The 72,089-nt window shown below is 39.1% G+C and overlaps 1 protein-coding gene across 1 annotated transcript; it reads right to left on the reverse strand.

Annotated features, from left to right (window-relative positions):
• Window positions 1–1,166: 1,166 nt before the first annotated feature.
• On the reverse strand, window positions 1,167–41,129 carry ALCAM (activated leukocyte cell adhesion molecule). Its single transcript, XM_008496805.2, has 15 exons — window positions 41,005–41,129; window positions 38,073–38,292; window positions 33,718–33,782; window positions 33,190–33,277; window positions 32,186–32,368; window positions 24,615–24,739; window positions 22,885–23,014; window positions 17,103–17,215; window positions 14,799–14,934; window positions 14,590–14,723; window positions 13,392–13,524; window positions 12,628–12,666; window positions 12,197–12,314; window positions 5,209–5,327; window positions 1,167–3,505 (listed from the first exon to the last, which is right to left on the reverse strand). Exons 1-14 carry the CDS (start codon window positions 41,056–41,058, stop codon window positions 5,240–5,242), a joined length of 1,626 nt encoding a protein of 541 aa, XP_008495027.1. The 5' UTR covers window positions 41,059–41,129; the 3' UTR covers window positions 1,167–3,505; window positions 5,209–5,239.
• Window positions 41,130–72,089: the final 30,960 nt, after the last annotated feature.

Consider the following 72,089-nt stretch of genomic DNA (forward strand, 5'->3'; position numbering starts at 1 on the left):
TTAAGACACCAAATTTACATTTATTCATTCCTTGGCTCTGTGGGCTGGTACAAATATGGATAAAACTCATGCTAGTATCTCAGTGTTCATATAATAATCAATATAGAACGTATTTATTTATATATGTATTTCAAATCATAACAGAATGAAAAAAGTCCATCCAGGTAAAGGTGTAACATGTTGCCTAAAAAGTCTGTAGTGCTGAGTTCCTGTTGGCAAGTCATGGATAATATACAGATGATCTGGTGTGGAACATTTGTTTAACTGGCAAGCAGTACCAGCATCAAGCTAGTGAAGGCTCTGCCCAGCTGCTATCCCCAGCAGCACAGTAGCTATAGGTGCAGTAAAGCCCTAGGCTGGTCCTTAGCTCTTGAATTATGTCCCCGATGATTTGCCTTTTGTTGTGTTGCCCCTAAGTCCCTTTTCTCTTTCTTTCTCACCTTCTGGCCACACTGTTATCCTGCTTCTATATGGGTGTTTAGATGATGGCAGCAGTCACCCACTGCAGTAGAGCTATTGTTTTGGTATTACTGCTTCTGGAGACTTAAGAGAGTTGCCTGAGAACCCCATGGAGTATTATTTTTGCCTTTGCAGTGTGCAGAAAAATCTCTTGGTTTGATCCATGCTCAGTGGTAGTTTACTCTACAGCCATGAACAGAAACCCACAAACCTCTCTTAATTTCCCAACCTTAAAACAAGAGGATGCTTCTTTCCCACCCCCCACCTTGCTGTGCTTTTAAACCCCTTGTGAGTAGGGTTGGGGTTTTTTTGTTTGTTTGGGATTGTTTGTTTTATGGTTTTGGTTTTTTTTTTTTTTTTTTTTTCCCTTTGCATGTTGAACTCTGGACTGGTGTACAAATTCAGATTTGAACGGGCCACCTGAGATTCAGTTCTAGGGTATTTTTTTTTTAACCAGTCACAAATAGAGACCTGGACCATGAATTTTTGGAAGGTTTCATGTGCCTGGTGGCGGGCTTTTCTCTGAGTGCATCCTTATGTTCTCTAGGTGCTGACCCTCTGGTCCACAAGAAGACCCCCACAGACCCACCCTAGGCTTCAAGGGGCTTTTCACCCCTGTGCAGGACTGGAGTCAGCAGGAGCCCCAGGTAAGGGCCCTCCCTCGTGTCCACGTGTGCTCTTGTAAACTGAGATTTCAGACAAGCGAGTGAAGACAAACTTCAGTTTTATTGTTGTTTAGGCATGGATAGAAACATTTAATTCTTTTGCACTCCTGGTTCTTGAAACGTGCCTGTAAGTGAAGTTGGAGCAGTGAAAAAAAACCCAGCTCCCAGGATTGACGCTTTAAAGTGCATAGGAGATCTAGCAGAATCCCAAAAGGTGAGGAGTTTTTATTTCCTTTTCCATAGCTGTGGAAGTCGAAGGACTTTTATTTAATTTAATTTTATTATCATTCTCCTCTCCCTTGTATTCCCCAGACAGTGGTATGAAAATTTTCAGCCCTTCCCTATGCTTTCCCTTATGGTCTTTGGAGGTCTCTTCTCTGTATATAAGAACTACTGGTAGTGTTATAAACAAAGAGAGGTGATGTTTGCACGCTCCCTCACAGGACTCTGTTACATCTTTTCCTGTTGAGAGCCATGACCACTGTGGGTCTTTCTTTTTTAAAAAAAAAAACATGTATCACTTGGCAGTGTTCTCGCACCAAAAGAAAAAGATATATTTGTATATAAAGTAACTTGTTTTTTTTGTGTGTTCACGTTTTATTTTGGAAAAAACAGGTGTTTAAAAATTTTAGAATTTTTTTAACAAAATTCTAAAGAGAAAAAAATCACAATATTTACAGAGATAACAGAATGGCTTAGCCATGCAAAACAAATTACTTTGGTTTTTTCCCCCCATTTCACTTTGGTTTAAATGTTGACCGAGATTTTTTTTTTTTTCCTTTTTGCCAAATAAAACAGTAACAAATTAAAAGTTTAAGAGGCATGTAACAGGACTTCCCTCTAATATCTTATACAGCATAGAGTTTATAGGACATCTTATGTATTTAATCCATGCCAATGCACTACAGGAAGCTTTTATTAAGACGTCACTACTGCCCAGACATTTAACATTTTACAAATTTACAAGTAACAGTGTTTTCTTCCCCCTAAATAATGCAAAAGTGGCAAAATACATTTCCTAACGTCCATCTTTTTCTTTTTTTATTTATTTATTTTTTATTTATTTATGTCTACCAGTCTATAAAAACTTACTTTTTCCCTGGATATTTGTAAATGGAAACCTGATGTACTGCTTACTCAACTGTTTCTCTTCACCAAAGCTGCCTGTTACCTTCTTCCATAAACTAACCTTCAGCATAAGATGAAACTTCTCTCCCTTACGTACAACTTTCTATTGACCATTAAACCTAAAATGCTTTCCTATCAGTACCCTTCCAAAAATTCCCTCAAGCATAAAACATGTTTATAAAGTTACAAACTTGAATGTAACTAAAGATACATAGACATTTCATTGTTACAGTTAGATGTACTGTTGATAAATTAGGTACCAGTTAAAAACACTAAAATTATCTCAAGGTGCATTCAATAGTTGTAGCATAGTTAACAAAAACACACAAAAAATATATATATATTCTATTTTTGTGGGGAAAAAAATGCAGCTTCGATATGACCACTTGTTAAAAAACCTTCCAATTCTGACTGGTATCTCTCTGAAATGAAGAAAAGGTAACAGTACTTTAAGGCAGCGGATAACATAAAGGAATCAAAATTAATCCATAATTCCAGTTCCTTATCCTAATTCTAACATGAAAGACAACTGATAACGTATCAATAAAATGCATGTCTTGCTCTAGAAGAAAAGGATTACCAGCCACTGTGTGCCAGCTAGGAATTTTTTTATCATGTTCCTTGTTCAGTACCCAGCCCTCTCTGTGGAAACATTTGATTCCCTTTCTGGCTGTTTAGCTTTGCATGGTTTTTTAAATGTTCCCTTTTATTAACCATTAAGTTTATTCTTGTCACAGCTGTCATCCTTCCTCTTTAATATCATTTCAAAGAATGAAAAAGGAGCTTGACATTTTCCTTAAAGACAATCTTACACTTTAGGTACTCGCTACAAAGCAGAGGCTTCACTGATAACAATCAGAATTAGACATGTACCTGCTCAAAGGGTGTCATAAAAACAATTGAAATAAAACCATTACACTATACATCAGATTAACAGCAACTCCCAGAACAAAGCCTTACAGTGTATAAAAATAGCTACGTAAAAAATTTACATAAAGGCAAACAAAAAGAAATCTTCAGTGCAGGCATTTACAAAAAATATTTCAAACAGAACACAACATGGTGACTTATTATCATGGCTGTTGCCAAAATTAGTTTCTGGGTTTATTTTAGCTTGAGATAATTGTGTCTAAAATCCTTTGAAAACTTGGTAGTATGGTCTGTTTAATACTTGAACCATGAATAGCTGTCACTTCTTTGTATATGTTTAAATACAATCCACGTTCATGCTTCAATTGGTCTATATGTATTCTCTGAAAATGAGAACGATAAATCCAGTTAAATGTTTTAAACATGGAAACCAACATAACCACTCAGTATTTAACCTTCAGATAAACAACTACATGCATAGTACTTTTTTTTTTTTTTTTTTTTCCTGCTCAATGATGAGAATACTTTCTTTCATGATAAGAATAGCTGTTGCAATATTGTTCCCAGGAAATTCAGGAAGTTTATCTGGTAAGTAATGGGTTTACGGATAAGCTTTCTTTTATGTAGATGTACTCATCTGAAGAAATAAAATTATTAATGATTGCACTGAAGACACAGTATTATTTGAACCCCAATGTTCAATAAGTACTTTCAGCTCACTTCAGCTCCATCTAATCACCTCAGTATTGCAAAGCTGCAGAAGGTACCAAGTCCAGAAAAAAAAAAAAGAAAAAAAGACAAAACAAGCCCCAACCAAAACATTTACAAAATTGCAGCAGAAATGCTAGGGATTTACAGAGTAGTTTTTTCAACATCCAAACTTATTTTCCACTTCTAAATCATTCAGAGGGAATAATTTTAGTTTTCTCAATTTCCTCTTTCAAGCCAGTTAAACAGCAATATTGCTAGCAAAGTGGATACAGCAATGCTCCATCTCTTTGTATACTATATAAGCGTTATACCTAGTAAATTCTAAATATTTAGTGCAGAATAGTGCCTTGTACTTCAAAACTTCAGGAATACTGAAATTATTAATAAAGAGGGCTGTATTTATATAAACAAGAAAAATTAAATTTGAAATGTGATGAATCCACTCACAGTGTGCCACCACTGAACCTATACTAATCTCATTTTAAGACCAGGTGATGTGTAACTCAGGAAACCTCAATAAGTTTAGCTACTTTCCACACTGCTGTGCTATCACAGTGTTAATTCTAAATGGCCTTAGTTGGTCATAAAAATGGCCTAAACCCCCGTTTTGGGAACTAAGGGGAGAGAGATGCAGCTTTGGGCACATACATGCAGCGGTGGTGTATTTATATGTGGACACCGGGTGGTGCTGTTGGTGCTTTGTAACGCTCCAGTAATTCCTAGCAGGACTTCTGCACCTGCCTCATTATTTATATCGAGTTTATTTTATGCAGATCCCAACTGGGGAAACTTTAATAGCTGCTGCATTGTAAGTAACGTAATATACAGTGGCTTTTTCCAGGATAAAATCGATAATAGTACGTGAAATGTTGAAGTGAAAGAATGATTCTGTTCTAAGGGAAGTTACATGCCTCTCGGTGAATAAACCTGATCAAGGAATTAGAAACTTTTGTTTCCAGTAAGGGAAGAAGATTTCCTGTGAACATTTCAAGTTGTAACTCAAAACATGTACTTACACCTAAACCATACTCTTCACGTACATATATACAGACACACACCCATTTACCACAGTGATATATTACACAAACCTGTGTTTTCATTTTACTGATTATGTGGATTAAGATAAAGCTGAGTGCAAAGTTATGTCTAAACTGTCAGTTATCTTTAATTTTTGCATATGCAGGTACAAATTCTTAACTGGCCAGAGGCCTGAGCCTGTCTGTCCCTAATGCTACAGCCACTCAAAATCACTCTGCTGACTCAACTCTGCCAGGTGAGTACCAGGCTCTGAGCCACCACTGGGATCCCTAGACACACATCCCTAAGAGCAATGGTGGACTAGGAGATGTTCAATGCTGCAGTACAAAGCACTTACCTGGAATGACGACTGACACATTTTTGTCTCTTTAAGTTTCAGATTTATGATTGTTTTCTTCTAATTTTTTGTTTTCTTCTATATTTCCAAGATCCTTGTCTACATGTTTTGATGCTGTCCTACAATGAAAAATTCAAAGGGTTTTTACATATTTACAGCATTTTTGTTCCACCCTCGTATTAGCAACACTGTCTCCTCCCTTCTTGATAACAAGGATCATTCTTACAGTTCTTATCTGAGGAGAGCAATAGGCTTCCATACGTCCGTTAGCAGACCAAGGGCACAGTTCACCCCACTGAGTTAGTACCATAGCAAGTGCTGCACTAGGGCTGTGTATTTGTCTTTTTATTCTTGAGGAATTCAGAATCGTTCCGAGCTAGCAGACATTTTTTTTTAAGGTTAAACCAGTTGTGCAGATCCAGGTTTCCTGACAAAATTAATTGTGCAGCTTGTTTCAAGAAAGACAGGTTTGCTTTAAGGTGTACTAAAAAGTAACAAGTGTGGCTAAAATATCTTGATCAACACAGCAATCTTTGGTGTACTTGTAGTAATTGACTTTCTGTGCTCATGCTGAACGAAAGCTCTTTAAAGAAATTAATGAAAATTCTGGCAACACCAAAGAAACCCACTCTGGCTTCCAGATCTGTGCTGGCTATGACTGACAAGCTTTGAGTAAAGAAGAGATTGTGTAATGATGGAGAGGGGAAAAAAAAAAAAAAAAGATGTATGCCTCATTTAAAATAGCAGGTCTTCCTTAATACAAGTACTGGAGATGAATTAATGAGTTAAGTGCTTAGTTTATCTTAGCACAATAAAACCACTAAGCCATTCATTTAACGTGTGAGAAGCTTCACTGTCTGCCAAGGTGGAAGATTCCTGCAGCACTGCGATAACATTTCGAAGGCTGCAATTTTTAAAATGTAAATGGGCAAACACGGCTGAGTGGGACAAAGTAAATCCCTCGTGTCAAAGCAGATTATCACATACCCTTTTTTTTTTTTTTTTTCCTATGGATAATTTGTTTCCCCTACAGAAAAGTAACATCTGTTGTGACAGATTCATGCATATGCTCACCCTTGCTTCAGGGTAAAGACCTGCAGTGACACCGACTTGCAAAATACAATGAAGACACAGGTTAGCAAGATAGTGAGACATGTCACGCTGACACCATGCAGGTATGTCCCTCCCATAAGCCTCTCACCAAGTTTTGCTGGTGGAGTGTTTCTGTGCAGCTCCCTCCTCCATCTGAGCAAAGGCCGCAAGCAGCGGCTGAGCACGAAGTGTGCCCTGGGTCGAAGCAGCCTTGAAGGGCTCTGTTCAGAGAGTCCAGTTTGGTTCTTGTCTCACAAGAGATCCTGGATGGGGTGCAAAGTCACCCAACCCTCAGTGCCCCTGGGCACGATGTTGAAATGCTGCTCTCTGGGCCAGATAGCAGGGTGTGAGGAGTGCCAGAGGCATGGGATTCTGGATGCAAAATCCCATCAATTACACTGAATGGGACCATTCTAAAATCTTATTAGTTTTAGGGCAGGTTAAATCCCGAGTGGCTGTAAAGCTGCAGTTACCTTTTACTAGTGGTTTTAGAGTGCCTCTGTTAAGTTTGTGTTGCTGACAGGAAGATGTATGTGCTGAACACCCTAACCTCTGCTTATTGCAGGCAGATTTAATTTTTAAAATTCTGAGACTGTAACCTAAAGCAACTTGTGGTAAATTACTATGGTGCAGTAACTTTTTATTTTCTTCTGGTATTCAAAACCTGAAACACATGATGTCCACAGAAGTAGGATGCAATGAAGACATTCACTGCTTTGGTAGAGACTGACCTTCTGTGTTCTTCACCTTTCAGAAATCTCTTTAATCCCAGTAAAAAAGAAGTAAGACCTCAAACAAACAAATAACTTAAATTTTTCTTTTTTTTTTTTTTTTTCATTTAAAAAACATTTGGTTTAGGTATGCCACAGGATTTGGCTTGTCGTGTGACTAATGTGTCTTTTCCATAAGTAAGGCTTAGAAAATTGGAGACGGGAAAAAAATGAAAAGCTGAAAGAATCAGGACTCAGGAAATTACCTGGGATGAAATGAGTTGAAGGTAAGAAAGCAATAACAGTATATAAATGAACATCTGCCCTTGTGTAACTGCTTATATCTGCTCTCAGAGACAAAAGAGTGGACTGGAGAGAATACTGGCATGGCTCAGTGTGTTGAGTACTTATTTTTTTCTAACCTCTTATCAATTGTTTTACAGTGCCCTATGCAGACTAGATTTCACATGAGCTGACACTTAGCAGCAGAGAGAACCAAAACCTGCATTACTTGTCTTTGATTAGGTTAAAATTATCCACTGACTAAACCCGGGAGGTTCTGCATTGCGACTGGGTTTTTCTAAAGTGCTGTATTTCACTTCTGCATTCCCTTCATTAAATGTCACCTCTGTTTTCCCAAAGCAAAAACAGGTGAAAAGGGGAGATTCAAAAGGCAGCACTCTGACTTTGAAGGAGACAGGCAATCCAGAGCACTTTTGGAGGATGATATATACCCCTTGCTTGAAATGAGAGCGACAGCAGTTTTCCATGTCTGACAATCAGAGGGATTTAGGCTCTGAAATACAGCAGCTGAATTCTGGTGGTTCTGTAATCTCGCTGACATTTTTGTGTTTTGTTCCCCAGTTACTGATATCGAGGCATTCACCACCTCAGCAAAAGCAGTACTGCTGACTTTTTTTTTTTTTTTAAGTGCTATCTAAATAGTGGTATTAAGAGACAGATGAGTAATTTTGCACTGAGCTGCAGCAGTGTGCTCAGCTGGCAGTGCTCTGCCAAAGCAGGGGAACAGGCACCCCTGGCATGGCACCAATCCTCAGGGCTTGGCAGACGTGGCCTGAGTTTGTAACAGAGAAATGGCTCAAAGCACGGTTTCCATCACCTCCTGAGGTGACCTGAGCCACAGGACAAATGGTCCTTTGCCAGCTTAACATTCAGCAACAGTTGCTCCTTACTTTTTATGTGCATTAACTCCTGTCAGCTTGCTCCGCTTGCAATTCAAGAGCCAGCTCCTGATGCCATCCAAGCAGCTGGGCAACAGAGCTCCAAATGGGTGGAAATATCCCCGAGATTGCCCAAGCCAACTCACTTCAGCATCATCTACAGCTCCACAACTATAGCCCACACCCTAGCATTCTCTGGCCATATTGTTGCTTGTATGAATACAGGTTTACTTATGTCTCTCAACTGGTTTTTTTGGTTGGCTGGTTGGTTTTGGGTTTTTTTGTTTTGTTTTAGTTTGTTGTTTTTTTTTTAAGTAATTTGTAAAACATGGATCATTCTCAGCCCTTGCTACAATTGTCTCATATTTTACATTTATTTGTGCTTTGCCTTCAGGAAAAGAATTATCCTCAGGGAATTCTAATCAAAATCTCTCTTTAATTAGAATTAACTTGAGGTTTTTAGGTTTTTCTGGAGTGTGGGTGTGCACTGAGGAACTGTGGTTTTCATGGACTTTTTTTAGGCACTGCTCATAGTATTATTTTTAATATAAAGACCATTCCCCATCTCAATTATTTTGCATGCTGTTAAGTAAATACAGATTGCACATAGATAAGAAAGAAATCAGTGCTGGGTTTTAATTTCTGATCTCTTTTAATCTCTCAAGTCCAGGCTTCACTCTCAACACTAAGGAAGAAAATCTGCAGTGCTCTTTGTCCTCATTACCCAAGCTTGCAATAATGACGGGTAAGAGGATACACACTGGTGTAGTTCTGGGTGCTGAAGCAAGAGACATGAATTTCATTAAAACTTGCATAACTTTTGAAAGGCATGAAAAGACATTCAACTACACTGTTGCAAAAGATTGTCAGGGAGCTGTTTTATACATCCAAATCCAGATAACCTCTTTCTCCCCAGTCTTGCCTTCGATTACTCAAATTATCTTCACATGTCCATCAGCAGGAAAAAAAGGCAGAGATATTAGAAAAATATTCCAATCAAGAATTACTGATCTTTTCTAAATTTGTGCCACTATTCTAGAAGTTTCATGACATGAACTGACACTTCTAGAGACGTTTGTAACTTTGTCTTTTCTCTGGAAGTGAAGGGCATGAAAACCAATACAAATGTGTCTTCTTGAAAAATATACAGCAAGTTTCCTATATATTTGGACTGCTATGTTTGGCTTAATATGCTAGTTTCCCATAATGTATCAGAAAAGCAGAATTGTTAGGCTTTGAGTGCTCAGTTTCAGAGACAACAGTAACATTCTTGATTACTCTAATGCAAAAAGTTCAAGAGTTTTGCATTCTACAAGTATGAACAATCTTAAGCCTGCTGCTGTGCTTTAGTTTGTCCAGACGTATTTTTCCTCACTTCATTTTAAACCACTTTAAAACTGATCTACTAACTTGAGATTTGTGCACCCCCAAACACAAGGAGCAAAAATAGGACAATGTCCAACCCACACACAAGACATCCATGTGTGGAGAACGAGGATACAGAGTGCTAGGAGCATTATTTTTTTTTCTAAACCTTTTAATTTGTGCTGTACTCTCTGCTGTTTCTGACAAGGTAAAAATTTCCTGTTTGTAGGATTAAATGAAGACGGGTGTTCTAGAGTCACTGGGCTGAGGTCTGTCAGAAAAAAATTTCAAAAGATTCTGAAGTGCTAAATAATATTCTGTTCAGTGCAAATTAGTTTAAAATACCCTCTTTGGAAAATGGAGTAATCTGTAGAAAATAAGTCTTGGGCCTTCTGCTCAGATGAAGGAGAAAGGTAGCATGCTGTGGTAGGTAGCCTCAACTCTTTATTCAGGAGGGGGCTGGTGGCAGGATGTGGAATACAGATGAATCCCTGATTTATGGGATAAAATAGTGAAAAGAGTATGTGGCAATAATCAGCTTTTGTATCAAGTGGAGCTGAGGCAGTGAATAATTGTGGAAGTGATTTATTGTGAACATATTCCAAGGCTTGAAGTCTAACTCCTACTTAATGTGGATGACAAGACAATAGAGGATTATACAAACCACAACACCAATAATGAAGAAAAGTAATGTTTTTCTTGCCTCGGCAGACTTGTAAAGTTCTGTGCTGCTGCCATCTCAGACTTTCCTTTGGAGTCACTTTGGGGACAGAGATTATGTGAGTTACTGTTCAAGGGTGGGTTAAAAAAAAAAAACCTATTAACTCTTGGCCTGTATGGAGATGGAGGGGTTGTACTTAGACACAGGTGGTGTCTAAAGGTGTAGGGAACATTTTTGCAAGATCTACTTCGATTTCTAGGCTGTAATTTGTGATGAAAGCCATGTCAGAATAGGTACTGACACTCTGATTGCTCTCGCAAGTATGGAATGCAGAAAGCAGGGAGGATAACAACAGATCAACTTAAACATATGCTGGGAACAGGAGATTGATTGAGTCAGAGATGATGCATCAATTAAGGGTTTCAGAGACCAGCAACCATGTATTGAATATGAAGACTATTATTGAACTACAAAGGAATTTTTATTTTGTTTCCAGTAAACCTGTCTAATTAATTATTATAGCTCAAATTTTCACTCTAAGCTTGTAGAAAAACAAGTTGGGCATGATGAAGTGTTGTCTATTTAGAATGCATTGTATCCTGTCTTTGAAGTTGAAAAATTTAAGTCATACACTCCTCTCACAACAAAATAATGCTGTATTCTAAGATTTTTTGTTGGCTCTCAGTGCACTACATAATGGTATGAGAAAAGATACTCTACCTTTTCTGCCTTCCTTATAACCAACCACTTCTTCCAGAAACCCCGAAGCAATGAATCAGTTTCATAATTCCATGTTCTCATATTCAAAAGGAAAAACTAAAGAAAATTACTCTGGACATTATCACATGAGTAGCAATGTGTGGGAGAAGGAACTCAACATTATTATCACTTTTTAATTTCTACCAAAAGAATGGTAAGTTTTGAAAAAAAATAATCTTTTCTTGCCCATGTGGTATCTGACTGTGGTTCTGTACTTGGGTAATATATAGCAATTCTTTATTTGCAAGACTTGGAAAACCTGTTCAGTTATGGCTGGAGTAAAATCCTTCTGTCTCATCAAAAAAAGAGCATTTTCAAACAGATGGAAAAATCCTCATTGTACTTTCACACCCATGAAAACACATTTGTTCATAGTAAAATCCCACTAGTATATTTCAGATCTCATTTGATCTAGTTTTGATGAAAGAACAACTGAAATTTTAAGATTGTTTCTGCATCTGTACTGAGTTGTACATGTTTTGCCTAAGTACCTTAATCTTCTTTGTTAAGAAGCAGCTACAAGGAACCCTTCAAAAAGCCAACCTGCCCTCCTAACTCCCTGAAGACAGGATGGATGGGGGTAAGGCCAAATGGCATAGTCATGACAATCTATAGAAGGATGGAAAAGCATGGTTACTTTTTGAGATCATCCGGTTTATTTTCTAAAGTGAGCCTGTAAGATAATACAGGAACTTGGAAGTAAGCAGGCCTCACTGGAAAAGCCTGTTCTATGCTTAGGATGTCTAAAACATTGATTTGGATGACAGAAGGTCTATCCTTTGCTAGTTTTACTTCAGAGATCTCAAAGTGTATATATAAATGAAGTAATTAAGGATCTCTCTTCTCCCTGACATGGTTTAGACTTATTCTCTAATTCATTCCATTTTCCTGATACCTGTAAAGCCACACAATTGTAATGTATTACAATAAAGCAGCAGGTACTAAATTTAAATGGAAGAATCAGCTCTGTCTTGCTTGTCAGTAAAGAAAACCTCATTATAGGTGATCTTGGAGTCCCACCTCCAGATGAGTACTGCTAAGCACTAGGACAAGCCTATCAGAAGTACAAAGTTTCCTTTCTCTATAAAGTGCACCAATTGTAACAACTTTTCCCTGCTCAGACTTCTGGAAACCTGCAAGAAGGAAAACGGTTAAACATACATTTCCATTGACAGTATTTGTTTTTTCTGTTTACTATCAAGTTTTCCATAAATTCTTACTTTGATTTCTTCACGTAGAGCCAGTAGACAACACCTGCAACCAGAGCAGCCAGCAGAAGACCGACTACAATCCCCACTATCAGCTTTGCTTGGTCATTAACCTTTTCACTATTGTCATCTGAAGCAAAGAAGAAAAGTTAATGAGGTGACCTATGATAAAGTAAAGCATTACAGCATTTCTAAAGAATTTCCATTAAAAACAAGAAAAGAAAAGGGGTCAGAAAGTTAAAATTAAAAAAAAAAAAAAGGCATTGCTCTTAAAAAAACATTTAAAGCTTCAAGAAAGTCACTTTCTTAGTTAATCGTGGCCCTAGCTATTTTGAATCCAGTCCAACTTTAAGAGACTGTGGAAATTGTTCAGTGACACTATTGTAGGTCTTGAACTGAGACAATCAACAGAAAATGTTATGGAGACAGAAAACCATACATACCATTTCTATCCTCTGTCTCATCATATTCTGGAATATTTACTGAAATGAAAAATGTTAAAATTTAAGACAAAATATGTTATATTGAAATATCACCTTTAGTTTCCTATTTACAGCACTGAGAGAAACCCTGAAAATTTAATGCAGTGTTTGCCAAACAACAAAGTAATTAATCTTGATTTTAAGCAAAAGTCTTTACTGTGTAACTAATACATTCAAAGAATCTTATTAAAAATTTGTAATAATAATCTTAGAAATAGTTCTGAGCACTTCTGTCCTACCCTTCCACAAACTACAGCTTTTTATCACCTTCCATCATTGCAAAGTGACATTTGATTACAGCCCAGTATGGTTCATTTCTCCTCTGAATCAAGTTGTACCTGTAATAATGACCTGGAATTTAGGTACTGAGAGATTATGTTAATTTAGTAATAAAGACTTTGATCATTGAAAAAAAAAAAAAAGTATTATTTGGCAATATATTTAAACGATTATGTTGTAGCATTATTTACAAAAGTAAATAATAGAATGCATATATGAGACAGCTAGCCAAGAAAGTAATGAAGACTAATTGGCTTCATCCAGAAAGCTACCAATAAATGTTATGATCTAGAGTGGATTTACAATCATTTGACTTGAGACTAAAAGGTTAGATATATTAGTATCAACATCACTATGCAGAATACTCTTCACAGGAGTATGAAGTGTAGGTACTTTATGTGAAACTACAACTTTAAGAAAATGCTCTCTAGTAGCTAGACACTCACTAGCAGAGACATTCAGGGAGGTCACAGTCCTTTCCAGCTCATTTTCTGCAATGCAAGTTAAAGTCACATTTTCCTCAGGAGCAATTATAATTTTACTTGAAAATTTTCCATTCACATATTTGGTCTCCTCTGTCTGAAAAGATAAAAAAAAGAAGATCAGTATCCTTGAAAAATGCAAAGAACAATACTTGCATTACCTATTTTACACACTGAAAATATTTTAAGGGAAATAACTTTCAACTATTTGTTTTCCCACAGGAAAACAATAGAAATTCAGCATTTTTATTTTGCTGTACATTACATTAATACAGTGTCCAGAGAAAATTATTTTCTATCACTTACACAGCTTCAAGATAAATCCAGTCCTATAGCTTCAAGTAAATGTACAAGTGTGACAGCTATACATCATTTCTGTAGGATTAAAGCAAAACCTGATGGAGTAATGAAATCTACAGGAGCACTGAACATTTTATTTCCAGTCTCTGACTGGAACAGATGTCTCATTTATTCTTCCTGCTGAAGCAAAATGTGGCAATGCTTTGTATGTAATTTGGTAATCAATATGAAAATACTTCAGTTTGCTTATTTTTTTAGGTAATTTTCCTGCTGCAGATGGGTACTCCTTAATTCTTCCCCCAAGATGATAGCATTACGGTTCTGTTTCCAGCAAGAAACAACAGGTATAAGTGACAAAAAACAATTAGAAAAACTAGGATAAAACTGCAAAGCCTGTAACAAACTATACTGACCATATCTTCTGACTTGCAGTTAACTGTATTTCATTACATTTCACCCAGTTAATGCCTACACCAAGTATCCATTTCCTTTTTAATATAAGTTCCATAGTTCCATCATTATTGGTAAATTCTTCATGCAATGGCAAAATCACCACGTTACCCAGATAAAATTACTAAGTACCCTCACTTAAAAGTGCATATTTCATTTGTAACCTTTTCTTTTTCCTTCCAGTTTTGGCTTGTAGCCAGTGGATCTTCTCTGCCTTCACCTTCTCTATTCAAAAGACCCTTATAATCAGAAATCATTCGTGTAGGTACCATGTAACCACTTAACATTCTCTTAGATAAAGTTAATAGACTTACTTTCTTCAATCTCACTACCAAGAAAATGTTCTTTGATTTTACATTGCACCTCCTATGCACTACCTTTTGGTGAAAAAAGTAGTAAGAAAGATACTTGCTTTATTTATGATGCTTCCACTACCAGTAACCGTCCACTGCACTGCTGGTTTGGGGAAACCTTCTACATGGCAGACAATTGTTTTAGACATTTTATTCACGTTGGTTTTCTTTGTCATTTTGATTTGAGGTTTTCCTACAAGAAAAACATTACAATTAACCATTTTGTTCTAAGAGGACAAGTAATATTCATAGCTATCTGCTCCCTTACCTTCTACGATAAGTTTAAGTGTCTTTCTTTTCTTTAACCCTTCAACCTCCTGTAGTGTAGTCTCACAGATGTAGTTTCCAGCATCTTGATACTGAAGACTTGAAAATGATGGACTTGTTTGCATTCTGGTATTGTCCTGGTAAGTAAGGAGTTATTCTCTGTCATTCTCACTCAGAATACAATAACCTCTAAATTACAAAAGTGACTACTATCAACAGAATTTTTAGTAGGCAGGAGCTTTACTCCTGAAGTGTTCCCAGCAACATTGAAAACCCAACAGCATGAAAAGTAGAAACTAGTGAAGGTTTACAAAAGCCACTTCACTTCTTTAAAATCTTGCTTTCAAATCAAACGCATAGGGTGTGATAAATTATTAGTTATCTTTTCTAGTAGGATGGCCAAAGGCATTTGTGGTACAGACAACTAACTCAACAGGCTTGTAAGATCAACCTATGCTACTCAACAACCATCAGGTATCATTATTTTTAGTTTCTAGCAGGATAGGCTTAATTTACACCCATCATCTATGTCAGATGGTATAGAATCCTGAAAAAAATATTTGTCTCTGAACAGCTGCCCTGACAAAATGGACACTGTGCTCGGGTGACGTCCTCATTCAATAAACCACATGGACTCTGCTCTTGCTGGAGATGCCCTCATTTGGGTAACCACCCTGATAAATGGGGACCTGTTCTTGCTAGAAGAAGCCCTCATTTCAGTGGTATTCCTGATAAACGAGGTCCTGTTTTTCCAAGAGCATCACTCACTCAGTGGCTGCCCCAATAAGATGAATGCTGTCCTTGCAAGGGAAGCTTCCTTTCAGTGACTACCCTGACAGCAGGACACTGTCCTTATCGATAAGGGACAGGGGCAGGCAAGCTGCACCCTGAGGAGGCAGAATGACACCTTGTGTGTGCCCTGTGTAAAGCCACTGAGAGGGTGATTATGCAGAAATAAGGGTTACTGCTGTGTCATTCCATCTGGCGGGGCCCAAGTGAACATCTGGCTTTGCAAGATATGCCAAAGCCCTCCCTGAAAAGGTGGGGTCAAGTGCCATAAAAGAGGCTCACTTGAAATGCTGGATGTGCACCCGCATTCCAAGGACCACAGCTTCCTCCTAAGACCATTGTTGGATCCGAGGATGGTATATTTCCTATCTTTTCTTTATCTCTCTCTATCTCTGTTTCTAACCTTATCTTGGCACATAAGACAGACAGTTTCTATCTTTAAGTTTTGCAACCCACTGCTTTAAGTTTTGTTAATTATAACCTGCTGGTTTTGAAAATTTCCTTAAGTTATGCTAAATTGTAATCCATTGCTTTGAAAGTACCATCATTTATAATTCTGCTAGTTGTAATCTGACATGCTTTATGATCTTACCCACTTTTAAGTAAAGTTGTGCTTTTGTGCAAACCCGGCTAGAGTACCGTGGGGAGAATTCCCAAACTTAATCCTGACAAATGGGTTGTTAAAAAGAGATGAATTGCCCAGCTGCACCTGGGCTCCACTCTGAAAGAGTTTAGAAAGCAAGGAGGTCCAGTCTAAATCTCCCTGGGTTGACCCCTACTCTGGGGAACTCTACCTATGCCCACTCTGTGGGACGTAAAGCTGTGCTCACTTTGTGAGGATGTGACAGTGCTGCACCCACCTTGAGGGTCCTGACTGCTACCTTTTCACCAGCCACTTAACAGTAGTTCCTAACATCAGACCCCTCAACCTGACTTTCCCTTTTATAGTGTTTACTGCAGCCATGACCAAGCTTGTCTGAGAAAAAGGGTTAATTAATCCAAATTCCTCCAAATGGATTTTCCTTTTTAGAGAGACTTGATTCTCAAAGGGCCTTGTATAGACCACTTCAAAAAAGTTATATTTGGGTTAGAGTAGGCATTATTTCTCTCCATTTGAAAAATGAGTCAATAATTACTGGAGAGACACTGGAACAGGTTGTCCAGGGACGCTGTGGAAACTCCATCCCTGGAAGCATTCAAGACCAGCCTGGACAGGGCTCTGAGCAATCTGATCTAGTGAGAGGTGTCCCTGCCCACAGAGGAAGGTTGGAACTGGATGACCTTTAAGATCCCTTCCAACCCTAACCATTCTATGAATCTATGAGTACAGTAACTGATTTTCAGTCATCAACTTGAGTCAGTAGCTCTTGTTTTAGTAGTATGTGTAGGACCCATTTGAACAACAATTTTTAAAAAGACCAATGAATTACTTCTTTCCTTCCAAAACATTGAAGTAGCAGCAGTAATAAATGGAAGTGAACATTCAGATTAAGTGTGAAATAGATGAATTACTGACCTTTATCCAAAACACAGTTGCATTTCTGCTAGAAGAAATCGTGCACGACACGGGAAGTGCCTCTCCAATCTGCTTTGTGACTTCACCACTAGGAATAAGCTGCAAATCTAAATCTGGGATAGAAAGAACATTCGTCAAAAGTTTATGTCTGAAAGCCTGGCCCATTTCAAAAGCTTATCAAGGAAAGAAAATGTGACTAATTGAACTCATTAAATTTAATATTTCATTTCTTCAGTAAAATCCAAGGCAATTTTACACATAAGAGAGAAGACAGGAGTATTCTGAAATACGCATTGCAGAACATTCACATTTTTGCAGTAATTACGGGCTAAAAAGAAAAGCGAAAACCCACTAGACAAATGGATAATTTTTTTTCACCTTGTACTGCTGAAAGAATGACAGAGAAGGTACAAGAACCTGCAGGAGTATGGATGCACATAGGAGGTATGTGAATCTCGGAAGGGGAAGCACAGATGGCTGTGAGGGTAGCTTGCTATGGGCTAGGTAGAAATGTATTTTAATGGGAGGATTCATGCAGGGGTGGGGGGCAGGCTAACCTCAACAGTAAGTGTAGAAAAGAAGACAGACAGACAAGGGGTTAACATTTTCACATCTCTTCAAATAAGTTAATTTTTATCCTCAGCAGCTGGAGAGGATGAGGACAGAGGATCCAGGAGACATGTTAATGACCAAAGGGGTAAGGTTGGGGGTCCACACATGAGGCACTTTGATTTTTTTTGAATTTGTAATTTAGAAAACATTTTTGTGCAAATTGGAGCCCAAGCTTTGCTGACCTGTTCTGGCATACTGCAGGGAAACTGCATTCAGTGACAGCTATGTGTGACACAGGGTAGGGTGACAGCTTACCAGGGTGACAGTAACAGAAAGGTCAGGAAAAACTGAAAGAGTTTTTTCCTAGTATATCGAACTGGAAGGCTAATGATTTCTTTCGGAAAAAAAAAATCCTGCACTGAAGGAAAGCAGAGTTTGCCAAGCTAAATCTCTATTTTGCTTTCCCTCCCATAGTGCCTTGCTTGTAAGCCAAGCTGCCTGGTTGAACGACTATCACAGATACTCTCTCTCTCTCAGACACACACACACACACACACACACACACACAGATTTAAATGGTAAACACATGTGATTTCATCAGGAATATAGTACTTGCTGGAAAAGGACTGCAAAACATCCTTTTGGTGTTTAAGTTGAATTTACAAAAAGCTTGAGGCGAAAGCACAGTTGGTAAAGAGGGTGAGTGAGTTTTCCTTAACAAAACAGCGAGCTTAGCTACTGGCTTCATTCAGTGGTTACCCTGGGAACACCATTCTAATTAAAGGCAGAACTTCAGGGAACAACTAGGATCCATCCTGTACTATTAGTCTGCATTATTATCTGTGTTACAAGTCTAATGCCTAGTCTGAGGGGTCACAAGAACTGTACTTTCATCTATGGACACGCCAAGTGAAGAATTTACCAAACAGATAAAACGTGATTTTTCTTTCTGTATTCTATGGGGATTTCTCCCCCTGTCTCCCCAGGCTAGTAAATGCAAACAAACTAACAAGACTCTCCTGATCCTACCATTGCTTACACAAAAAAACCCCAAAAAACCTAAAACAAAAAATCCAAGACCCAGCTGGTGAGCATTTGCAGATAGATTCAGCTGGGATGTGTTTCTTCTTGCTCTGTTACTCTTGAGCACATACTACCACTACAGAAGGGTGGTCAAAGAAAAAGCTAAGGATCCATTTATTTTTCCCTCTTCTTCAACATCTACTTAAACCTTTTGTTCTTTGAAGCAAGATGGTACCTCAAACCCAAGAGACCACTGAAGACCATATAGGAAGGATTCCTCTTGCATACACCATAAGAAGCAGAAACATACTATATTTTTGGCCTTCATCTCAGGCAAGACCAACACCAAGCCCAAAGCAATCCCTCAACCCAGTCTTCCTCCAGGGTACCATTCCTGCAACCCCCCACTTCACTCCTTTTTGTGGCATCACTGAAACTACAATCCCTCTCACACAGTGGTCTCAGTTGCTACAGAAGCTCAGGAAAATTTCAGAGCATGCAAGATGAACTGCATAGATCAGAGCAGTATTTACTAGGTGATTTAAGAGGGAAGCATAGAATTACACTAATTTTTAGCACAGGATTCCCTCTAGGAGCACACCATAGAGAAACTTGATTTGAATTAATATTCTGCCAGATTATCTGTAGGGTCCACAAAGAAATGTGATGTAGGGTAATTTTACCTTTCAACTTACATGCTTCATTAGTAAACAATATCCTATTGGTACAGAAGTATGAAAAGAAAATAGTTCTTGCATACAGAAGATTTCCAAATTCATCATCCTTGCCATCAAAAAAACCAAAACTTTGTTGAAAAAATTTTTCATACATTTCCCTTTTGGCTTTGAAATGATCTTCACAAGCAAACTTCTCATCAGGCACCATTTTCAAAATATGCTAGCTCTTAATATGGTCTCACTTCAAGTCTTGCATTGATTTTGCTGCTGTCTTTGCATACTAAGTAACACAGGGAAGAGGCAAAGAGTGCATTCTGCATGCATTACCACATCATGTGAGACAGCCATGGAATTAATTTGGGTAAGACTAGCACAAACATTTCAGTTTTGAAACTCTATTACACACATAGGACAGGCTTTAAATGCTCCCAGCATTTAAAGGAGGCCTCTGATGGAATGCTGTGCTACAATTGGTAAAACTATGCACAGATCTTGCCTGTGGTCTGAGCTCCTCAAATATTTTAGCAGACCACCAGAAACTTCTCCTAGTATACTGAGAATAGAAGATTTATTCTATGCAACCTTCAAAATGTGATTTCTCCTGTATTTTCAATGTGTCAGTATGCGAAAGAAAAGACTATAAAACTTACCCATAGAGAAACACAAATGGGAAATAAAAACCTCTAAATAACTTGAATTTACTAGAAGGTTTGCGAATCTATTTCCCTTGAAAACACATTTTAACAGAAAGGAAAGCATCACTAAGAGGATGTTCCAGAATTCTGCTCCATATTGGGCTGTATGTACAGAAAATTCTAGCAAGAAATAAAGAAAAACAACTGAGGGTCAAAAGCCAGCTTTTTCTTCACAGCTGAGTGGAGATACACCACTACACTCATCCTCTATTGCTAGGTGTTTTCCTTACTTCTCTAGGTGTTTAAATGGTTGTAAACAGGTTCTGCCACAGCCCCCTGGCTTTTTGTTCCTGGCCTCAGCCAGTTTTGCTCATCTGATCCTGGGCAAATTTACTCAAAGCACAGAGCTGACAGAAAATTAACATCCTAGTGTTAAAAAAAACCCAACCCAAATTCACAACAGAAATCCTATTCTGTTCCTCCCCCTGTTGGGAGACAAACCATGACAACCACAAGTACTCAGTTCTGCTGGGCTTCAAACTGGGACCTTGCTGCACAGGTGCTGTATCTGCTCCAAAGGACATGAGCCCAGTTTGTCCCTTAAGTTCTGTGGAGAAGGAAGAGACGCTTTCTTCCTCTCTCAATTTGCTTTATACATTATGGGTAACTCAGATCTTTAACGTCAATTTTCAGCTTTCTATGAATCTTGTAATTTACATTCATCTTTGGAAAAAAACAACTTGGTATTAAGCCAGAATATTCTGTGATAAAATATTTAATAACTGTGATGTGCTAACATATTTTCATAGCAGCAAAAAGCTTTCCCTACTTAGACACTGAAAGGAGCCAGTGTAATTATAATGCTCAATAAAATCTGCTTGTGAATAAACACTACAGTTGAAACGTAACAAGTAACTACAAACAGATTCACAGATTTTGAACTAGAGTTTTTTAATTGTCTGTTTCTTTGTGTTGTCCTTTTTTTAAGTGAAAACAGAAAAAAATCTTATGTGTCAAGATCTAATGTGAGGAAACAAAAACTGATTCAGAATGAAGGCTTTTTTCAGTGTACCAGCACGGACAGAAATAGTCATCCCTATGTAAAAAGGTAGGCAATAAAACAAAAGAGGGAGAAAAAATAGGATTTGATAGATGTTAATAAGTAGTATTTGAAGGACAAAAAATATCACGGAGACAAAAAAAATCTGAAGGTGTAACACCAAAAATGTAGGCAAGTAGAAGGAGAAAGCACTAAAAATTTGTGACCTGGACTAGGAAATTAATATAAAGTAAGCAATTGAAAGATGGTGTATATGACAAAGCATCTATGATTTTTATGACTTCTTCAGATTTTTATGACTTCTCCTTACAAAAAAAACATGCTGCAAAAATGCTTTAGACCAGCATTAAGGCAAGACACCAAAGCAGCTTAAAGGCAGAGAATAGTTTGGGTATTCAGGAATTACAGAACTATTCCAGGCCACTGTACCTCACTTAAGCAAAGGCTTTATTGAAGACAGAGGTTTTTAAGAAAAAGAGAACAAAATGAACCCTAAGTGAAGCAAGGCAGCAAGGTACCAGACTGTACCTATAAGCTCTGAGTAGCTGCACTAGCTGCCAACACTGGAAAGATTTCTGTCAAGAACATCCACGGTTCTCTTGAGTACTAATGCTCTTCTGACACTCAGACAAAATAGCAGAGAAAGGAAAATTGGCTTGATAAAAATAACTTGGAGCTGAGGAAGTAATTCTTTAGAGCAACTATTTATGGAAGCACAAGTAGGCAATGAGATCCACTTGGGCTAAAATAAAAGCAATGGTCAGCAAACTATTAGCAAGCTAACTTTGATACTGAGCAGGTAGCAGCAGTTGTACAGAGCTCTCTTCAGATCTTACATATGCTGACTCTTTGAAAAGAGAAGGGGCAGTTAGGGAAAGAGCAGACAACCTTATTAAAACCTAAATATTCATTAGGTGGAATAGGCCTAATTATTCAGGTACAGATATTTTCTGCATGCATTGTACCTCTTTCAAAAAAAAGACACAGCAAAACCCCCAAATACACAAACATTAAATTTCTTTATATGTAAAGCCTAACTACTGCAGGAGCCATTAAACTTCATTATCCATCATGTTCCTCTGAACCTGTAAACTATTAAAGGTACTGATGCTACTAGAAAGACTACAGACCACTGATTTTTCCAGGAGAAAGCTAGTAACATTGGCCTGAGGCTCATTTCCCAGCCTCTGATAGTATAGCAAAGTTGCAAAGAGTTCCTGCACTTGTTTCCTCACCTGAACAGATTAAAAGCAGCCACCGAAAAGCTTTTAAAGTGGTGCTGATAAAGTGTGAATAAATATTCCAGTATCCAGCTAAAGAAACTTCACTGATCTCTGTAGCTCTCTGGATTTTGGAAAAGTGAAAAAAAGCCCAAACTTGCACCGTGTAATCATAATGAATTCCAAGACTCCTTACATGTCACCCTCATTGAGATAAGATGAAAGGATGTTAGCCCAATGTAAAGCATGACCTTTGGTGATACCACTGAGAGCCAGCTTGAGTGCTTTGAGTACATTCTAAGGCACAGCTGGATCAGAATAATTTCACCAAAATTTTCACTGTATTTGACAGCTCAATAGCATCATACAGTGTACAAAAGTTACAGAGTAAATCTGTATCTAAGTCAATGAATTGAGAAAGTTAAGGCTTTCAAACAAGTATCTCAGCAAAAAATAAAAAATAAAACCCCAAAAGACCTGACTACTCTAAACCAACTCCATCATTCAATTCTCCTGTAGGTTTACTAGACTAATCTACCAAAGCAGAGAGAGATCATCCCAGAAGGTACAAGAGAGTCTAACATCTAACCCGGCATGCAAAATGCAGTGACTTACAGTGCACCGTGATGGTGGTTGAGTCCATCATGCTTTTGTCAGTCAGAGAGCACTTGTATTCTCCTGTTGCATTTCGTCTCACATCAGTCATTACATAAGTATCTGAGCTTCTTATACCTTCTGTTTCTCCCTGTGGAATGGAAAGCAAAACTTTTATTGTATATGGGCCTGATAAAACATGTATTTGAGAATTTTTTTTTTGTATAAGGATGGTAAAACTGTAAGGATGACTAACTTCTTTCAAGAGGATATGAAAAATACAAAATCTGAAAGTTTAGCAGAAAAGAAAAAGAAAGCAAAAGATTGAAACAGTCTACCTGTAAGACTGTTGAAGAAATCACAACAGCAAAACAAATTGTTTATAAAACTGTATCTGCAATGATTTATTCAGTTTAGGAAAAACGAAACAAGGCATACTGCACTACACATTTTTAAAAAACACAAGCAAACCCTCCCCTATCTGCATCATGGTATGGAGCCTGTTAGGGTATACACTACCTCACATGCAGTTATCTACAGAAAGTGGTGCTCTGAATTAGCCAGCAAGTGCTGCTCCCTGGCTGACCAGTTCTCCAGCTTTCATCTGATTACAACTGACTGACCTAGATCAGCTTTGAAGGAAGCACAGAATAAAACCCTAATTCATATCTGTGAATCCAGAAAGATCTATGATACCTCTGAGTCTTGCCAAGAAATAACCAATTCCCACTGTCCTGAAGAGACAGGGATAGTATCAAGTAACAGGGAGACTGAAGATACAACAAACTGAGTTTTTTTTCAGCTTGCTCACTGTGATCATGAGCAAGGAGAGATAGCACACACTCTTCCCCTGGCATATAAGTGAGTTCCTAGGATAACTGAGTGAATCTAAATGGCTGTTACCAGATACAAGGACTTCAGCTCCTAGTTTCAGCACCTCAGACATGCCAGGAGTCCTAAGTAGATGAGGATAATGTTTAAAGGGTAACATGCATGTTTTCTGAAAAACCTGAAAGCATGCCACTGCTTTTGGTCTCTCTCAAGATGAGGTCTGCTCACTACTGCAGCAGGACCAAAAATAAAAAAGGTAAAATAGGAGAGAGAAGCAGGACACAGGAAACAGGACTAGGATTCTTAGAACAGAAAAGCCACATCTGTCTGTGGATTTCACCAACACTAATGGTACCAAAGCCTTAATTTTTATCAATCTGCATCTCATGCATTTGACAATTTGTTCTACGCTTTCTCCTGTGCTGAAACACTTGTTCATTTTGGTGTTGTTATGCCACCAAGCAATTAATTAAAGAAAAGAAATTGCAGAAAGATTCATCTGTTGAAGTCCAGAAAATAGCTGAATTAATTTCCTGTGCTTCCACTGCTGGATCTTCGCCTGTTATGACAACAGATGAGGTGATTTTAATTCAAGGTGTAAATCCTTTTTGTCAAAACTGCTTCTTATGAAAATATCTGATGATGGGAAATGAAGCCTAGCAATTTTCAGTAGATTCAAACCCAAAATAACATTGGGTGGGATGGGAGGTAGAAGGTTTTTTTTCCGAAATGTTTTGTGAACTAAGGTGAGGCATTCTCAGAGTCTGACATAATTGTCCATGTGCATCTTCAGTTTTAGTCACATCACATTCCTTCCTTCATTTATTATAAAGTCACACATACACTGGCATGTAGCAATGTCTGTAGGAAGGGACAATACAGAATATTTCACTATGCAGTGACAGTGAGACAGGACTTACTGGAATGTAAAACAGGAACTCCTGTGGAGGAGGGTTGCCATTTCCTGAGCACTTCAGAGTGACGTTATCACCTTCTTTAATGGTACTTTGTGACAGCACTTGAATAGTCACCTTCTCTGTTGGATCTGTCAAAATAATGTGCACATTTAATAGCTTCTGAAAAAAACTAACACAGTAACCATATGTATATGATAATTCATGGCTGGAAATGGGATGGGATTTTATCATCAAACAGGTAAAGGCATTCACAGGTGTAGATCTTCTTATATAAGAATTGAAGTTAATCACACTTTCTAAATTTTTGCCAATGAAGGGAAAGCAAAGAAGGCACACTACATTAAATTCATTTTTCTTCACCAAAATACCTGTAACTGAAACAGCAGTGATTACAACCATGTCATGAGCTTAAAAGAAAAAGCTCTAATCAGTATGAACAGTTTCATGGTGTGATTTCATTATGAGGGATTAACTTGTCCTCTGTGAAGCTCGCTGTCTGGAGGAATGCAGCAATCGGAAAAGCAACCGAAGCTCTCAATGCCCTGTGTTAGTACAAGATAATAGCCTTCCTGCATTAAAAAGAAAGAAATATGAACTAACCAACTATGTTCAGCCTATTCTATATGCTGATCACTACAGGCTTTCAGAAAGATAAATTTGGTGAACATAATAGGACCCTTAACATAGTCAACAGTACTGTAAATGCAACATGCTTTTGTCATGTTCAGTGAAGTTGAACTATAACTTACATTTTACTTTAGTAATTTTTTTAAGGCTTTAATACATGCTGCTCTTTGTAAGTAGAAGCCTAAATGTAATTCTTCAAAAATGAAGTAAAATGAACAAATTTAAAGGAAATAATATAGGCAGATAACTCTGACTGCTTTCATTTCAACACATAAATAAAATTTTACCAAGGATGCCAGAGTTGCATTAGGACACAGTACAGTGCACTTTATTATGAGACACTAAAGAAATCTACACAGCAGAGAAACGCTTGCCTGACAGTGGATTCTGGGTGTTTAGTGAAGCGTATGCTCCGCAGCCCTTCTGACCCTTAAAGCATTCATCACGTCTGTTTTCTGCTATGGGATTTCTCAATAATGGGAGTCACACACTGCTGTGGCCTCTTGATGACTGATAGCCCTAACACAGCCTCTCACTCCTCATCAAAGGAGGAGGGGGGAGTGGGCTTCAACAAGCCATGTCCCTCCTTCCTTCAGATGCAAGAGCCTTGGCGAGCTTCCACATCCTAACAGCTTCCAGGTCGGTACCTGCAGAGCTGATGGACGACTTCTGCCTGCTTAGGAAAGGGAAGTCCAGCAATGCTGCCGGTGGTGAATATAAAAGATATGATGAAGTAGCTGGCTAGGAATCACATGAATGCCTCTTGGTGGCTGCTGGGCCAAAACCCCATTTTCAGGGGATGTTTGGTGAGCTAGCCTGTGCAGGAGGCTGTTGCTGCTCTGTAATTTACATGAAGGTGACAAAAAAAAAAAATTACCATAAAGAATGTCTACATATACTATATACCCTAGAATTGCTCAGTCTTTGTTTCATGACTGAAAAGGGATGAATTACAATGAGAAAGACTTTAGGACTTTAATGTGGAACAAGTTTTCCCACAGAGATGAACAGAACTGGATTAAAAATGGACACAGTTAAACAAGAATGACATTCTTGCAAATCAAAGTCTCCCTGTAGAAATATCTTACCCTTCTATTTACTGCAATCAACTAAGAGAAAATCTTTAATTTCATTCATTAATGGTGGAAAAAAAACAACCTACAGACTAACTAAACTGTTCTCTTGAAGTGAAGAGGTTAACCTTCTGAGGAAGACACAACCTGAAGACAGTATTCAGTGCAATGCTGAGTGCTGTTTAACATAAGTAATGTGCTCCCCAGTTTTCTCTAATAAACAGGAGCAGCCTGGTGAAGGCATATCTTGCCTCTCAGTCGCACATATACATGGTTTGGCCCATCTTATCCTGTGCTTCCATGAACCTAAGCTTCTACTCTCTGCAAGGCACCAGCACCAAAAAGCAGTTTTCAGTAAGTGAATGCTCCTATCCCAGACCCACCACAGCCACAAGTATCTAATTTCAAGAAAAACACTGATGCTGGAAGCAGCATGAGTATAAAGAGTCTTTGATTCTAATCTGTTATGAAAAGAAGCTTATCCATACCAAGACAGACACTGAACAACAGGGCATGATTGGAAAGTCTGCCTGACCAGCATTATCTTTTTACACTGATTAAAGCTGAGCAGAACACAATATACCTGGAGTTTAGATAATTTAGGTATCTGAGATATTGTCTAACTGTCCAGCTCCAAGACTTCTCTTGCATTACTCATGTTACTTCTGGTAGCTTGCTTGATACAGCTGCAAACTAGAGCTGATAACTACTGCTAGTGAGCTAAGTTATTAATTTCCAACTAGCACCCAACTTGGCAGGAGATATTTCACTCTTCCTGTCATACGAGGTTACAGTGGCTGGCTGCTTCCAGGGTGTCAAGTAGCTATTAAACACTTGAGTTCTAAAGCCTGCACTAACCCAGATCTAAAAGAAAAACCCAAACAGTAAAACATTTCTTAGATCCTAACTGAATAGGCCTATCTTTTAAAAAAAACTTGTGTAGGTATAGTTTTAACCATGCTCTTCCCATTTCTTTACGGTAAACGGACAACTTGCAAGAAATCTCCCCAGATTATCATGTCTTTATTACTTTCTTCTACTTGCATCAGAGATGCAAAACACAACAGATGTGAAAATTAATCTGAAAAAAAATAAAAAAGCCTGAAAGACTTCCATTTCTTAGAGCTGGATTCTGCCATGGGTTTTTTTTTTTTCATCTGCGTTACATCTGACTCATTAAAAAAAATCCCATGTATTGAGAGAGAAACTAATTAGGATCACTGAACTAAATTAAAAACCAAAACCAAATCAGACATGTCATTATCATCAACCAACATCAGTCAAGAAATCCATCTGTTGAAGCTTTGGACATCTATTAATAGAGAGTTTCACAAATTCATTTGAACATGCATCTGAGCAGAGCAAGCAACTGATGTTACAGCAGGAAACTAGATAACTCCATAGTTCAAAGCCAAAACTCAAGGCCTCTTCAGTACTGAAGGGTGTGTCTGCCTCTCACTCTTGGCTAAATTAATCAGAACCACCCAACCCTGGAAGAAAAGCTACTGTATTAAAATTGCATGTTTCTGGACAAGGATTAGTTGAGCAAACATTAAATCTTTAAGATGGAGTGTACATGGTACCTGGCACACTGATTATTCTGCACTGCTGTGCTGCCTTCTTTTTACTTCATATTGGGTAGTCCTTAACGTGCATGTCATACATGAATCACAAAAATCTGCAAGCACTTCACCTCAACAGGTGAGCCTAATGCATACATGTGATGTGGAAATGAGGACAACAAAGCATCTCCTGGCAAGCAACAGCAACACGTACTTGCACTTCTTCCTTGTGAACATGTGCCATACACAGGAAGAGTTATTCTTTGAGCCATAGGGCTCCACAAATAAAAAAAAAAAAAAAAAGCCCAGTGAAAGTTGGTCACCAACTTTAAAGCAAAATCAAAACCAACCAAACAAAAGAACAACAACAAAGCCTCTGGCTTTAGAAGTGACAGGATAGGTGGCTGCAGACTTGATACCTCTATGTTATTTCCTAGGATAATGGCTAACTTTCCACAGATTTTCGTCTCAGGTCTGCTGGTTGTCATTCTTAGAGAAACAACTGGTGAAAAGATGTTAGTTTACTCTGACTTCTCCAGGTAAAAACACAAAGCAACTGCTCTGAGGTTCGATTTGATGTGGCCAAGGTCAACCCTGACCCCCCCTACTCTGTGTCTCAGCAAACTTCACCAAGGAAGGAGGTATCAAGGTAAAACATTCCCTGCCACTTCAAGCCTATGTCTTTGATCTTCAAGGCAACAGTATATGTGCTAACTAGGGAAATTCAATGCCTCACTAATTTTCTTTGCATTCAACTGGATTACAGATACTTAATGTATATTAAGACCCTATTGGATGGCTGGGCTATATACTTAAGATACCATCATTTCCAAATCAGAGACTTTTATAAGCTGAGGTATTATTACAGCTCAGAAACGTGTGGTGGTGCAGATCCTTTACTCACTGAGGCACACTGAAGTATCAACACTAGCCAACATTGTTCTTGCTTTAGCTACAAGGGCTGCAGGCCCAGTATTGTTTTTGTTTCAATAGCATGTGCAGTGGGCTGAGACAATCTGGCACTTTCTGACCTTACCTATTGGAGCAGTGACTTAAAACAATTGCATACCTCCTTGTCCTGGTTCAAACTCAGTAAGTCTGGATGATCAAGCACTCCCTAACTGTACCTGGAGCTGTTGTCAGCCAGGAAAAGTATGACACCCCTCCTGCCCATTCTGAAAGTTGCCAAAGCTCATCTGACTCAAATTGTTGCCTTGAAGAAACACACTGACTAAAGTCAATTGTACTGTGACCCTATAAGTATCAGTCCTGAAATGAGGCCCTTTGGAGCTCTCTGGGATCATAGCAGACTGTTACCCTGTGCCTCACAAAGGAAGATGGCTTATCTAATGAAAAAGCAGAAGTAGTTCGCAAATTCTCATTTTGAAGCAAATAGATTGAATTATAGTAATTTACTGTAATTCCATCTTGCGGATCAATTGGAGAAATATTTCATTGCAACTTCTTTTCATGCACTCCAGTGATCATAAGGTACTGAAATATAACATCTCAACATAGGTTAATGTCTGTATCTGTGTGTGAGCAATTTAGTTTAGAAATGTTGTTATATCTTTAATTGAACCACTATAACAAATTGTTGACTATCAAGTGATTAAGTATTGCTAGAAAATCATATAATCTAATTTTGTAATTTGTTATAATAGTGTCAATCAACCTCAGTTTGTTGCTGTTTCAAATCACACAGACCCATAATTATGTATTAAAGCAGTACACTGAAATCCCTACACCTAAACCTTTTAGTCATAAACCATTGACAAGATTCAGCCGCATCCAGATTTCGCCCTGAGGAGTTCAGAAAGCAAGAGGGTCCATCCTGAATCTCATGACTCAATGGTAGGGCCTTCCTCATTGTTTTCCACAATTCCTGTGCAAATCACTCCAACCTGGTCCTGACTACATATCTTCTATCCCTGTAAAAATCATTTCCCCTGATCCCATGTGAATCAGGGATACAGTTCCAATCCCTACGTGTCCCTTTCACATAGTAAATAATAGAGTGAACCCCACCAATGAATTTGGGTATGTTGCACTTCTATAAATCTGTATTAAAATCACCTTTGCCTAGTTATCTTTGTTGGTGACTCTTTGAGTGGCCATAAGACCTTCTACTCTCATCCAGGATAAATGGTACCACTTGACTTGACATCTTGCGGATCTCCTGTTCCTCTTCATTCTGCTACCATCAGCTGCCTTCTACAGTCCTTCAGAACTGTGATTTTACAAGAATTTGAAGTGCCTCTTCCCCCTCTCTAATTGCAACCTCTGACCTTCCCTGCCAGCAGCCTGTTTTGTTTATGCAAAGGAGAATGACAGGAGAGGACTCGAGGAAAGCCAATGTCACTCCAGTCTTCAAAAAGGGCAAGAAGCAAGATCACAGTCAGCTTCACCTCCTTCCTTGGAAAAATGATGGAGTGGCTCTTCACACAGAAATGAAGAAGGTTATCAGGAGTAGTCAGCATGGATTTACCAAGGGAAAATGATGCTTGACTATTCTGATAGATTTCTGTGATGTTGTGACTGAATGGGTAGATGCAGGGAGAGCAGTGGATGCAGTCTACCTTGACCTTAGCAAGGCTTCTGACAGAGTTTTCCATAACATCCTCTTGAGCAAGCTCAGGAAATGTGGGATAGAAGAATGGACAGTGAGATGGATTAACAACTGGCTACACAAGAGAGCCCAAAGAGTGGTGATCAGTGGTGCAGAGTTCAGCTGGAGACCTGTGACTGCCCCAGGGATCAGTGCTGGGTCTGGTCCTGTTCAACATCTTTATCAGTGACCTTGATGATGGGACAGAGTGTCTGCTCAGCCAGACTGTCATCAGCTGATGACACAAAGCTGGGAGGAGGGGCTGATTCATCTGGAGGCTGTGCTGCCATTCAGCAAGATTGGGACAGACTGGAGAGCTGGGCTGAAAGGAACCTAATGAGGTTCAACAAGAACAAGTGCAGAGTCCTGCACCTGGGAAGGAATAAAAAAATGCACCAGTACAGGTTAGGAAGTGATCTGCTAGAGAGCAGCCCCATGGAGAAGGACCTTGGAGTGGACAAGTTATCCATGGGACAGCAATGTGGCCAAGAAGGCCAATGGGATCCTGGGGTGCATTGAGAAGAGTATGACCAGAAGATCAAGGGAGGTTCTTTTCCCCCTCTACTCTGCCCTAGTGAGACCTCACCTATAAGTACTGCGTCCAGTTCTGGGCTTCCCTGTTCAAGAGGAACAGGGATTTACTGAGAGAGTACAACAGATGGCTATGAGGATGATTGAGGAAAGGAACACTGCCTTATGAAGAAAGGCTGAGAGACCTGGGGATTTTTAGTCTGGAGAGGAGAAGACTGAGAGGGCATCTAATTAGTGTGTATAAATATATGAGGGCTGGGAGTCAAGAAGGGACAACCTGTTCTCACTTGTGCCCTGTGATAGGATGAGGGGCAATGGATTCAAGATAGAGCACAGGAAATTCCACCTCAACATGAGGAAGAATTTCTTTACTGTAAGGGTTACGGAGCCATGGCTCTCCAGAGAGGCTGGGGAGTCTCCTTCTCTGGAGACTTTAGGGATCTGTTTGCATGCATTTCTGAGTGACCTGCCCTAGTTTTGGTCCTGCTCTGGCAGGGGGATGATTTGGCTTGATGATCTTCAGAGGTCCCCTCCAACCCCTAACATTCCGTGCTTTTGTGACAAGTTCCACTTTGGTCAATAAGGCAGTAAGAAAGTTACTTTAGGACTTAGGCCAGCTGGGAGTAAATACACAAATTCTCAACTTAGAAGTCTACCAGCATTCAAATGATACATTTTACATATGAAAAAAACCCAGTCAGCATCTAGGAGCTGTAGGGAAGCCATTGAGCTTTGCGCAAGGTAGTCTGCCAACCTCAGCTGTTTAGTGCTGACTCTGCAAAAGAGAGAAACATTAGAGTATATGAAAAAAAAAGGTATTATGTATTTATTGCATATTTCAAGGGGCACAAAGAGTCATTCTTCTCAGCCACTCTTAACTTCTGTTAAATGTGCTTTTCACAGTTCTAACTTTAACTTCTTGTGATTACCACTTTCCTCTTGTCAATGCAATCTCAAAATTCTACTGTCAGAAAGAAAAAAAATCTCAGGTAAATCTGAAGACAAGTAAAAATTACACAATGTACTTGGACCTCCTTGCTGCTGATCAGCTTTGAAAAAAACTTCTTGTCAGCTAAGCAGAAACGTCTGTTTTGTACACTCTCCCTGATTTTGTTCTCTCCCCCCCCCCACAGGCAGACTTCATATAGTAATAGATGCTTTTTAATAACTTACAGTGAACATCAAAGACAACTGGTTCAGACTGTATTGTCTTCTGGCCAGATGGTCCATAATAGGTCACAATGCAAGAAAACTTGGCATTTGTATCTTCCTTTGTTGGCACATACTGAAGAGAAGATGTCATGGTAAAGAGTCCAGTAGATTTGTTCACAAGCTTTTGCAAATTTATGACTACAACTGAAAAGGAAATACTATTTCAGTGTCACATAGACAGAATTTGCAACCTTCCTCCTAAATTTTGCTGACTGTTCTGTATTTGTTCTCAGGCTGCAAACATACAAGCCACATGACAAATTACCCAAGAGACTTTACAGGTTACTTCTAGTACTGCCACTGACATATTCCAGGAATCTTTTATCAACAAAACAGTCCTAACATACTGTTTATTTCAAATCAAATCAGAACAAAAAAACTAATTACAAATTGGTGTTTGTTTTTTTTTAATACAAATCTCAGATTAACTCCTAAGACAGAAAGAAGATCTCAAAAGTGCTGGCAAAAATAATACAGATGATTATATTTATAACTTCATTTTGTAAGCATTCTCTTTTTTATGGAAGGTTACATACTGTGGTCTGATCACCCTTTCAAAATTAAAGTTGAAAGGGAGGGAAAAAAAAATGTTCCTCCTATATATCCTAAAAAATAAATATCTGTGTAAGATGATCTACATGGTCCAAATCACAATCCTGGACAGTTGTGAAATGGAGACAGTTAATACCTTATAATAAGTTGGAAATTAGACAAAGGTTTCTGCTAGCTAAATAGCTTTGTTACAGCATTAACAAAGGCGATGTGGTTTTAAAGCTGGAACTGAAAGAGATTATATAGCAAAGCTTGGGTGCTCTGGAAGGCCTAGAAGTTTCTTCAAGTTCCTCTTTCCATATAAGTAGTTTTCTCAAAGGAACAATAATTGAGAATAAAGTAGAGCAACACTTATGATCCAAATTCTTCATGCATACATTCCTCTGTGGACTCTGGCCAATAGTGAAACGTACCATCTTCAACGGGCTGCAAAACTCTCCCATTTTTGTACCATGTAACATTGCCTTCAGGATAACTATCTCTTGCAACACACTCCCCGAGCTGCAATAACAGATAGGAATTAGTCACTGTTTTTCTCCACAGTATTTTAATATAATTCTATTTTTTTTTGGCTCATACTGCTTTGGGTAAAAATGTCTACGAAGTTCAATTGCTTAACTCCAGATCATTTCTATTTATTTACTTATTTTTTTAAATAAAACAAATCCCATCAGTGAGGTTTAGGTACAGTTTGGGAGAGGGTTCAGTGGTGTGTCTAAGATCAGCATGATCTCTATTTGTTTGCAGAATAAGGCAGGGCTAATACAGAAATGTATTAGTGTTCCGTGCTCAGCTTGGCTCTAGATCACAACCTCTGAAGGACAGGTGTGCACACGTGTACCTTCTCTGAGCCTCAGTCCATCACCTCTCTTCATTTTGATTGCAAAGGAATTTCAGGCAGCCACGAGGCACATAACTTTGAGGGAGAAAGCTGCTCTTACCATCTGTAGCTTCTCTGTTTCTAAGAAGTCTGCTTGATGTAGGATTTCTGGTTGAGAGGGTTGTTCTAAAACGTAAGAAGGATAAAGGCATTAGTGAAGGGAGCACAAACAGATGTTTGAAAAAACAAAAAGTTACTAAAAGATATATGGACTTTCAGAGTAAATAGAACAATCTGTCCTGGTATAGTTTTACCTAACTGTCATTAAAAGAAGAAAAAGTGAGGTACCTCAGTATTAGTAAATAGACTGAAAAGGAAAAATGATAACCTCAAAATTTATCATACTTTTCATAATGAATTCCATTCATTCTGACAATTCATATTCTAGACATGCAAACCAGTTCAGCACCTGGGAGGAGAGAACCAGATATAATCTATCTCAGTTATATGATACACATTGCTGGAGAAGGAACTGGTGGTAAAGAACCTATAGGAACTTAAAGCAGCTTTACTGTGGATACTATTGTAGCTGAGCTGTCACATTATAAAGGAACAAATTCAACCTAATCATTACTCTAACGTTTATTGTTCCTCACTCGGATTGTTATATTTAAGAAATTCGGGTGATAGAGATAAATGTAATCACTTTAACTGATTCTGAGTTAGTCATAACTATCTTTAAAAAAATAAACTTTTTCCTCAGTGCCGGTATGTCTTATTTACTTTTATTATGGTAGATGGACCTCTTAGCTTGCCAAAGTGGAGGATCTATCAGTGTTTCCATTATAAAAAACCTACTTTCTAGAGACTATATAACTTGTCTGTCAAAATTGTTTGGCCTGAAGCCCGGAATGCAAATTTTTATCTCCAAAAGAGATAGTTTTACCCACAATTTAATCAGAAGAGGGGAAAAAAAAAAAATCATTGTTTACACAGTCAAAGAAAGCCTCTGAACGCTAGATATAGTGTGCATATATTATATACATTCACAGACTGAAACATCCTTAACCATGCCAGTATAAAGAATCCGTTTCCTAAATCAAGCTCTCTATGAAATAATATATGTATGTCAGTAATCTCATCCCCAAGTGAACTTCCCACCACCTTGCCAAAATCCTGGTGAAGTTACTAATGTGCAGGTGTACTTCTCCTGCTGTCACAAAGATAGAAAGCCTACACCTTTCTGCAACAGTCCACTCACCCTGCCCGTGTGTGCCTACATGTGTACATCTGTGTTTGTGTGCACACAAACGCACAGATATCCTTTGCTTGGAGGGCTATGCCAGGACCTAACAAACAAGCTCATTAAAAGAGAAATAAAAGACAACAAAAGAAGATATTCATATGATATTTTCAAGCAACTTTGCTTGTGGCAGAAACTGAAAACAAACAAAAGAAACAGTCAAAGCTATGCACCAAAACCATCATGATTTCTACAGCGGCCTAATAAAGATTTTTTTTATTTTAATACATGTGCATGCTTATTTCTCTGTTAGTCTTGAAGGAAGAATGTTAGCCTATTTGCTGTAAAAGCCTGTCCAGGGCAAAAAATTTTCACATCAATTCAAGCAAATCAGTTTTTACAAGACCATTAACAGGCCTTCTGGTTCAGATTTTCAGGTCCCGTAAGCAGGCATAGGTGGCTGCCTGTCACAGCTGATCAGACCACAACCCACAACATCTTTTACCACCTCTGCTTTCCTTCCTTTCATCTCTCATCCCCCCTGCCCCTAGGACTGGTTTGAGAAGACCTACTCTGTGCTTTGGACCCTCCCCTCCAATGCTCATGCCAAGGGAAGGGGAGGACCCACTGCTCTGTGACCCCTGTGTGGCTCTCACTATTCATAGAATCATAGAATTGGCTGGGTTGGAAGGGACCTCAGAGATCATCAAGTCCAACCCTTGATCCACTACCGCTGCAGTTACCAGACCATGGCACTGAGTGCCACATCCAGTCTCTTTTTAAATATCTCCAGGGATGGAGAATCCACTACTTCCCTGGGCAGCCCATTCCAATGTCTGATGACCCTCTCCGTAAAGAAATTCTTTCTAATATCCAACCTATTTCAAGTGCTCTGGTGACAGAACAGGGGCCCCAGTTGAGATGCCACCATCTGCTGTCTCGGAGCAGATTCTGAAGGGGAATTGCCTGCAGCCAGGTCCCCACCTCCGCATCGTGGGCACCAACATAATTCACTGTGAAAGACTCATTTGGCATTCACTAGCTCAGCATCTGAAGCAAGAAGACTTTTTAAACTTGGCAGCAGCAGAGCCCACTTTGGTGGGTTTGCAACTTCAGCACATTGCTTATCTCCCAGCTTAAGAGCTTGCCAGGGTGCTCTGCAACTCTCTGTAGGCCGTATAATAGGGAAGAAAAGAGATCACTGACTGCAAAAGCCAAGCACTGGTGTAACAGGACAACAGCTGATGTCTGCTGGGCTGCTCTGCTTTGGAAACTGGCCATTTAATTCCAGAAAAAAAGATGCTGACATCTGGAAAGCTGGTAGAACTTAAACATTTGAGTAGTCCAGTGAGTGAGACTGGCAGGTGGTACTTGTGCAATGAGACATTCCAGCTTGTTAGTTCTGAGTTAAGCAGTTAGCAAAGCTGAGGAGGTGACAAGCCCCAGTGAAACCCATCTTCAGCCATCCGTGAGTGCAGTCACCAGGCTGAGTTTCAGGTGCACAAAACTTTTGGTTTACAGGGGTTTCCACTGCTGTAGCCTACTGGATCTGTGATTCAAGAAGTTAGGAAGTCTGCTGTTTAAACAAATGAAGTTTGCAGACTACTCTTTACTCCTCTTAATTAGACTAAGAAAGCAAGCAAGCAATAACAAAAAGTGAAACCCCAAGCCCCAGATTTAAGAAGTTAAACACAGAGAGGGTAAGAGAATTCTAAATAAAGTTGTAAACTCAAAATTAAAAATTGCAAGGGTACTTCTTTCTTGCAGTGCTAAGCTGGCCACATTACATGTGTGGCATCCTGTATTCTTATCTTCGTTAGTAAACAGAAGCTTTCACTGTAAGTATTAATGCATACAATAAAACATACAAGCTGTGCTCCATGGTTGAGTTAGCGTTGTGTTAATATTTAGTACAGTAAACAGTAATTCAAACAGTTAGCGTTTCCTTTTACCATATACCACTGTCTCATCTACATATTTACTGCTGTGTGGTAAGTAAACATAATAATTCTTTACCATTTCCTTTGAAGTACTGTGTTTACTATGGGTGCTCTGAACACTCTCCTCCCTGCTGTCATTAATTCGATTGTTCTTGCAGTCAAATGGAAAGTGAAACAAGATAAAGCAATTACTGTTGATTCCTAGTCTAGTTCAGACTCACTTATGCCACTGACAAGATTCTGCCTAGACACTACTGACAACTCCCTGACACCTACTCCCCGGAAAAAGAGCAAGGGTGCCCTTCCAAAAAAAAAAAATCAATGTTTTCCAAAAAAAGACGTGTGAGCTGTTTGAAGCTGCCCATCCCTGCGAGAAAAGCATTCCCACAAAAGGGAGTTAATCTATTTGAAGAGGCTCAAAGGCCAAAAAAAAGTCATGTAAAAACATGGAGCCGAGGAAGACAGCCACTGAAGTCGCAGGGTGGCATTTACAAGTGTTCCTTTTTAGGGGCTCAGATCTGCTGAGCAAAGTAAAGCCCCTAAAAAGGAACAGCAGGCAGCCTCCACAGCCTGAGTCAGGGTCTGAGGGTTTACGTATCTGCTCTGAATCAGCACCAGGAAGAGGCCAGGTTTGCCCACACTCTTTGGAAAGCTCAGAGCAGGACTGCACGAGAGCATGGGAATTCACACTGCACATCAGCAGTGAGATCGATAGATTGATCAATTGCTGATAGACTTTGCTGTGCTCTAAAGCAGATCTCCAGGCTGGGCTTCCTCCTGACAGCTCAGCAAGGGACAAAATAAGCATCTGGAGCTAGCAACTTGTTTTCCAGCCTCTTGTTTGCTCACTCACAGTTCACATTGTTGCACACTGGCTACTCAGAGCTGGTTTAAACCTCGCCTCTGATCTAACCCTGCAGACAGACCGCACACAGTTAATGCTTCCCTTCTGCAGAAAAACTTGCTCAGAGAATAAATGAAAAATAATCAGTGCTAATTTTACATTTTTCATTTCCAAGGCCAAATGACATCACTTAAGTGAGTCATTATCAAAGCCTAAAATTCTCTTTGAGCCAGCACTTATCACGAATAAACTGCAAATGCAGGCAGTCCTGTTACGTAAATGCCACCAGCAGATTACATTTTTGAAAGCTGCAGAAATTTGCTAGTCTTTATTATTTACTCAGCCAAATTTACTTTCTTGTCTGTAATCCTTCCCTTAAACAGAAGTTTTTGTAATTTATGACTTAGATGTTGATGAATGGTAATAGTAGTAGGAACTAGATTACTTACTGAAGACTTTGACTATCGTTGGCTCTTCGGAAACATCATCTTCTGTAACTAGCATACATACAAATCTCTTTTCATCACTGATTCTTGCATTCTTGATGGATAATGTGTAGTTTTCTGAAAGACTCAACCTGTCTTTGTAGTCTGGTACATCATCATACTGTACATTTTTTTTTGTTGATGATCTGAAGGCAATAAATACTGGAGATCCATTTGGCATTTCCTACAATAAAAGGATAAACACCTCTATTTTGCATAAACATTCATTTAGAAGTTCCTGAAGATCTGCAATTGGTAAAACCCTGTAATTTAAACAATCTGAAAACTACGTCAAATGGCTTTTTTGCCTGATTAACTTCTGCTGTACAAACAAGAAATTCAGTGTAATGTGAGAGCTAGTTTAAGACATGGTACACATTGAGAATATTGCCAGTAGAAATAATTTCAATTCTTTGGTTTAGTCTCAGCATAGCATAGGGCTTCCTCTAATGAAGGCTGGTGGTTCTGGCACCACTTCCTCTGCATGGAAAAGTATTTGAAACAGAATTTGAGTATTCGTGAATTAGGTTCAAAAGCCCTAGTTTCCTTTTTTTCATGGTTATTTTACATATTCATATTATTTTTCTGGGATATTCAGACTTCATTCCAAATGCAAGATTTAATCAGGCACAACTGCCTTTTTTATTCTAAAATAGTTTTTAGCCTTTTTTTTTTTCTTCTTTTTTTTAAAGGACTCAAGAGCTTGTGACATAGGAATATAAATACAATCAAATGTTGATGCATCTCAAGATCATCTGCAAAAATGCATTTTTCTAGATGTCCTCCTTATCTTAATCAGTATGCAGTTGACAACCTATAGAGGACCACAAAGTTGACAGCCTTGCACAAACCTACCAGATCAAAAATTTATTTTTCTGAGAGACAAAGTTACAGGCTTAGTTCTGCATGATTTAATTTCCCCTGCCCCTACACACACAGACACACCACACACAGCAGGGACATACACTATCTGCCTTTAAAAGGAGTAAGGTGAAAGGTTGACTCCGTTTTTATGTTCAGTATTGTGCTGGGGGCTGAAAACATTTTAATTCTCTTTTATCCCTTGCACCTTATGGCACTGATGCAAGAAGTGTTCCCAACACTGTAGTCAGCTTGATTCCAGAGCCCACAAAAGCATGATGATGATCTGACAAGAGATGAGTGGTGTCAGAGCCAGGAAGGGAGCAGGAGGCAACAGCCAACACGAGGCTTAAATTGCCTCAGAGTCTTTCCCTCTCTCCCACTTTTAACTCCTGGATTACTCTAGATGTCTGTTACACATAGGAAGGGAAGCATTGCCTTGACTCAATATCTGTAAAATCAGCTGTCAAGAGCAAATGGGCTCTTAAGTCTGTAACCCAACCCAGGGCACAATCACACACAGGCAGAAAACAAAGGGAGCTACACCTGCTTCTGCTCTGATACGTCTCATGGTGCCCCCAGGCTCCCACCAGCAACCTGAAGTGCTACTCCCAAGGCAGCAGAACAGAAAATGGAGTTCTTTCTTCTTCCAATGAAATAATTACTTGACCTAAAACCCCCCGCCTAAACTGACTCTATCCCTCTGCTAAAACAAGGGAGCTGCCCTAGGAGAATAGGTGTAAGTGTGGGCTGTGTCAAGTTTCAACAATAGCAATTGAAAGGACTTTTTTTTTTTTGCATGTTTGGTTTAATGTCCTGCAAGTAGAAGCTATAAGGTCTCCATTTGCTGCTTGGTACTTGTCCGAGACAAACAATCCAAATAAACCCATTATCCATTTCTTTTTTCTCAGAATAGCCTTGCATCTTCATATAGATGAACTCCTTCCCAAGAAAAGTGAGCAGACTAAAAAGCACATCCAACATCTTCTGAACATTTATACTGAAACAGTTTCACTGTTCCTTCTAGGGAATCATCCTCCACAGACTTCTGACTTCACTTCCCAAAATATGTTTGTGGAGCAGCAACTCTTGAGAGGATAAGGTCTGCAAACACTACAAACTTCCAGGTACAAGGGAAGGAACCAGGGGGGATTATGAAACACAGCAGTCTGCTGAAAAATAGGCAGGTGGATATCACTTAAAAAGAGAACTATGGAATATTAACTCTACTGTCAGTGTAAAACATGACCTGTTATTGCTGGTTACATTGTGGTTTGAGCACAAGAGGAGATTTCTCTGAACTTGACTGAGGCAGGAAAACCATTTTTCCGATGTCAGTCTGAGAAGCAAAAGGGTTTTGGTATCCTGGTGCTTTCTTCCACATACGCTTCCAGGTTTCATTTGACTTTTATCTGCTTATTCTCCTTTTGCCTCTGGATATTAATTGCATGTAGGGTAAGTGCATCCTGCAGTGTTCCTACTGTAGGCTGACCAATACAATGAGGAGAGCATGGCTGGTTTTGTCTCTGTTCTCTAAGCACCAGACACATCAGAGTGAAACCACCAGCAACTCTCCTACGGCCAGGTCTGTCCTCTTTTTTTTTTTGTGCATTAAACACACTGAAGCATGAAACAATGAGTGACTGTCAGACCAACCAGACCAGGGGACAGCACCTTCCCAGAGCTGAAGCATGCCCTGCCTCAGGCAACCCACTTCAGAAGTATTCAAATGTACAAGGATGGCTCCATTAAGCAAGTGAGACACCACTGGGTAATGTGCCAGATCTTTAATACAGGTTGGCAGAGAACTCCCAAATAATTATTTCTCTTGAACAATGGAATTAATTCCTCAAACCTCTAATCAATGCTTGGCAGAAATTATGCAGACTGGGTTCTTGTAGTCTTTCAAACACAAGCATGATTGTCGTTGTATTTGAGGCAGAAATCATTATGATTGGTATCTTGTATTCTCACACACCAGAAATACACAACTTCTTATACCAGCTTTAATAAATGTAAAGTAAGCTTTACTTACATATTTCCATTTTCCAAACATAAGACCATCTGGTACTTCTAGACGACAAGGCATAGTTATAGTGTCTCCATATACCGCATTTACGGTGTACAATCCCAGAGCTAGAGGAGAAACAGAAAGAGAGGAAACAATTTTAAGTGTTTTCTTGAACCGCCACATTCTAGCTGATTCTTGCTTCACAGCTATTACAAAAGCAGAGCCATGCCCTTTGTAAATGGGTATTTTTCAGCATATAGGATTCACAGAATCATTAAGGTTAGAAAAGGCCTCAAAGATCAAGTCCAACCAACAACCCAACACCACTGTGACAGCTAAACCATGTCCTGAAGAGCCATGGTCATCCCCAAACCTCTAAGAAAACTGGATTCCTGATCTAAATGGATTTGCTTAAGCATTATAACCTCTTCGGACCCATGTTCCCTGCTTCAGTCATCGGGAGCCAAGTGGATTCTGAAACAGAATTTCATCCACTTATCTAGATGAACACATGTGCTGCAATCCTCATCCATGGATATTGTCCCAAACTTAAAACTTGAAAAGGAAAATCTCTAAACATTTCTCTTCTTGATCTGAAAAGATCAAGGCCACTTCTGCCTAGAGAGGATATGTTGCTATGCAATATTGTGAGGAGCAGACAAGTGATATTCTGACTGCTGCACTACAATAAAAACTCAGGAAAGAAAAAAAAGAGAGTGCTGTGTAAGTGCTAGTTTCCCTTAAACCTGGCAAACTAGGCTGCACTTTCAGATTTTTGAAAAATGACGTGAAATACTTCTATGAATTATTTAATAATAGCTTTTTTTAAACCTCAGCATGATGTTACTGTGCTAATGCTTACAAATTTACGGGATAAAACTGACCCACTTACTTTCATTGTCTAAAACTTGATTTGCACAAAACCAACAGACCCTAAAGTGATGAAATGAAATTAAAATCAAGGAAGTTTAAAGGGGAAGATGTTACAAGTTGGTGCATTTACTATAATAGGTATTTGCCTTGCTCCTATTTCTTGTAGTTACCCTTGCTTGCTGCTTCTTACAGTGGAGGGAGGCTTTGCCTCTGGTGCTCACACAGCATCACTGAATGTGCTGGCTGCCTGCTCTCACCCACATGCTTGCTGCTTTTATCAGTGTGTTCCTCCCAGAGACTGAAGAACTACCTCTTTGCTTTCCCTTCATTTGCAACTGGTTCTACAAAATCAAGGGCTTGCTGCATTAAAATCTTAAAAGAGAGCAGTGGGATGCTGGTGATGTAGCCAGGGCCACAGAAACACCCAATCCTTCTAAACACATTTATTTTTCTGGGGATTTAGCCCATCTTTCTAGAGCCAGAAAAAACAACTTGTTCCCATGCACTCCCAAAGACAGAGGCCCAGCCTCTTTATCTTTTCCCAAGGCAGCAACCAGAATGACCAGAGAATTCAGCTGAATGCATATAAACACTGTATAGGGAGGTTTTCTCAAGGGATTTTTTTTCTTTAAACAAAATTTCTTTTCAAAGAGCCAAACACCGAACTTCTTGCCTACAAGATAAATCAGACAAACTCCATAGCATTTCCCTTAAGTGAGGACTTCAGAGCCCACTGTTAGCACCAGGCACATACTTATCATTTGTATTACAGTGATAACCAGGCTGTGATTTGTGCTGTGTGGTACTGCACAAAGAAACACTGTTCCAAAATCCTTCCCTACAGAAGCTTACATCTCGGATGGTATCATGCTTCAAGGCAGAAAAGCTGGCAAGCAGACTGGAGTTCAACAGGCTAAAGGAATGTAGGAGGTAACAGGCACCACTACCCACACGTATCTTAAAACTTTCTTCACACCACTCCTTTTCAACTAAAAAACTGCTCCTCTTCTGATTCCATTATATGATTAGTCACCCACATACATTAGGTACATCATTCACACTGTAAGGACTGCATCCTCTAATCTGCTGTATGGCTTACAAGGACCAGCTGTTTTCTGACAAGAGCAGCTGGTCCACTAGATGGTGCTGAGTAAGTGCAAACTATGAAAATTAAATAAGTAATTTTTTAAAAGAAATTGGCTAACTTTCATTTTATGTAAATAGGACTGATGTTTTACAAGATCCAACTCTAAATGGGAGTAAAACTCAAAGCTGGAGCAAATTTTTTCCTTGGCTCTCTCGCACTCATTCTCATTCTGATCTCTAGGAGGAGGACAATGCAACTTCAGCTTTGCAACTTGAATCCCAATTTTCCTTTCTGCTAGAGCTAGAGAAACAGTCCTTTTAGGTTCCTCTCTCACAAGGGTGCAAAATTACAAGATACTTGCAAATATATCTTCAATTAGTAAGCTGGTTAGTGCCCATTCAAATTCCAGTCATTTAGAAAGTTGAAATTCTGTAATGGTATTTTGCATCACACAAAAAAGCAGAAACTGCTCCTCCTGCTAGGACACATCCCCTATCTGCCATGTTCTCTCCTAGCCATTTGTTTAACCCCTGCAAGTTGCTAAGGTAGCAAGTATATGCTACCAAAGACTTGACAACCAGCCTCACTAGAGGATGAAACTGTTTCTGGAAGAGATTTGCATCTATAGCATTCAGAGCAGGTAAATGATGTACAGCCTGACAAAAAGACAGGCTAGCCTCTGATTTTGGAAGAACCCTGTCAACTGAAAGGCATACCTTAAGATGGACAAAACACCACACCCCAAATCATGTCTTGCCATAAATTCTGCCTAAACTAAAATCATTGTTTTCTAGAAATTTGTTAACAGAGAACAAGAAAGACATAGGTTTTACTTTAAGTACTTTAATAGTCCTTACAAGAATATGAGGTCCTACTTGAAAATTTTATCCTCCCACTTTTGTAGCCACAAATCTAGGATATTTAAGGATTGCAAACTAGTGGAATAAAAACAAACTTTCGCTTCCTAAACAGCAGTAATCTCTGTAAAATAACTTGGCAAACCTATGCACTTAAGACACAAGCAAATCAAAAACCACCTCAACAAATCTGGAAATTCCTCTCTCTATTGCCATTATTAGATATATGTGTACAGTGGTAGGATGAAGAAGAAAACAGAAGAAAATGGTTGCTTTGTGGTAAGACAGTGCTTACCATCAACTATTACTTTCTGAGAGTCCTCCACATAGATTCCAGACCATTCTAATAAAAAAAAAAAAAGAAATCAGGATCTACAAATATGTAACAAATTGCTCCGTGCCCTAGCACAACAGAGGGTCTGTGTCAAGGCCCTTGTATCTCATTAACTGCAGGAGGGTGCAAAGGGAACTGAAGGGAATAACACTACGAGAACTCACCAGAAATCATGCCGTCTTGCTGTATTTCTATTGCACCTTTCAGTATAATTAAGAGCTCAGTCAGCTCAGCCCCTGCCATCCAAAACCAAGCCAGTGCTGTTAATAAGAACCCTAATTCAGAAGCAGAATCTCATCCTGTCTACATCAGGAGAAGCTCTACTTGAAGTAGCTATGAATTATATCTATATTGTAGCTTAATCCAGCTCACTTCCCTTCCATGTCTTTATATACAGGTTTGAGTAGGCTGAGGCTTAACTCATTTACACCTCTTTGATCTAGTGCTGAAGAAACTCTGAGCCAGATTAAACCCTTCCACGTAGGTTCAGACACAGGAAGAAAGCAGCAGCATCAGGAGGCATGACAACTCAGAGAAAGATCCCAGCAGGACACTGCTAAATTGAGATGGCTTTTGCTATTGATGCTTTTAATTACAGCGCTTGCCATGTCCCCATAGCAGTCCTCGCTAGCATCCATTCTCCTCTCTGCCTGTATTTCACAAGGGAAGAACTGAACAGTACTTACATATTTGGGTGACAAAACAAAAAAGCTGACTACTTGCTCAGAGGCTTGAAGGTAGAGGAGGTGCTGCTGTTATTTTAGATCCTCACATTGAGCATACAGCGCAGGTCATAATTTAGACTGATTTTTATTTTTAAATCAATGGGACCATAGAAGAGGGATGGACAGAAGGTGAATATCTAAAAGTCAGGAAGGGGATGTTTCTCCAAGGAAATAATAAAAGCTGTAGGAAATGTGATAAAAGCAGACATGTTTTCCACCTCTACCTTCCATTTGAAATACCAACTATTTTTCTTGCTGCAAACACCTTTTTTAAGTGCCTTAGTTTTGTGAAAAACATAGAACAGAACAAGGGCTGTTTAAACACCCTTTACATTCAAGATCCATGGGAGACTGTCAGCCTGGATCTGAAAACGATGACTAGCAGATGACTATGCTCAAAAAGTCATCTTCAGCAGCCTGCTCAGCAGCCTCAAGAGCACAGCTTAATTCCATTTACTAAAGCAATGGAAAACTGGGAAGCTGAACTTCACTCCACACCCTGAAATGCACCGATTTAAATGATGTTTTAATCTATGAAGATCTTCTGTTATTTTCCTTCTCACCTAATTTTTTCCTGCTGATGCTTCTGCTCTGGCAGGTTCAGCAATGATAACAGCAGGACACATTGGCTGCAATGGTTCTTTGCAGCAATCAGCAGAAGTGAGCAGGGGAGGTGAAACAGCAGCTTCTGGGATGGAAGTGTCCAGGCTCAAGAGATACTATGTCTATTTCACATGTGCTTTGGCAACTGTAGTTAACTACTTTGAAAACTCCAAATTAGGACTAGCACTCCAAACTTTCACTTGAGGTTTTGGCTCTCCCCTCTTAACTCCAGGTAGCCTAGATCAGCTTGTACTTAATATGTTGTGACAGGTTAAAAAGGTTAAAATGTGAAATATATGATTTTTTTAGTTGCTTGCTATTATCCCAGAAGTAGCAACAAGAGGATTTTTCTTTCTGCCTTGCAATTCCTAAAGAGATTTTGGCTATGCAGGTGTACAGGTAGATCATCTTGAACATCCACTTATGTACCAGCCTGAATTATTTCCTTTATGAAACATCAGTATTTCACAAAAACAACAATTATGTGTTCTAAAGAACAGGAATTTACCTTTTAGAATCATAGAATTATTTAGATTGGAAAACATCTTCAAGATCATCAAGATGAACAGTTACATAGCACTGCCAAGTCCACCACTAAACCATTTCCCTAAGTAACACATCTACACATCTTTTAAATACCTCCTAGGATGGTGACTCCAAAAAAACTTATTATCTTCATTGAATGAATCTGACTAAAGACAAAAGGATGTGTGCCTGTGGATTTGCTATATAAACAGAACATTGTTTCTATATTTACCTGTATAAATAGTGAAAGAAATCCACATGTGGGTGCATCAGGACTTTAAAAGGACTACTGGTCACAAAAGAATCTGGAATATTACCCAAAAGCTAAGCTATTTGCAGATGAACATATTCAACTGCATTTAATATTACATATGCTTGTAAAGGAACATAACAGAACTTACTGAAAGGTTTCTTATATTTTAGCACAGCAATTATTCAATGGGTTTTAAACCCTGAAAAATGTAGACTATTTTATCATGAAAGGAAAAAAATCCTCTATCATTCTCTAAGTACTGATGTAATGGACAGCAACTACCTTTCAGAATCATAACGGATAACTTGAGCTCCTTGAAGATGTGAAGTAACCGACTGGGAATGTGCATTCTGGGTTTTTAATCTGCTTTTTTTGTTGGGTTTTTGGTGGCTTTTATTTTTTTTTTTGGGGGGGGGGGGGGGGCCCCAATCAAAACAACTGTGCCTTTGAAAGACATTGAGTTGTCTTTTGACAAGGTCATACAAGAAACACCTACTTAACTCCAAAGACACTGTAGCCAAACCAGCACAAACAAGAGCAGTTGTGTTAAACACCGAGTTTTGGCATGTACTCAGGCAGGTTGGGAAGATGGGGCCTGGCACCCAGCAACATGAAGGCATCAGGCAGGAAACAGGCAGGCATCTAAAGAGATACTGAAAACACCAGCTCTGGTGAGCAAGCATTAAATGGCAGCAGAATTCAGCTCTCATTACTCTACACAAAGCATTAGCTTTGTTTAAACGCATTTTTTCCTTATAAATAACACAAAAATACTATAGGAAACACATCAGAAATCTACTCTCCTAGGAACACTAACAAATGTGCTCCTATTCTTTTGAAATTCCATACAAATCAAATATTTTTCTTATTAATACCAAGAAGCCAACTATAATTAGAAACTAACTGAGATAGCTTGTCCCATCTAACGAAGGCTGTGTGGGCTCTATCACCTTATAAATATAGCAGTTCTCAGCTCCTACCTCCATCTCTGGTCAAGCAGACCCATGTCTGCTTCTCGATGGCATTTTGCTCTGTAGTTCAGCCAGTCATGCACTGCATGGGATGAACAGTTTTCTTACTACCCAACCAAACAAAACACCAGTGCTGTATGCCTCTGTGTTCACAAACCAGACTACTCAGCTGCTGTTTATTTCACTGAGGGCTATTTCTGCTCTACGATTTCAAAACACCCATCTGCCTCAGTATTTTGGTGGCTATTTTCCCCATTTCCCGCACTAGAATATAGCTTTCACATCTGGATGCTGCCTTCCTGGAAGCTTTGCTTGCAGCTTGATTTGGAACAATTTTAGCAGAAGCTTTTGAAAAGATTGAGGGGAATTTCAATCTGCAAGGCAGAGGTCTTAGAAATTACGGCCTTCCAAGAGCAGATAGGTTTGTAATAGATGCTGCAGTGCATCGTTTACAGGGATCAACCATTACTGTAAGCTTTACAGGGATCAACCATTACTGTAAGCTTTACCCTCGGGAGGTTCACACCGAGCATTTCTCTGAAACATTTTCCATCATCCTTGCTGCTAAAGGAGCACTCTGGAGAACATACAAAATAACAGCTTCTTCTGTCTGAACGAACCACAGTGCCTAGATTGCATCTAAATAACCATAACTAATAAGCTTTTGTCTGCTTAGGAACTTTTTATGTCAAGTATAAAGCAATAATCATAATCATCAACAGTTTCTAGGTATGCAAAAGATGCGCAAAGGAAATTTGTCAGTAGTCATAGTCTTAAAATTCAAAGGTCCATCATTAACTACATTATCGTTACCACTTGAAATAAAAGTGGGGTTTTTTTTGAGTGCTTTTCTACTCTGTTAAGCTTTCAAACTGTATAAAAAAAGCTCTTCCTAGCATTAGCTTTTGCAAAGCTTGAGAGTAAACTATCAGTTCAAAGCTCAGTAACTGATATAAAATGCTACTGCAAAATGAATCATTCCTGTGAGCACATCAACCTTCATACCTTCCCAACTCAGCCTCTGTCCAATGCCCAGATCCAAGAAGACAAGGGAAATTAAAATCAACAGATCTGAAATGGGACCAGCAAAGCTGTTTTTGCTTGGCAGCAGAATGTGCATATTTGCTTTTGAATCCAGTCCCTTTACATGAGGAAAGCTCCAAAATCAGCTGAAGTACCAAAAGCAAAATCCACAAAAGCCACCAGAGCCTTTGTACAGCACAGTCTTTGTTACAGCAAAATATTCCTTTCAAAAGGAAATTCCTAAGCTACTTTTCCACTAACCATCAACCTGTGATTTCAATGGCCTTCCAGTCACACCATTTTACAGAAACCCTAGCTTTTGCCTCAAAATTATGTAACTCTATTTTGGGATTCAGTGCTAATCCAAAATCAGTCAGCTTTGTTTTGCAGACTCATGTGCAGGTTTAAATTTTCTAGACAGTTGAGTAAATCTCACAAGTTAAAAAAATTTGCATATACAGCAGTGTTGGTGGAGGTAGTGAATTCTAAGCAAGTATTTACAAATAGAACTTACAGAAAAAAACATCTACCTAATTAAAAATGCTTGAATTAGTGTAACGCTAGCAGCGACCATGCTTCCACAACATCTGGGTGGAAACAAATCCAAAGACACATCCAACATTGACAAGGGGTGGTCAGCATCAGAAAATGCAGCCACGTGGCTTTATAAGCACTGTACAGTGGAGGAAAAAACCTCTTTCCCAGCTGATCCACAGTTGACACTGCATCTGAAAGGCCACTGTTAGTGATTTACTTTGATGAGAATTTTTACAAAACTTTGCTTAGGATAGTCCTCATAATTCAGAGGAAGAGATAAGATGGCCGGTGTGTCTTCTTATAAATAGTTCCTTTAGTCATGGCTATGTCTTGGAAACAAGTATGATTAATGGTGGGGTTTTTTTAACATACTGGAAATTTGAAAATAATTTATTAAAATAGTTACCAACATACGGTGGGTTTTTTTAATAAATGGTCAGGCCTACCTCCCAAGAAAATGAGTTGTAGCTTACTAGAATTTTATGATCCGAGCTATCTGCCAAAAGTTGAGCAGCAAATGTGGGCAAAGAGTTTCAGAGTCAATGCTGCAATGAGTTTCAACTTTAAAGGTTACACCTAATTAAGCAAAATGGGATCAACAAAGCCTTTGCAGCTTGGTGAAACTTCTGTTTCTGAGGCTCTGGCTGCTCCTGGAGCATACTTCTGTTACTCTTCTCAGCTGCCCTTTCAAAGCATTTTTCCACTTGCTAAAATTACTCCAATTGTTTTTTTATCTTTTCATTACGCTAGTCAGCAATGCTGCTGTGTATCCAATAGCTTAAAGGGATTTAAAAGTTTCTATTAAGTCAAATAAAACCTGTAGCTCAGAAATAATTATCTAAAATCCCCAATTATATTTTGCTAAGATTACATATTTTTTTTCTTTTTTTAAAAAGAGTCAATAGACAGCATACTAAAAGAGCTAGCACTCTTGCTTTTTGATAACTTGATATTGACAGTGTGGATCAATACACCCTGTAGGCTAATAGAAAAAACACATAATTTATACATAAATGCTGAATAAGAGGATAAACAGCGTGTGCTTTTCACATCAGAACTATGGAAGTTTTGGTTTTGTTCAGAGTTTATTGCCCTGTTGTCCTAGATTTTAAGTTGATGTCAAATTGTCAGTACACCAAGGGAGAAGACTTTCTGAAAAAGGAGCCTGAACTTTTTCCACTTGCACCCTTCATCTTGCACATGCTGCTGCTTCACTGCAGCAAAGAGGCCTGGGCAATGGAGCAGATGGACCATCCATTTGCAGTTCTTTTAGGAGTTAGGCACTAAGAGGAGTATGCCTTACTGATCTATGCTCTAGCTCTTGCATCAAAACAAATAAAAAATGGTTCAAGCAAGCCCTTAGACCTTTGAAAATGTAGCTGATTCAAAGCATTTTCTTCCCCCTGGCATCAGCCAGATACAAGGACACACACAAAGACCCACATCAGAGGAAGCACCCTGAATCCACCTACTCCCAATCAAATATATGGAAGGCCACACTGACAGAGCCAACAGCATAATTTAAGCTCCTTGGTTTTCCTTACTTGCATTCCACACCTCTTCTACTTCCTCTTAGTGAAAACTGTATGGTTAATATACTTAGGGCTTGGTAGTAGAGCAACAGATGGGAATTACCCATACCTCCCACTACAAAGATTAAAAAAACCCAAACATGAATAAGCAAAACTTAGTAACAACATACATTATACAGAAGATGTACTTCAAAAAATTTGTACACATTTCTTACACTTAAGCATGAAGGAGTCTTGAGAAAAACCAAGATAACAGAAAGCAAATCAGAGGTACATTTTGCAAAGTATTAAAAAAATAAAATCCCTGATCACTCTCTTAGTTAAAAGTAAATAAATGCAATGGGAAAAAAATAAGAATTAGGAAAAATAAAGTAGCACAAAAAATTAGAAAGAACTAATGCAGCTAAATCAATGTTACTGCAGTTCTCCTACGCACAGGAATCTCAACAGTAGACTTTGTTCTAACCACTTTCCTCTTACAAGATGTCTACATTCTTTTTGCAGTCCTCCTTATGGGAAGAAGCCCTTTAGGATCCTTCCAGACTGAAAATTAGTGCCTGACACTTTTTAATAATGTAGCTTTCTTAACCATGCTTCAAATCATGATTTGGTGTGTCAAGTTATCCTAGAAGAAAAGAAAAAGGCCAGATCTCTACTACTGAGTACATTCCAGATCTGCAAATGCTACCCTCTCCATTACCTGAATGTTCACCTAGGTATTTGCTTACTCTTGCAAAACTATCCTAAGGTTCAGCTCCCTAGCTTCTGCCACCAACTTGTTATCTACAATCGGAATTCCTTTCTGCAGCAAACAATTTACAGCATGCAGAGAACAAGCTGCAGGGAAATGGCATTATTTTTGCTTCAGTTCCTTCACAAGTGCTCTGAAACATTTACAGAAGCCCCAACCACATTACTCTAATAATGCTATACACCCCAATAAATAAGAAATAAAATGTTTGGTGAACACCAGCTTGATAGGCAACTTGCAGAAGTGCACAATGTACCAAGACGGGCACCCAAAATTGTGCATCCAATACAGTGTATCACAGGACCATGTTCTTCCTTCCACAGCTACTTAACAGGCAACTTCCTGCCACACTTCTCTACTGCAGTCACACCAGAATTGCTGCTTATCAGTTTTAGCCATTTTTATTCCCCAAGAAACCAGCCAGCTTGCAACAACAGAGCAAATCATAACCAGTGACCATAAGGTGTATCATGTGTACATAGTATTCTTTTCAGTGAACAAGCTTCATTTACTTGTGGCAATAACCGTGGGCTAATCACCTCATAAAAAAAAATAAAAGCCTTACAGAAGTTGCAACTTCAAAGGGCACAGATGAAGGACAGATTTATCCTTCCGTAACACTGAGTGGGTGGAAAAAGCTGTATGTGCTTCAACAGAAAATGTCCAGCCCTTCCGAATTAGAGCAGTAGATTGGTAAATGGAAAGCATCAGTTTTATGTGTCATCAGGTGTCTGTGCTTGGATGGACACCCTCCGAGCTGATGATAGGCTTTTAGCTGCTCCATCTGTTTTCCAACTGCGTTCCCGACTGATAAGGGAGAAGACAAAGCAACACAGATGAGATGAATACAGCCTCTCTGAATCATCAACAGGTCTTTGTTACCTGGAGACAAGACCTATCATTTCAGTGATGGCACAATAACATCAGTGTGAGGGGGGGGCAAAGCTCATTGAAAGTATAATGCTATAAATCCTTGTGATTTATGCTAAAATAAGTGACTGACAGCTCCTCCGAGGCCCTCTTTAGATTTAGTGGACTCCTCACAGACACAGCATTTTAAATTTCACAAATGCCTGTAGCCAGTCCTGGTACTGGCAACTGTCTCCTGCTGTAGGAGGATAAACTGAAGGAAGCAGATGTTCAACTTTCACCAATGGGAACAATCAGCATCACCTTCATTTTTAGAAGTTTTGTCTTTGCCTGCCTTTCTTAACCAGTAAGCTGAAAATCAGCAGGTGTCTCAGCAGCACAAATTGCAAACTTCATATAAAAAGAGTTAACATTACACAGACTCTTATCCAATCGTGAGGAAGCAGAGTGATTTTTAATAGTCTCCAGCTTCTATAAAAACATGCCCTAATTAGCACACACATTTTAAAAAATGCTGTGATACTTATTCTGAAGAAATCCTGAAAACTAATTATTAGTTCTGGAATGCTTTTTTCTTTTTAGAGCCAGATGGTGCCCTCCCTAAAATATCAAGCGTGGAGAATTATTTATGTGAGCTTTGACCATGTCTGGACAGCTCAGGGAATGATCTATGTTTTTAATGCCCTGATACTGACAACAAATCTTTTTAGTCTAAATTAATGGGAAACAAATGCCGCACGGTAAAGATAAAAGTGACTTTGCAAAGTTTTATTCTTCAGAAGTTGTCTTTAAGAGACCAGGGACCTTGGAGAAATGTCAGTACTAACTAGTGTAAGTGAATGGAGGCAAGCCATGGCACGTGATCATGACAAACGTGGTTTTAGGGTTCTGTGTGCATGAGGGTAATCAAAGGTGTCCAGGATAAGGTATCTAAATTTAGGTTGGATTTAATTGGGTCTCGCAAAAAAACTCCACATCTGGAAGCCCCTTGTGCAAAAAAAAAAAACAACAAACAACTAAGCAAGCAGAATAACCCAAGCCACCCTCCAGCAAAGTAGCAGCTGCCTTCAGTTTCCCACAGGTACAAATTGGCATTTTAGGCTGATTTGCTTTAACTTTTTTTTTTTTTTTTTAATGTTTTTATGTATTCCATCTTCTTTTTCTCAACAGCACTTGATTTGGAAATTCAGTCTCAAAAGAGATGTTCACAGCCTAAGCCAAATCCACAGAATTATGAGACAGCAATGAAGAGAGTCCCAGTGCAGGCACAGGGTGCAGCCCCTTCCCCTGGAGCATGGCTTCAGCACTTCCCTTTGCTCACCAGCTGCTCCCAGGTTCTTCCTTCCTGGCAGAGCAGAATGGGAACCTTTGAGCAGAAACCCACACCTTCTGCACTCAAGGGCTGTGAACCTGGCCCTTCAGAAACAGCACTCAAAAGTATCCTTTCAAAACAAGTCAAGAAAAGCCTAAAAATATCAGTCTTCCTACTCTGCGATGACTGTTTTCACCAGTGGATCTGAAAACAGTATCACACAGACACTAGCTGCTATTATACTTATTTTAAAATAGCAAAGCAAAGGTTGATAATACCTTGTCAACTATGAGTGAGGAGGGCTGGCAGCTGTGGCAGAGCCAGGAAGGGTAGGAAGAAGCTATGGACATTTGGAACAAAATAAACTTGAACTGGGTGATAGACCACCAGGCTGCAGAGTTGTAAGTGCAGGACCACTCACTTGATACCCTTGGCATTATCCTAAGACACCATCATTTAATAAGCATCATGTTTCTGCTTTAAGGCTGACATACCAACAAGTCTCTCAAAGTAGCTTCACACTGAAGTCTGTCCCCTGTGCACCAACACTTGGTTCAAGAATTATTTTTCCTCTCTAGACGGCCCATATAAGTACCTGAAATTGGCTGCTATAATAACAAAATGGGTCCAACATAAAATTAGTACTCTTCATAGATATTGAAAAAAAACAAAAACCCTCCAGATGTTAAATACTCTGAAATCAAAACAAGGTACCTTATATAAATCTGAAAACATCTGAGCAGGTTTTAATTATCTGAATTTATCTTAGGTAGAGGTAATTTCATTCTCTCATTAAATTGCTTTATGAGCTATTTTGTACATAAAAATAATAAAACATATTTCCTTCTCAAAATTACTAAAATGTGACAGCAGCCCACATAATTCTTCCTTTGCTTTGAGTTTCTAAGAGAGTACCATATGATTTGTCTGAATCCCTCAACAAGAGGTTTCCTGAATCCAAACTTGATTGATTTGGCAGCTCCTTTAGAAAAAGTAGATTTCTGTAACATATTTTAAATTTTATTCTAAAAAACCCAACTTGTATCCTTGTTGTAAGTACAAGCAAGCTTTTCCACATTTTTCATTTTCATAGCAAAGGTAAATTTTTCAGCTTTAATTCAAACACAGTATCTCTGCATATGATTAATAATTTTTTTTTTTTTTTAGGCCTCCATGCCTCCCCTATATCTCACAGTATTAGGCTCTCCAAAGATCTGGAAAACACAGCAATCTCTTTCTTGAACAGCTATGCAATCTAAATAAGAAAAGCAAAAAATGAGATGGGTCTTATTGAAACCCCTGTTCTTCTACAAGGAAACTCTGCACGAAGCTCTTGCAAGCAGCAGAGGCCAGGCAGGCAGCATTTAGAAAGATCATTACTTTGCGTAGGATTTTCCACAGTCTTGTTACAGAAGATCAACCTCCCTAGGACTTGTCTCACAGACCAATCAAATTAAAATGAACAACTAAAGCCTTTTCTAAAGAAATCAGCTTACGGGCCCAAATGAAACGCAGTTTTGTCCTGGATTTTGCATCAGGTTGAAATAACTTCTGTATTTCTCAGGACGGAACCTATAGCTAGAACAGAAATTGCTATTTAGCTGCACTTCAGAGAATGAAGTAGTTTGTCATCCTAGTATGCTTCTGTGCACCTAAAAATAACTGAAATACAGTTACAATACATCTTCTTTAGAACCGCATTAGAGGCTTTTCTTTCCACCAAAGGAAAACAAAGCTCAAATGATTCTGCTGCTCTCAGGTACCCCCCACAGAACACAAATGAGTTAAGAACTTGATGGTAATTACCATTAGAGTTTCACAGGAAAAAAGGAGATACTGAACAACCAGAAGCTGGGGAGGAAGGGGAAGAAGAAGAAAAAAAAACAAAAAAAAACAGTGACCAACAGAGAAAAAGGTTGCAAAATGACTTTACAGTGACAGGCTACCAGACCATCATCCACTGTGAAGACTGCAAGGCTCCCAGGTGTAGACAAACTTTCACAGGAACCTCCACTGGTTTCATCTCCAGGGAACACAATGATGGGCACAAAGCCACAGCAAAAGTAGCCATTATTGGATCTGCCACCTCTCATTTACTTAGTTATTTCTCTCACACCTCTGTTTTCAGTCAGTTCTGTGGAAAAGACACTGACAACATAGTGGTATACTGTTCTAAAAGTATCACTTTGTTACAGCCATTATTTGGAAAGCAGGAAAACAGGAGAAAAGGTTTTCCACCCAAAAACCATTATTTAGGGAATTCGTTGGGTGCAGCAGATTTGCTGTACCAAGCACAATCCTGACTAATTTTACAGAAGCAATTCTAATTAGGCAGGAAATGAAGAATGGTTCCTTTCAGGCTGGCTGAATGAACAGTGGATTGATTTAAATCAAATCACTGATTTTAATCATGAATTTAAATCAACCAAGCAGGACACCTTGATTTAGCTCATCAACTTTAATCTTGTACTTTTTACTTTTTCCCTAATGAAAGCTCATTCATTTGTTAAGATAATACGGGGAATTGTAAAAGGCACACACCTCATGTTAAAATGGATTAGAATTCTTATTCTCACTCAACATTGATGACTTATGACTACAAAGCTTGAGCTAACTGATTCTTTTTTAACAGTTAAAAAGCATTGCTTTTAAAAATTGTTCCAGTTTGAAGGCTCATACATGAAAAACATTATAAATTATTTAGAGACTGTAATAAATCTAGGCCCTGGTATACATAAAGGATTTCTGCTTAATTGTCTTCTAAATATATTTAGGCAAAACATCCTAAAAAGCATCCAAAGTCTATTCAACCTCACAGACTTTAAAGTATTTGTGTCAAAGAACATTAGAGCCCAGTAAAAGGTAATGTGGACATTATTTAGGGAGACCTACTGATAGTCTGAAACCAGATACTATGACTCAGGATTCTCTCTCTCTCTAAGAAGTGAAATCTGTCAAGGTACTATTTTGGCTTCTGTTTATAAAAGAATGAGGAAAGTGTTGATGCCAGCATCATCACCATCATCACAATATTGAACTATTCAGAATACTTTAAATATGAGATAGAAATCCTGCTAGATACTGCCCAGAAAAAAAATTAAATAAAATTCATAATGTATCATGAGGAAAAAAAATCCAAAGCAAGAGTCAGCAGAAAGGAAGAGGACACATACGGACAGGCTCATGAGGGAAAAGACCCGGAGGTGACAGAGTACCTCCGGGTACCAACACAAGACATACTTCTCCATACAAAACTCTGCAAACCGAATACTAAGTTAAATACAAGGCACAGGTGCAGAAGTCTTGTATATGAGTAGTCTCTTGTTTTAATTGTACGTACAACTTTTCAGTCTTTTGTTCAGAAAAGGTTCCTGATGAAAAATAGCAACTTCTGCTCCTTGTGAGCAACTATTTAAATAGCAGAGTGCTAAGGCTCAGCTAAAAATGAGCAATGACGAACTGGTGAGGCTTTATTCATGAGTTCTGCCCCCAGCAGGCATTCAAAGCTGTGGACTCAGAGCTGCTTATTTCCATGTCAATGTCTTAAGCATCTTTCCCTACTCCCCTTAGCTCTGCAAAGCTTTGACAGAAAGATGGGGATGGAGCCCATCCCAAATCATTTTAAGCCAAAGCAAACCTAAACAAACCATACAATTCTTCCCCAAAAGATTAAGCATGTTTGATTTGCTCAGCCATATTCTACCTCAGCAGTCTCTGAGGATAATTTTTTCCCTTTTGCTGACAATGATTTTGAGTAAGATTTGCATTTGAATTTGAAATGTTCAGATAACTTTGCAGTACTTTTCTTTGCAAACTATGGGAACCCGAAGTGCAAAGTGGCAATCTGCATATCAAAACAGATGCAGTAATTCTGGGTTTTGATTGGTGTTGGTTGGTTCTTGGGGTTGTTTTGTTTGGGTTGTTTTGTTGTTTTTTTTCCTTTTGATACACCAGAGAAAGAAGGACTTCTTAAACATCACTTGAAAACAGACAAGTGATAAAAACAGCCAATCCAGAAGGAACATTCAGAAGAAGAACAAGCTACAGTGGGTAAATTATGGAAGATTTAAAAAACCCTCCAAATTGTTGGCCTTTGGCATATATGTGCCAGATAAATGAAAATAAAGCTTAGATGACAAGGCAGACTGTCTTTTGCTTTTTGATTAGAAGCTTCAGCTATTTAGTTTTGTGTATTTGTTCAGGAGATAATTTTCTGTGGGCCAAACTACATAATCTATGCAGGAGTAGGACCCCAGATAATTGAAGTTATCTACTTGCAGCTCCAAGAGGTTAAGAGAAGAATGCAGCTGTGGGTTGATTTCTTGGGTACCACAACCCTGGAGGTTTTAAATAGAGAAGTTTTACATCATCTTGAATAGGTCCAAGCTTTCACATAACAATAGCACATAACCATGACAAAAGAAACACTCTACAAAATCATGGCTGTGATGCCAGTTAAGAGTGAAAGTGGTGGCATTAGGAGATAAAATACACCGTGATTAATTACTAACAGTGATAGTATATTAGTCTCTGAGTATCTTTTGCATAGTATCCCCCTACATCCTAGGATGAAATAATGCAGTTTACACCATGGACCAGACATGTTTTGAATGCTGGATTTGTTTGTATCACTTTCCAAAGTTATGAGCCAAGTTCATATCATTGGGTGTGGATCATTCAATCTTGGATTCCCCTTCTAGCAGAGGGCAGAAAACAGAGACAGAAAAACTGTCTCAGTGTCAGTGCTTCACATTCTCCTCTCACTATTCACATCTGCATCTTTTAAAATTACAGGTTTCAAAAAAGTAAATACTCAATGCACTGAAAAACTTGAAAAAACTTAACATACTATCTATCCTAAGAGAGCTTCTATAAATATGCTGCTAGAGCTGGACAATACAACTGCTTCAAATGCTATTTTGCAGGGCACTGAAGACACTTAATGAGACACTATCATCCCATAAATTTATCATACACAAAAGAAAAACAATAATCACAGAATCACAGAAAGTCAGGGGTTGGAAGGGACCTCGAAAGATCGAGTCCAACCTCCCTGCCCAAGCAGGGCTACCTACAGAAGGTCACACAGGAACACATCCAGGTGGGTTTTGAATGTCTCCAGGGAAGGAGATTCCACAAACCTCCCTGGGCAGCCTGTGCCAGTGATCCCCATATGTCATCCCCATAGTATAAAAATTTCTTCTCATGTTCATATGGAACCTATGTTCAAGCTTATATCCATTGCCTCTTGTCCTATCATTGGGCATAACTGGCCAAATCCTCCTGGCTCTCTCCCTTTACATATTTACAAACATTAACGAGGTTATCCCTCAGTCTCCTCCAAGCTGCAGAACCCCAGCTCTCTCAGCCTTTCCTCATCAGGGAGATGTTCCACTTCCTTCATCATCTTGGTCACTCTGCTCTGGACTCTTTCAAGCAGTTCCCTGTCCTTCTGGAACTGAGGGGCCCAGAACTGGACACAATATTCCAGATGTGGCCTCACCAGGGCAGAGTAGAGGGGGAGGAGAACCTCTCTTGACCACCTTCTAATGCACCCCAGGATGCCATTGGCCTTCTTGGCCACAAGGACACACTGCTGGCTCATGGTCATCCTTCCAGCCACCAGCACCCCCAGCTCCCTTTCACCTATGCTGCTCGCCAACAGCTCAGTCCCTGATCTGTACTGGTACTTGGGGTTGTTCTTATCCAGATGCAAGACTCTACATCTGCCTTTGCTGTAATTCATTAACATATTATATATATAATATTCTCTATATATGATATCTATATAAACACTATATATATATAAAAAAGAATATATATATTTTAATATATATATAATATTTTTGGTACGACAGAAAATGGCTCTCAGCCAACAACAGCAATAGTCAGAATGGACACCTACACCACTATAAACCTCAGGCTGTACAAGCTCCTCTGACAGTAGGAAAGGTGCACGGTCATATAGCTGATAAATGCATATTTTACACTGACTGTATTTATTTTGCTTGAAAACCAATAAGCTTCCTAAAATTCTTCACTAAAGAGAAAAACCAAATTTTTTGGTAAACAAAAAAAACCCCAAAGATAAAGAGCTGATAAAGAACTGATTTCATGTGAAATTTTGAATTTTGTATTTCACACATATCACTGAAAGTCCAAACACATTATAAAAAAGAAGGGAACAGGTTAAGGAACTCACTACAATTCTCTGAGATTTTGATCTTCAAGTTCCCTCTTTTTAAATGCATAAGGAGAAGATGAAACACAGTATTTGTGGCTTGGGTTCTGATTTAAAGTTGCAGCTGCATAAATATCTGAAATTTAAAAGTAATTCCAGCAACTAAAATCTACCTCTACATTTCAAATGTTGTCATGTACACTTTTTTATCTTAGTGGAAAATATTGTTGCAGTGACCATATCAAAATATTAGAAAGCAATTATTTCAAATCCCTATGTCCTCACCTCCCTCCCTGCTCAAGCCAGTCAATCCACCGCAGTATTATCTACCATGTTGCTTCTAAATTAATGCTCTTAAACACATCAGTCAGTTTTCAGGCAAAGCAAAGCAAAAGACATTATGCTTTAGGTAAGCCAAATACCTCACGTTGAAAGATTAACTGCTAGGAAATCTGTATGTTCTATATCTAGAGTAACAAGCAAAGTATCATCAGAAAGCCACAACCAATCTATGAATATTACAGAAAGGAAGGTCTTTTAGTGAGAGATCCAAACGTGGAATGAGGACACTTCTATTCTGGTTCTCCCACCAAAAACTAAAACATTGTGCATGTAGCATTTGGGACAAATTGCTTTCAAATTTATCTTTCTATCAGCATTCATGTTTAAGACAGAACAACACAGGAAGCAGTGGCAAAGGCCCAGGCCCACTGAGGCACGCCAGGTCTGTCACCAGAATACAGCACACATGGTCCTTTGGCTGATCTGTATTTCCACTCTAGGGATATATACTACAAGAATAAATGTCTTTGAAGTAACCACAAAACTATATAATCCAGCTTCCATGGGTATTTCGAAATAACCTCCTGGCAATGCACAGTCAGTAGAGAAATTCACAAACTTCCACAGAAAAATCTGAAATTAGTCTGACGGTGACAATTCTGCATGACTTTCTTAGGCTTTTATGGCATCTCAGCACTCTGTTTCTGGGGAATAAATAAACTGAACAAACATAATAATAATTTTCCAAGTGATTGTATTTGATTTTCAAGTCATTTTATATGTAATGTAAATGGAAATATGAATTTATAAATAGCTTCTGGGATTCTAACCACTAGCTTTAATCACAACCAGTAAAAAAGATATTGTTGTAAGCTGGCACCCAACTGTGAAAAGAAAAAGCCATTTTCTGGTGTGGAAAAACAAAACAGATTTTGCTTTTAGCTCATTATTCACAAAACATCATTACTCACGAACATGAGGTGTGAAGAAGCAGCTTTAAACTGCTGCTTGTTAAGTGTCACTTGGCAGCATAGCTGCTTAGAAAATTAAGCCCATAATACATTATATTATAAATGCAATTCGAGGTCTCCTAGGTATTAACCTCATGTTCTAAACAAAACTTAATTTGACTGGACTGCCTCTCACAAAATTACAGAAAGCAAGCTTTTCATAACTTTTCCACTTCAGCACACTGATCAGTTCTTCTAACAGCTATTGCTACCCTACTTATACATAAAATCACTCTGTACAAATATCAGAATTACTCCTCTCAGTTGCTTTTATATTTTCATTTCAAAAAAATTTTGACAGCAAAAAGCAGTCAGCTGAGTAAGCATTAAACCACACATATAATCTCCTTGGTTTTGTAGAGATGTCAGCATATTTTTTATGTTATTACAGATTTGCAATCTTTCATACTGCTCAGATAAAAGATACTACAATTCCTCTCTGCATTTCAAATGGTGGGATCATGAGGACTTTTCTATTACAGAAACATGAAGCAACCTGAAGACTCAGCCTTCACTGTACCAAGTGATCACTGTACTACAGCTCTCTGGAGGCAGACTGACACAAAGAGCTTGCAATACAAGCAAATGGCAGAGGGAAGGGACAAAAGGTAAATAGTAAAGGTAAATAATGTCCTCTTCCATCTCTTCTCCCCACCTCCACACCCATAAAGGAGACTCAGAACTAAGATCCAGGGAGAAGACACCAACTTGCTTTTGAATTGTGGAGATGTACCACAGAGTGGAAAGGGCATATCGTGTGCCTCTGCTATTAGGCTCCATGGTTTGCCCAGAGACCTTGGATCACATCCATGGGAGGGCAGAACACGTCACACCTGATGCTCACAAGCAGCTTCGCCTGCAGGTAGGAAGCTGGAAGCTTCATTCAAGAGAGGTCTCTTAAGTCAAGGTATGAAACTACCTTGACTACTACCCTTGACTACTAAAGGGGCGGATTTGCAGATGACACTACATTGGGTGGGAGTGTTGATCTGCTTGAGGGTCCCTAAATAGAGGGACCTGGGCAGACTGGATCAAAGGGCCAAGGCCAACTGTAAGAGGTTCAGTAAGGCCAAGTGCTGAGTCCTGCACTTGGGCCACAGGCAATGCTACAGGCTGGGGGAGGAGTGGCTGGGAAGCTCCTCAGAAGAAAAGGACTTGGGGGTGCTGGTCAGCACCTGGCTCAACAAGAGGCAGCAGTGTGCCCAGGGGGCCAAGAAGGCCAACAGCATCCTGGCTTGTATCATCAGCAGGGCGTCCAGCAGAAGGGAAGTGATCATATCCCTGCCCTCGGCAATGGGGAAGCTGCACCTCAAATACTGGGGAGGTTCTGGGCCTCTCACTACAAGGACATCGAGGTGCTGGAGAGAGTTCAGAGAAGGGCAACCAAGCTGGTGAGGGGTCTGGAGAACAAGTCCTGTGAGGCGAGGCTGAGGGAACTGGGGATGTTTAGTTTGGAGAAGAGGAGGCTGAGGGGAGACCTCACTGCCCTCTACAGCTACCTGAAAAGAGGATGTAGGAAGGTCAGGTGTTGGCCTCTTCTCCCAAGTGAATAATATCAGGACTAGAGGAAATGGTCTGAAGTTGCAGTAGGGGAGGTTTGGATAAGATATTAGGAAAAATTTCTTTACTGAAAGTGTGGTCAGGCACTGGAACAGCCTGCCCAGCGAGGTGGCTGAGTCACCATCCCTGGAGCAATTTAAGAAACGTGTAGACGTGGCACTTCAGGGCACGCTCTAGTGGTCGAGATTGTAGGCGTTTTGGTTTTTTAGCTTGTTGTGTGCGTGTATGGTTGAACTAAGTGATCTCAGAGGTCCTTTCCAACAATGAAGATTCTGTGATCCACCTGAAATTTCTTTCTCCAACAAGACAAGCCCAGGAATTACGTTCTAAATATGCTATTTTTGTGGTGCCTTGGTTGGTTTGTTGTAAGTGGTGAAAATGAATCTTGAGGGAGAGATGGGAAGGGGTAATAGGCAAGGACAGTATTCTCCCTTGGAATGTCACTTTTCACAGATGCAAGAGATCTTAAAAACCATTAAGTTTAGGGCTCGCAGTCACAAGCTCTGTGACAGAGTCACACAGAGGTAAGCTCTGGAGGAGTCTGGGCCAACAAAACAGACACTAAAAGCAATAAAAAATTCATGCTTCTCTAAGTCTGGCTGACACAAATAACTCTTCCCTATAAGGTCTCCTGTTAGCAAACCCCTATGGATGCTACAGGCAGAGGCTGTTTTAAGTTTTAGGAAGTATGTACAATCTGCATCCTTTCATGAAGGATGCATGAAGAAAATACCCAGTGATATATATATAGCCTTCTGCCCTAGAGGTCTGAATGCTTACCACAGGTATTTGCACTACTTTTAGGCCACATTCATTTCAACTTTCAATCAAAAAAGTGTACAAAAGAAAAGCGCAGCTAGTAAAGCTGTTTCTATATAATATTTTAATTATTTTTAATAGAGAGGAATAAGTACAAGTAGCAGAAACTACAGAACCGTAAAAGCCTCAATTATCTACAGATATTTTTCAGAACACTTATAAATCAGACTTCTGAAAAAGAAGAACTCAATCAGAGATGCTTCTGAAAAAGCATGACAGCACAGCCATTAACATAAATGTGGAGAGTCAGTATTGCTTTTTTTGGTGATCAAAACAACATACAATGGAGAAATCTCATTTCCTGAAGTTGCCTCTCAATCATACCCATAGAAAATATGCAGTTCAGCGCCTCAAGGTTAAGCACAATCAATTGCACAGCTACTTATGATTATTATGTCTCTGCATAACACCCCCAAGATTCTGCTGTCATGGGTAAGTTAAATGCTGCAGTCTGGTGAGAACCCATGGCATCTATTAATTGCATTAAAATTGGTTTTAATCCATTTAGAGATAAAACCCAAAATCCATCCCAACTCACAAATTCAAAGCCTCAAACTGTCAAAATAAACACATAAATATTTTTTCTTATTATTGGAAGATCTCTAAGGCTCCTTGAAGCACAGAAAACAAAACCCTTCTAAGCACTTACAAATCACTATGTTTGAACAAGTATTTGCAGTAAGATTTTGAAAATACAGTTTAACCTTAGCTGTGGATTTCTTGAGGTTGCTCCAGGACTTTAGGCCCCTCATCTTAGAAAAGAAGCCCAGGTGAGCCAGATGAGGAACACGGGCTGTTTGGTGCACGTCAAACAGACATATGTGTTCCTTTAGTTTTCTACTTGTTGCTTGCCCAAAATGTTTACAAAAAAGTAATCCAAAAATGTTAGCTCTTGCCAAATACAGAAGCAGCACCCCCAGTTCTTCTGGTGTGCACAATTTTTTTAACTTAACTTTACACTGAGGTTTTTGCAAGAGGTGGGAATACAAAGTGCGAGCAAAGAGTTACTGGAATACCCTTAGGAGTAGCCATCCCTGGGTGGATACATACCCACTGTACACCTGTGAAGATAATGCACAATTACTGATTCATAGAAAAGTCAGGGTTAAGAGATGTTTTGGAGATCATCAGGCCCAATCTGGTCTCCTTCAAAAGGAGAGACCAGAGAATAGGTTATTTATAGTGTTTTGTGAGGTTCCATTTAGCAGAATTTTTTGCCTCAAAGGACAACTGGCAAGTGGAATGTTGGACTGAATGCTGAACATTGACTCCTGATAAGCATAGAGACTGGAATATCAGGTGAGGGGTCTTGCCCAGATAAAGCTGGCAGTGAGTTGTCTCCCACAGAGGCTGGCTAATGACCATTAGGCCAAGTAAGGTCTACCCCCTGAAAAAAAACCAGCCTTCACTGTGCTTACAACAGGGAGAGAAAGAAAAACAATGAAGATGCAGCTTCATAGATTTGAGCAAAACAACCCAGACACACTAAGTCCAGCTGTGACATGCTGCCAAACCCAACTCCGGGTCATTCTTTTCCAGTTGGAGACAGAAAGAAACTGCTGAGCTGTTTTATAATTATTGTGAGACAGTGGAGATGGTACTCAAATACCTCTTTTGTGCTAGACGTGGATCTATGTAAAGCTTGCTGACATCAATCAGCTTCAATGAGTGTTGGAACAAATCCACATTTGAGAATTGAAGCAATTTAATGAAGGCTCTGTCAATCTCAAAGTTCGTTAAAGCAGCAGCTGGCCATTAACTGAAGAGGACAAGTTATTCTTTTAAACTTGTAAGGCTCTCACTTCCAGACCAGAGCAAGTATTTAGGTCCTTAATCTACAGGTTAAGGTTAATCTGTTTTAACAACTTCTTAATCAGCTAAGATGCACCAGATATTAAGTACAGAAGCAGAACACTGCCTTGGCTAACTGAAGTAAAATTAGCTTCTCATCTGAACCCTGGCACACTAGTAAAAGTACAGTTCAAAGAAGTGAGAAAACTTGTCTCTTGAAGAGTAAGGAAAGATCTGAAACATCAACTCTCTGAGCAGAGCAAATAACTACAAGAATGGTACTTGGAAAGAGAAGAATCACAACCAATCAAGACTGGAAGGCTCAAAGGGTGGCTCTATTAAGAAACTCAATGTCAGATTAAGACCACAGGGAGGAAAGATCTTCTGAATGTCAGTTTCGTTAAAAGGAGTATTTTAAGGAGAAAAAGAAAAGGCAAGAAAGAAATGTGACTTCACATTATGAAAGAAGGCTTTTTCCCCCCCTGAACTGTGCACCTGATTGCCCAAATAGGTGTTATTTGCACTATAAGTAGCCTCCTCTGTGGATTTTATCAAAGATTCTTACTGGGAAACCAGGATCACCATCGACTGCTTAGGAAGAATTACGTCAGTAGTAGAAGAGATACTTGGGCTGCCAGTCTCCAAAACACTGCACAACACTCCTGAGAGGAATCGTTCTTTAGCACATAGACAGGCAGGACATAGTCTGTACTTTCAAATGTGTGAGAAGAAATGCCTCACATTGGTACCAAAGCATATCACTATCTGTAGCATCTATTATGCCAAGAAGTAATATTTCTTGTCACATGATCTGCTGTGTAATAATTATGTGGAAAAAAATAGCTGATATACTATTTAAGTAAAGTTACTCCAGAGTCAATCTGAAATTTGCTGTTCTTACTACTCAAGGTTCTTCTCCTAAGTACCACTAAAAGAAGCAGATATGTACATCTCATCAACAAGAAAAGCATCAGTATAACAGGTGAGGACACAGAATTACAGAATGTTTTAGGTTGGAAGAGACTTCTAAGATTATCCAGTCCAAACTTTGATCAACACCATAATCTAACTACTAAACCATGTACCTAAGGACCAGGTCCAAACACCTTTTAAATTCCTCCAGGGATGGTGACTCTATCACTGTCCTGGTCAGGCCATTCCAATGCCTGAAAACCCTCTCAATGAAAAAATATTTCCTAACCTCTAGCCTAAACCTTCCCTGGCACATCTTCCATCCATTCCCTCTGGTCCTACCACAGTTCCGTAAGGAGAAGAGGCTGCTTCGCTCCTTGCTCCAACCTCCCTTGAGGTAGTTGAAGAGAGCTCTAAGGTCTCCTCTCAGCCTCCTCTTCATCAGACTGAACACCCCCAGCTCCCTCAGCTGCTCCTCACAGGACTTGTGCTCCAGGCCCTTCATGAGCCTCAGTGCCCTTCTCTGGACACGCTCCAGCACTTCTGTGTCCCTCCTATAGTGAGGTGCCTAGAACTGAACACAGTACTCAAGATGAAGCCTCACCAGAGCTGAGTACAGAGGGATGATCACCTCCCTATTCCTGCTGGCCACACTGTTCCTAACACAAGCTAGGATGTCATTGGCCTTCTTGGCCACTGCTGACTCATATTAAGTCCAACTTACAGCTCTCTAACCACACTTCCCTAAGTCTGTAGCTCACCATGGGGTTGTTATGACCCAGGTGCAAGACCTGGCATTTGGTCTTGTTAAACCTCATACAATTATCCTTGGCCCACTGGTCCAACCAGTCTATTGGCACATCCATCTAGCTGGGGTCATCTGCTGCAGCATAAAAGGCCAAAGAACACTGAAAAAACTTAAGAACCCCAATTTATTCTGATTCTATTAAATCACTAACTACTTTGAGGATCTTAAGATTCCTAATCTCTAAAGATACTTTCAGATACCTGAAAGATAGTACAAAATTCTGTATTAAGATATTTTTTAGAAAATTACTGAGACCAGAATCTTTTGTGTATCTCTTAAAACCGTGGTTTAGTAAGCTGGGTTTTGTGATTGTTGTTGTCTGTTTTAGCAATGTCAAAATCCTCTTTATGTTTTTTAGCATACAAACTAATTCTGATTCATGAACAATCATCCTTGAGCTGTACAAATAAGTTGTTTCTACCTGAAGCATACGTAAAATCTGCAACAAATATGCAGCTGAACACACTACCACTCTTGCCTTCCATATTCATGCCATAAAATTGCTATTTCAGCTCCTCAAAAACTGCCTTAAGCTACACACTCCCTTTTCTCACTTTAAATGGTGAGTCCTTAACAGGACTAAGTACACATTTTAAAAATTTCACTTGTTTTTTTGTATGCTAATGTAAGCTTATCAAACGATTTTTTATTAAAATAGAGTCCTGAGCTCACGATATTTATTGCTCTGTATTCTTGTAACCCCCGACAGAACCATCTACAGCCATTTTATCACTCTAAGAAAATTAATAGAGCCATAATCTCAAGTAAAACTGATCTCACCTAACTGTAATTACCATCGAGATGGGTTTTATACCACTCTAGCATCACCTTTACGCTCAGATGAGACAAAAAAGGCACTTGTAGAGAAATAATAATAAATAATCCTCCTTATAACGAGACTCATACCCTCTTTACTTTGAACAAATACCATTTATACAGCTGGCTCAGATGTACTCATCCCCAAGTAGCCAGATAAATTCCTGTGACTACGGTACTCATACTATTTGTTAAAAAAACCCAAAACCACACAAAAAGCTCCAAAACAAATAAACAAACAAAAAACCTCAGCCAAACCACAAAAAACCAACCCTCCCCTCCCCAGAACCCCAAGCAGACAAGAGTAAAGAAGTCTCAGTATAAATTAAGTCAAGTAGATCATGCACAAACTGCAACTATTCTCAACCCTGCCTCCAACAGTACCATTTACACACCCAAAGCTACCAAAAGTCTTCCCTACAGAGAGGGGCTACCCAGTGAATCCAAGCTTGCCACTGAACCAAATGTACTCCTGAAGCAGATCTCCTCCCTTACCTATGCAATCAAGTGACTTTGTATATCTGAAGAGGTCCACGTACACAAAATAACCACACAGCACTATTGAGTCTGAAAGACTGTTGGCATGTTTATAAAGTTTTCATTCACATGACTGTAAAAAAGTATCTGCATTTCTATCACCCAGGTACAAATATGCTGGATTTTCTAGTCAGTTGTTTGCAAGCTGAACTGCTGAATATGCCATTTCAGTATTCTACAAAAGTAAAGGTTTCTAGTAAAACTGCTGACATAAACTTGCTGCAAAGTGCTCCCAGTATCTTTAAAGTTATACAAGTAGAAAAAAACCCAACAAGATCATGTAGCAGATCAGTATTGAGAGTTACTTTTCACAGATAACATAAATGATGGATTTCTTTCTCCGAAGACCAGCAGATATTTCACAAACACTGAATACAGAAGAGAATGCTTTACAAGCACTTCATCTAGTCTGCAGTATTAAAACATTCAAAGTGTTTGGAAGATGTCACAATTACACCAAAGTATAAAACCTTGTCATTGAGACAGCCATACATATCAATCTAAAGATTCTCTAGACATCTCAGTTAAAAACCTCCATAATTTTTAAAAGATATCATTATTAGCATAAGTCACCAGGATAAAAAAAAATAAAATACAGTGGTTTATGTTACTTCAATCTAATTCAATAACTACAACTAATAACACAATTTTGCTATTAGCAAATACTGAAGGAATTTCCGAGAGAATTTTTGTGAATCTGCAGATTTAACTCTGACAATAAGGAAATAAATGTTATAAAGAGAATGAGAAAAAAACAAGATCTGTTCCTAGTTTCAAGACTGCAACAATTAACAACTAAAGAACAGCTGATTTTTCAAAGAAAAGCATGTTCCTGTGAGAGAGATAGGATTAATGAAACAAGTCCCTTCTCCTATTCACTGCTATACAACACAGGCAAAACACACAGTATCTTTTTTCCTGTAACTCACAGAAGATAGACAGACTCTGTTTCCAAGGAAGAATCTGAAATTTTTCTCACTTATTCTGAGACAAAGTTTCTCAAGGAACATTTTGGTAAGACCAGCAAATTCAAAAAATAGTTTAATATTTATCTGTTTCTGTCTTACCATCCCAAGCAACACAGTCATCCTCCACATGCTCTCCCTCCCTTCAGCTTTATAAGTTGTTACTCACCATCTTTCAAAGAGCCATTGGCTCTTCACTGTCATGTTCTTCTCTCCCTGAACTAAGCTTTCTTTCCGATAAAGATGATTTTCCAGATTTGCCAGTGTTTGTTGAAGAAAAGATCACCCTAACTGACTCTGACTGAAGATTATCTCCCAAAGTCATTAAGAGTTTGATGGAGTTTTTGAGACACAGACAAGAAACTTCAAGTTTTGATGCTCAGACCTGCTACTGTCCCTCTCACACTGATACCTGATAGAAACAAATCCTTTTTTTCAGACTACACTAAGACAACACCTAAGCACGTTCGTTTTGCCAGTGAGCCAGTATTTCTTGAATTGGGATTCTTTGCCCTTTGGGAAAAAAAAAAATCTGCACTATATACTACCCAGCTATTTTGCCTTCTTGGAACATTAATATTAGATGTTTGGATGGATATCTATCCACTCTACTGAACAGGAAAATTAGTTGATATCTACTGATTTGGAGGATGCTTACAGGATTTTAATTTTCTCACATATCTGCACAGACTATCATCACTGATACGAGTAACTTTATAAACTGTACCAACTAACAGTGGCCCTTGACAGGGATGGACAAACGCTGCCATCCTTTTTCATTAGTGAGAGTACAAAAGTAATGTACAGAGATCATTGCCTTCCCTCCCCACCCACCATGGCTCATTTATGTGGTGGTTAATTCTGTTTAACCTGATGGCAGAGAATAATACTGATGAGATGAAAATGGATTTCATATGCCCTGACCTATGTCTGCATTTTCTTACTACAACAAAAAAAACCCCAAACAATTGAGTAAGATTATTTAAGTATTAGCTGTGCTACCATCCAAGAATCAAGGCTGGGAAAAAAAGCAGAGTTGGTGCAGATTGTATCAACGTACTGTATTAAAGCTTGCTGGGCATCCAGTCCCTCCAGAATTTTATTTCCTTCTGCCCTATACTTTTGCAGTCATTTTGTGGGAACTGTGTGTAAGCCAAAAGCAAAAAAATCCCTGTTATGACTGTTGTATTTTATATTCCTTCTGCAGTATGAAAGCTTGTCTTTGTAAGGTACATGACAACAGACTGTAAAGATTTAGGGGTGTGACTTTACCATGACTGTCTTCCAGAGCCACAATCAAAATTTAAATTCTGTATTTGAGCTGCAGCATAAAAGTATTTTCTCCCAGAAGGGTTAGGTGTGCAGAGAGGAACTGGCTCTTTTCTGTGTCCTGGAGAAATCTCTTGAGTGCACCATGAAAGATAATCACAAAGCCTGATAGACTGGCATAGAGAGGGGTTGCTTAGGCTTTTGTTTTTTATTGGGAAATAACTGTTTTGTAATCAATTCTCTACAGTCATTAAAATCTAAAAGCACTTTATTTCAAAATCAAGATACATGCTCTTGAACATGAAATAAAAACAAGCAGACCCTGCCAACTCCCCAGCTCTTCTTGTCCCATGAGAAATGCTTAAGGGAGTCAGAGGAGAGAAGAGAGAGAATTCTACAGGGACTTGGGACACAGCTGCCTTCTCGTACTTTAAGAATTAGGAGACTAACTTTGCATGGCAAACAGTCCTTGCTCTGTTTCTAGTCATGAAGCACTTACCCTCACTATCAGGGAGGAGACAGAAGAAAAGCATTAGCTTGCTTGGTCACTGAAATGTCAAGGAGGGGTCTTTTGTTGTCAGTCTTGCTTTCTAATTCTTGATACTATACTCATCTGCCTGCTGCCCCTTCCCTTGTCTATCGATGAGCCCAGGCCATTCTTTCTCATCATAAAACTTCAAAACTAGGCAAGCAAAACCAGACAGCTCATCCAGCCACATCCCCTCTTCCTCCTGCCCTTTGCCCGCACCCAGGAAACAATCGTAGATGCTCTGAACAAGATGAAAGCCAGCAAGTTTTCTGTAGATGTCTCAGTTCCACCCACCACAAGCACATATGCACATTCAAGGCAGAGGACAAGGCCAGAGGCTTCACCAAAACCAGAAACTAGCTCTGGAGAGATTGATCTTCATTAATTACATCCTGCTTTATAAACGCAGCAGAAAACATGACACGTGTGCTACACTCGTTCCAACGATGCTGGAGAAAACCTATTAGCTGAAAAAGGGGAAAAAACTGCCTTTTCATCCTTTTTCCAGGTGAAACTAATTGCAAAACATGTATCAACTTACTGCAAAAATGCTGAACTCTATATAAAAATGTTCACACGTAAGAACCGCTATGTATTTGATATATATTTCATAAAATTTTACTTTTAAATAACAAAGGTTTGGTTTTTTAATAATTAATCAGTGTCCAGGCATTTTGTGCATCATCAATAAAAGCTACTTAGAAAGAGCAATATCACCATTTCTATTTTTTCAGGCACAGAAGCTGAAGAAAATAGAAAAATCAAGTGTTTAAAAGAAGTTTGAGCATGAAGTCTGGACTTCATATTCAGCACCTTCATGAACTTGCAACTAAACAGGGAACATGCTCACCACAGTTCAGGCTGTTTCTGTACAGGGTCACCAGCCTGACACCTGTGGGACCAGCAAGCAGGAAAGGGAGGTGATGCAAGGGGACCTCAGAAGCAGCAGGCTATGCACCAGAGGGAGTCAGTATCTCTTAGCAGCCTGGGTAGCCCCAGCTCTTCCCATTTCCAAAGCAGCTGGAAAAAGAACTCCAAGGGTGACCCTCTGTTAGCAATTACCAAAGTGTTAAGTGTTTACTGTAATTACTGCAATTACCAAAAGCTGAGTGTTACTTAACAGACTGAAATTCTTAAGATGAAGGATCTGACCTGACTGCCTTAGTTCCAACAATTAGCAGCTCCTTTAGCTTCACACTGCTTCAAATGGAGTAAACCACTGAGGAACAAAATGACAACCCAGAGTATTTAGTTAACCTGTCCAGGTCACATAAACTCTAGATTAAAGCCCAAGAATGTGAAAACACAGGCTTATATATACATGATTAGCTGCAGACCTCTGAAAGCAAAGCTGGTGTAAGATTCTCTGCTCTGGAT

Source organism: Calypte anna, chromosome 1, assembly GCF_003957555.1.
Source record: "Calypte anna isolate BGI_N300 chromosome 1, bCalAnn1_v1.p, whole genome shotgun sequence".
Lineage (NCBI taxonomy): Eukaryota > Metazoa > Chordata > Aves > Apodiformes > Trochilidae > Calypte > Calypte anna.

Excerpts from the sequence above, each read along its gene's own strand:
- ALCAM (XM_008496805.2), bottom strand. The coding sequence starts at position 41,058 with ATGCCTTGTCGTCTAGAAGTACCAGATGGTCTTATGTTTGGAAAATGG. Across the intron at positions 33,278-33,717 it reads AAACAGAGAAGCTACAGATG|CTCGGGGAGTGTGTTGCAAG; the intron begins GTAAGAGCAGCT and ends CTGTTATTGCAG. Across the intron at positions 24,740-32,185 it reads AGTTGTCTTTGATGTTCACT|ATCCAACAGAGAAGGTGACT; the intron begins GTAAGTTATTAA and ends TTATTTTGACAG.